The sequence below is a fragment of the Diceros bicornis genome, chromosome 5 (assembly GCF_020826845.1).
Source record: "Diceros bicornis minor isolate mBicDic1 chromosome 5, mDicBic1.mat.cur, whole genome shotgun sequence".
Taxonomy (NCBI): domain Eukaryota; kingdom Metazoa; phylum Chordata; class Mammalia; order Perissodactyla; family Rhinocerotidae; genus Diceros; species Diceros bicornis.
Genome location: NC_080744.1, coordinates 38,060,260 through 38,125,848, shown reverse-complemented (window position 1 = coordinate 38,125,848; position 65,589 = coordinate 38,060,260). Strand labels below are relative to the sequence as shown.

Below are 65,589 nucleotides of genomic sequence, written 5' to 3'. Positions count from 1 at the left end.
CTGGGAGCTCAATAAACGTTAATTTTCTTCTCCGCTTTTATGACTGTGTTGCTTGTTGCTCATTCTTATCCACCCACGATGAGTGGCAGGTTAATCTTCTAGCACCATGACCCGAGTCACCTCCTGTGCAAAGGTCTCAAGCTGCACACACAGACATTTTGATTGAACTGCACAGGGCTGGACCACATGGCATTAATCGTAAAAACTTCAATTAGGCAAGTCCTCTAACTACCAGCCATGGAACTCACCCGAGCTCCATCTTGAGGAGGAAAGGAATTTTTTGACAGCCATCAGGTAATTACCTCCTAGCACTGATGAGAAGTCTGGAGAATCGAGTCCAGGACAGAAGCCAGGGCAGCCCTGAGGTATCCGGGTATCAGGACTGACTCCGCAGTCTCCACACTTCCAGGTACCTGGATGGAAGGTGCTCCCACCACGCGCTCCACGTCGTGCACCTCCACACCTAGTCCAAGGGCAGGGAGTGTCTGGTTGGTGGGCTCAGGTCATGTGCCCACTTCTGGCTTTGGTGGAGGGGAGTGTAGCCTGGGCACAATGCTTCTGCTACCACACAGGATGTGGGGAAGAAGATTAGGGTGCTGTTACTAAAGGAAAGGGTGCTGGAAGCCCAAAGCCGGCCAATGATCACCACAACATCTTTGCCACTTTTTCTAATCATTTTTAATTCCTGAGTATGATAATCAATAATTGTGATTCTTTCATTCTTCTTGTCTTCAAGGACTTCTGAAAACCGATGGCCTGCCCAAACTGAGACTCCATCTTCTACTCTATCATTTTGCGTGACTTCTTGATTTGGTGAGAGTATCTGCAAATTTAGATCCATTTCTTTCACAGGTTGTACAAAGAGGGGAGCTGCCAGCTGTTGGAAGAAACACTGTAAAGCTTGGCCGCCTGTTGCAGGGGGGCAGGCAGGCCAATGCCCGTGTCCCTGGGCCAGTGGTGTGCCCTGTGCTCTTCTTTATCCCAGCGGAGTCACCTCTCTGCTAATCCTAGTAGGCTGGGAGCTGTCCAGGGCAGGAAACCCAGCATGGCGCTTGGCACACAGCAGATGCTCATGCAAACTTTGTTGAATGAATGAGTGAACATCTGAAGAGGTTCTGTGCTCCGGCCACCCTTACTTGGAGTATGGTGAATCAGTGAATCACGGAGTCTGAAAGGGGTTCTAGAATCATCAGCCCCACCCCTCCTTCTACAAGTGGGAACACTGCAGCCCTGATAGGTTAAGTGACTCAGCAAAGCCACAGAGGAAATCAGAGGCAGAGTCCTGACTGAAACTCAGCTTTCCCTCCTCACCGGCCCATGTTGTTCCCTTGGCTGCCCACTCGGGCCCATTCTCAATCAAGCCCCCAGTGTGACACATCTGTAACTCAATCAAAGCCAGCAGCGGTGCTGTCACCGGGGGCATCTCTGCCTTTGAAACCTGGCTCCCAGGGAGTTGCAGCAATGTGAATCAGCTAAGTGGCGTCCTTATAATTTCTTAATAAAATCTTTCATTTTACTCCCTTTTGCTTTTGAAAATGGAGATATACTTACGGCCTCAAAAGCAGCTTGGCTCATCTACACCACTTTGGGGAGGCAGATTCAGCTGGAGTGATTGCTTACATCAACAATGTCCCGCTGCATGGTTTAAAAAAATCATTTGGGGATGTGTTTAGAAAGGCCATGTGACAATAGGCTCCTACAATCTTCATAAACGAATGCTTCCCAGAGAATAAAAAGTTTCAGAAACAAAGTCTAGGGTTCTAGCATGTGGAAAAATTCCCTTTTACTGCCCAGTTTCTCTAGCTCTTTAGATTCTTCCCCACGCTCCGTGCCCCTTGTGCTGTGTGTACAGAGGGTGCTCTACACAGGCCTTTCTGCCAGCTGTGCGGGCCTGTCTCCACTTGCCTGCACACGTCGACACCTCTCCCCACAGGGCCAGGGAGGGGGCATCAGATTCTGCCCGCCTTTGCCCCCTACCGTCCCAAGCCAGGGTGGGCTCTGGAAAGGAAGGGCTTGGATTCGTGAACAGGTATTGTCCCTAGAGGCCTGTGTCTTGCACTCCGGGGCTGGTGTTACCTAGAGATGCCCCTCAGCCCTGGGCCTCCAGGAGAGCCAGGCCAGAGGCAGGGGCCCCACCTTTAGGAGATTTTCCCAAATGGCTTCCCGTATGGCAGGTGGGGTGCCAGGGAAGGAGACGCCTCCTCCTCCTTCCCTCCTGTGGGGGTGGGGTGGGGCAGGGAGCCCAGGGCAGTGAGGCTCCCTGGTGGTGGGGATGGCTGGCAGGGGGCTGAGAGTGTGACTGGTGGGACTCTTTCCACCATGCTCCATGGAGTAGGAGGGCCTGCTGGGCTGCAGATTAGGGAATTCCTCCAGGAAGTCTTCAAGAAAAGCGAACTGGAAAAGCCTAGGAGGAGTTACTGTTGCTGCTGACCAACGGCCTTGCTGCCTGGCCACTGCCCATCTGGCCTCGATCGGAAGGCCCAACGCTGGCCCTCTGCCTAACAGTGAAGAGGGCATGAGGAGGCCTTCCTATAGCCCAGTCTGCGCTGCAGGACCCGCCTGGATACCAATGGGCAGGAGAAGTGGGGAGGAGGTGAAGGGACCATAGCACAGTCTGAGGGAAGACAGGGATTGTTCCCTGAGAAGCTGGTTCAGCCTCCCCCGTGCTCCCATCCCCACAGTGCCCCTGCCTCTGGGGCAACTGGGGGAAGCAAGAAGAGAGGTGACAGGGGCATGGCCAGTGGGGACACAGACCCAGAGAAGATGGCAGTGTCAGCAGATGGCCTGAGAGGGCACATTTTATATGGTCTTCCCTGCTTGCCCAATCCATCACAATGCTATAGGGGACATGAGGGAGGGGACAGACCCGAATCTCGTCAGGATTAGGAGTGAGCCTGGCTAGGGACTCTGCTTGACCTCCAGGAATTTTCCCTCAGGAGAAACAGGATTTTTCAAGTAAGTAAATAGGGAACGGAATTCTTTTTCCAGGACCATGTGTGTGGAATTGTGAAAATACTTGGTTTTGTGGGATGGAGGCGGCAGCAGAAGAAAACATTTTTATGAAGTATTTCCCATGTGCCTGGCATAGTACAGCTAGTCTCTTTCCACCCGTTGGTTCATCGAATCCTAAAACACCAAAAGGTAGGTATTATTATCCCAATTTGTACAGATGAGGAGTCTGAGGCTCATAGTGGTAAAGTACTTGCCCTGAATTAGCTAGGAAGTGGCAAAGCCAGGATCTAGAGCCCTGGCTGTCACTGTGACACCTGGTGGCTGAGGCACCAACTCCCTGGGGGAGCTTTGGCTTGACTGTTTCTGGGTGACACTGCACAGACGCCTGAAGAGGGACACTCAGTTGAGGCCTGACCACAACCTGCCCTGAAGGGGCTGTGAGTGCTGCAGGAAGGGACGTGCCTGCCTCTGGCTGGCTTTCATCTCTGTGGGACAGCAAGGACAGGGCCTTTAGACTTCAGGAGGGAGTCGGCGCTCAATCCTCAGAAGTTCAGTGGCTGGCAGCTGGCCCGGGAAGCAGCATTTCCTATGGATGAGCCTTTCCTGGGAGCAGCCTCTATGGGAAGGGCTGGCCCATCTCTGTCAGAGCAGGAAAGAGGAGGGACTAGCAGAAACTGGCTGGGACTTCACTAGAGACAGAGGAAAAGAAAAGCCTTTTCTTGGAAAGAAACGGGCGCCCCTCTCCACTGTGGCCACAAGGCCTTAGAAGTGAGTTAGGCTGGTCCCAGGGGTGCTTCAGGGGACTGACTCTGAGGAGTTAGCAGCAATGTGAGGGCTGGCTCAGCAGCTAGTCAGAGCAGAGTTACAAACCACGGAGCCCCAAGTTCTGGACTCACAAGTGTGTCCTCTTGCCAGCAGAGGATGTGATGGGCCTTTGCCATCCCAGCCCCCGGCCACCAGCAGGAGAGCCTTCTTGACACATCTCAGCTTCTTCAGTGAACGAGGCTGGTGATAAATAGGGCAAGCACAGGTGATGCAAAGCAGCAAAAGGACATGTGTGGAGGGGTCCCAACGTCTCTACAATGACTGTGGCTAAAACCTAATCTTCTTGAGCACATACTACAGGCTATGCACTGTGCTAAGCCTTGCCATACATGAACTCATTTCACCCTCACAACAACTCAATTGATGAATCCATTCAAGAAATATCTATTGAGTACTTGCTAGGTACGAAGCTCTGTGCTAGGTGCTGGGGATGACTCAGTGAAAAAGGCAAGCCCCTGTCCTCATGAAATTTACAATCCAGGTCGGAACTATTATTATCCCATTTCAGAGACGAGGAAACTAAGGCCTCCTGAAGTTAACTTACTGGCTCAGGTCACTAAGCGACAGGGCAGGGGTTCAAATCCAGGCAAATCTGTTTCAGAGTCCAGGATGCTATTTTGCTACAAAATCCTTCGTTTTTTCTTCCCTCCACCACCCACGTGGCAGACACTATTGGCTGTCTCTCTAAATCCATGTCCCTTACTTGCTGGAAGAAACCCAGTTTATTTGGATGTACGCTCTCCTCTCTGTGTGCTCAGGGAAGGCCCCTCCCCCCGGCAGCTCTGCGGGTGAATCTTGATGAGTCTTGAACCAATCTTGGTAATTCCCTTCCTTTTGCAAGGGACTGGCTTAGGCCCAGCCATGTGGGGACGTTTGCTAGGAGGGTTTTGGGGAAGTTTTCTTGTGCTGTTCCAAGTTGTTGAGCTTGGCACCATGGTAGCCAACTGGGTTCCGTAAGGGACCAGCCTGAGGACAAAAGCCAACATGCTGAGGATGGCAGAATAGAAAGGTGGACATGACTTGGGTCCTTCGTGAAGGCTGAGCTCTGCGCTTGCTGTTATATGAGATAACAGCTATTCTTACCCCTTATGATATATTGGATTTTCTGATTTTTGCAGCTGAAAACTACCTAATACAAATCAGCTCCAATCCCTGTCATGCAAGGATGCCTTTCGGGACACCCCGGCCCTCACTGGCCCTCCCCTCCTCTGAGTGTCCCAACACATCTGCTCCACTCCTTTGGCTCTTGGTCATGGCTTACCTTGAGATGTCCTTTCACTTATTTCTCCTTGTATTCTCTTGGCATTTAACCTGTAGTGTCCTGCTTCTATAACTAAATTATAAACTCCCCGAAGGGGGTAAGCATGCCTTATATTTCTTTATACCCATCGTGGTGCCTGTCATTAATGTGGAGTCCCAGTAGAACTTAATAAATATTTATTGGCTTGTCTTTTTTGACACACTCCCAGAGACTATTGTGGCCCTGGAGGGAGTAAATGAACAAGTTTCAACAAAGAGTAAAACAGGAGTCAACAGGCTGCAGCTGGAGGCCTGAGTGACTAAGAATGTCAGGCATCTCAATCGTGGCTTAGATTCCACAGTGGATTACACCCGCTCGGACTGCCTCCTGTGCGCCCGGCTCTGGGCTGGCTGCTGGGGAGAATCCGCTGCTTGCTATGAACCAGGAACTTGCATGTTCAGCAACCGTATCGTGTTGGTAATTCTCCCAACAGCCCCTTAAGGTAGGAGCCATCAGCCCTAGTCTATAGCGGGCAGGTGGACCTCCCTGAGCAAGCAGCTGGTCAGGTGCAGACCTGGGGTTTGAGCCCAGGTTTTCCAGTCCCTGAATCGAGTTTTTGGGGCTTCCTATGTTCCCCCTTTCCTTTTGCCTGTTAAGCAGGTAGTCAACTTTTATCTACTGGCTCAGGAGAGGGATGTAGCAGAGCATAAAATAGAAATAGTTCTGAAAGCCTAAGCTCTAGCAGGAAGAATCTCAGGAAGAGACTCAATGTCTTGGCCTTAAACGGGGTGAGTAGGCCCTGCTCCCTAAGTCAGAAAGTCTTTCCCCTGGTCAGGGAGGAGAGGAGGAGTGGAGGTGGCTAGGAGGAGGTAGAGGAGGAGTAGAGGGAAGGGATCTGCCTCCTGCTTCCCACCAGCGTGGCAGCAAGACCCTGCCTCCTACATCAGAGCCACCAGGACCAGAGGCAGCCTTTTTAAAGAGTCCCATGCTCTGAACATGGCACAGAAGCAGCAGGGAGCTGTAAGTCAGAGAAGACTCTTTGGACTGAAATGGCCTTATGGACTGAAGACTGGGGACCAGGTGGACCTTCCTAATAGCTTGGTACTTGGTTGATCTTGAGACTGTCGTCTTTAAGTACAAATAATGAAGGTCACTCCCAATAGAAACAACTAATTTTCCCATATCTTTAGATTACAGAACACCACATTTCTTTGACCTACTTTTATTATATTACAGATTTAGCTCTACTCTGTACTATAAATTAATTCAAAAGACAGTAAGGCTCCAATCAAATAGCTGGGATCCCAATCTACTTGAGAGGTTTCCAGAGAACTTTAGACCATTTAAACAACATTAGAACCAAATCAATACAAGCATCTACAAGTATCTGTACTAAAAGCTTTAGTTCTCAATATTCTATAAAGTACACACTCAGGTTATCCTCATTTTATAGAGGACACTGGCTCAGAGAAGGTAAGTAACTTGTTCAATGCCACACAGCCAGGATTCAAGCTCAGGCACTCTGGCTCTAGAGGCAGCATTTCTAACCACCATGCTAGTGTTTGGTTTGGAACCATAGGCAGGGAGCCACCTCAGTACTGAGGAGGTTCTGGGCCTGTGAAGTTGACTCCCTATAATGTGAGCAGCACACACAAGTTATAACTAGGGTATAAAAAAACACAGATCTGGTCGCCTGCCCGGTGGTGTAGCGGTTGGGTTTGCGTGTTCCACTTTGGTGGCCCGGGGTTCGCCATTTTGGATCCTGGGCGCGGACCTGCTCACTGCCCATCGGGCCATACTGGGGTAGTGTCCCACATAGAAGAGCCACAACTCTACAACTATGATACACAACTATTTACCGGGGCTTTGGGGAGAAAAAAGAAAGAGGAAGATTGGCAACAGATGTTAGCGCAGGGCCAATCTTCCTAAAAAAACAAACACAGATCTTGTCCCAAAGAGCTCATCTGAGTTAGAGAGGGAAGGCATGTACGTGTATCTGTCCAGCAACTAGTAACAAAGCAGCAGGGGAATGGTACAGATGGGAGGCTCCCCAGTGGCCTACCATGGAACCTCGACTACTGGGCCACACGCTAGGATACTGGACGTGACCCCCTCAATTTCCCGGGGACTCCCTGATTCGCTGTACCACGCACTCATTCACCCTTAGCTATTTCCTTGAATGAGCTAATCTCATTGAAGCTTCATGTGTCATCCTTTTCAATATTTTTATCACTTTATTTTAGCATTACCAGATTTCTTTTTAAATTTTGTTTAAAAAATGCAAAGGCAAACAAGTAAATGTATATTCATCTTTTTGTTCACAGATTTTAATGGGTATTTGTTTTTATGAAGTGCCATCTTCATTTTGCTAATTGCAGGACTGAATCAATTAAATAAAAATGCATCACATGACCAGGCCAGTAATATTAAACTACTTTGAAATTGCAGCATACGACGATTCATATAACTAAAGTGTTTCAAATGAATGTGAGGCTGAATTAAACACACATGGGAAATAAAGAAAGCACCCATTTTGATGGAATAAATACACCTGTGAAAATAATATTTAATTTTGAAAGGAGTAAACAGGACAATGAAGTGTAGCACGATCTAAGGTCAGCAGTCAGTTATAACAAAAGGTTAAAGAAACACACACAAAGTGACACACAAGAAATGAAAGTGAGATTACGATTCCAGGCACATCTAGAGCCTAGCATAGATTTTTTTCTCCTCACCAAGGCTCCAATATAACTAGTTTTTGAACTTGTGGCTGCTCTTTTCCAATGTTGTAATTCACTACTTATTTTTGAGAACTATGTGCTAATTTCTGGGAGTATAGAAAATTAATGGACCCATAGTTCTTTGCTCGCAAGAGGTTTGAAAACTAGCAGTTTGATTGGGCAACCACTATTTCCCATTGAGAGGCCAATTTGACCTTCTGAGACAATATTGCTCAGCAGCCAAAAGTGTGCCACAGTATCCTCTAAGTATCAAGATTATTGCAAGTGGCATGCTTTGATGGAAAAAAGTATGTTTATAGAAATTTAGCCTAAGTTCATCATTGTTTGTTCCTTTCTTAATCATACAATGTAAGTTTGTGGAAATAAGTTTTTACATGAAAGCGATAAAATGTATTTTGTTTTGAAAAAAGTCAAGTTTTATGTAATTCAATCCCTTGTTCAGACATAGGAAGTTGTAATAGAGGAAGATGGTAATTTTAGAAAGCATATATTGAATAGAAACATTACAAAACATTTGAACACGTGTGAATTCTTAGCACACTAAAAATAGAAGTTTAAATATATTATCTTCGATGCTTTAAAATTTTCACTCATTTTAATTCCAAGTTAATCTTGTTTTTATATTTGGATAAAGCTTCCCAAATTTCCCATTTTTTTAAAAAAAAACTAACACTTTTTAGGCTTTTTACTTTTTTAAATGTAAAGAAGGGAAAAGATGACAAAATCAAGGCCCATAATCTCTTAGCCTAGATTATCCTATAGACACAAAAAAAGTAATACCTGTACATGGTCAGATAATTCAAAATGTTCAGAAATGTACAAATTGAAAAGTAAAAGCCTTCATTCTTTCCTCTCTCCACCCTATACTCTCTCCTCAAAATCACTTTTTCTCTTAAACTTTTTTTTTTTTTAATATAAGCTGAAAATGTCTGGAATTCGTCTTTCAAAGCCTAACTCCAGCTCTGCCATCTCTACGGTCTCATGCCAAATTGAAGACTGGCCGTCAGCACCAATGCCTAGGCACCTCAGTCTACAGCAGTGGTCTGATGTCACCTCTGCATTAATTCCAGGACTCTTATTTCCCAGGGTCTGTCATACTGATTATCCCTTTGGGACTAATGAGCCTTGGAAGCAGGGAGGACAACTACTACAAACAGTGCTTTATCTTTGAGCACTTGTGCCAATTTTTCCTTAAATTCTTAGAAAAATTTCTCAGCTGAAGGGAATATTTAAATTTAATAAATATTGCCAAATCATCTAATAACGTACCAATTTGCACTCCAAGTAATAACATATGAGTTTCCCCTCACCCTCACAATTTTCAACCATTTACTATGAATGATGAAAATTTCAGTTTTATTTTGCATTTTATTTAATTGGGAATGAGGGTGAACATCTCATGTATGTTGGCCATTAAAACGTTTTCAGTGGATTGTTCATGCCGTTTGTTTCCATCGGTTTTCAATTTTTTTAAGAGTTTTTTGTACTTTAGGTAAAATAGTGCTTTGTCATATTTTATTCATTCAGGTACTGCTCTAGGCACTGGGGTCAAAATAGGAATCAAAGGAAATCCCTGCCTTTAAGGAGCTTAACTTCCAGTAGTGGGGTACAAGAAAAAAAAATTACACACACACACACACATACGTGAGATGGTGATAGGTGCTATGGAAAAACTCAAGCAAGGTAAAGAGGGATAGAAAGTAACATCAGTGTGTGTGCGGGATGCTATTGTGTACAGATTGGCCAGGAAGGCCTCTCTAATAGGGTGGAGATTTGAGAAGACATCTGAAGGGGAAGTAAGAGAGTAATCCATTTGAAGATCAGGAAAGAACATTCCAGGCAAAAGAAATGACAAGCAACAAGGCTGTAAGGAGAGAAACTAGTTGGCATGTTTGAGGAGCAGCAAGGAGGGGGACAGGCTAGAGTGAAATGAACAAGGAAAAGAAGAGTGAGGGAATAGCAGGGTCAGAGCTGGTAGGGTCTTCTCGGCTGTGATGAGGTCTGCGGATTTTGTGCCCTGTAAGATGGGAAGCCATTGTAGGGTTCCGAGATGACTGGAGGTAGGTGTGGGGGCACAGAGACCAGTTACGAGACCTTGAGATAATGCAAGTGAAAGATGGTGCAAATATATGTTTGCAAGTAATTTTCCTAGTTTGAGTTGGTGTTTTTTTTGGAGGAGAGATAGGCGGCCATGTTAGATTCTGTTTTTTATCTACTATACTAATAAATAGCAATCTTCTTGTTTATATCTTGGTTTTATGTCACACAGACAAAAGAATACAAAGTCATCTAGTATTTTATATTTTCATTTACATTTTTGATCTATTTAAAATTGTTTTGCCAATAAGCAGTAAAACAGGCACGACCACTGCCTATGGCCGTGCAATTTATTCACTGCACAAGGGCACCAGGCTGAGGGTTTAAGTGGGGCTGAAATCTAGTCAGGCTATGGTGCACTGGGAGGGACTGAATCCACTAGATGAAGGGGCCTTTTTCTAACTTGCACAAAGGTGCTGTATAAATTCGTGGTGGCACTGGTGATAGAGTTCAAACCCTAATCCATTGTTTCAACATCAGTTATTGAATAATCCATCATTTCCCATACTGATTTGAAATGCCACCTTTATCCTACTAAATATTCATGCTTCTTGCATCTTTGGTGGGACCAAGGGCCTCATTACGGTCAAAGTTTGCCATATGAAAAAAATTTTTTTAAATATATCTTCCTCACTAGGGAAGTATTAATTTTAGGATCCAGATTGGAAGCAAATTTAGGCATATTAGAAAGAGTTGGTGCAGTTGGAGGAAGAATTCCTCATTTGCTGATGAAACAGAAAAGAAGCATTTCTTTGCTGTCTTTGCTTCAAGACTAGCTGAAACACATCAAGAATTTCATGTCAAAGAGCCTTGTGCTAACCCTCTGAAAAGCTTTCTTATCTACCTTGAGATAATAGCTCATCTAACAGTCACAAGTCCTACCACTATAGGAAAGCTTTTTATTTCCAGATTCAGGTTTGGCGTGAGTTAGAAGACTTTGTCTTGAGTGGAAGGTTTCTTATACAACCATCACAGGAAGATGAAGGCTCTAACCGTGGTAGATTAGTGGATGCACACTTTGGAATGGTGAGGCACTATATATTCCATGGTCTCTTTTCAAACAAAAGTGAAAATTCTGTCTTTTCAGCTGTGCTTTTTTTTTTTCCTTCAGGTTCATTGTTATACTATTCCTGCCTTAGTGAGACAAGAAATAAGAACCACTTGAAGCCTCTGCCAAAAAACAGAGGCTTCCTTCTCCCAAGACAGACAAGCATAAAACATTAGGGTAATGGAAATGCACCCGCTTTGTGGTTTTATGCTTAGGCAAAAAGAAAACTAAGACATTACAGGTTCTAATTGGTCAGGTACTGTTTCCCACACCCCTCCTCCTTACAAAGAAGGGTCGGGGTTGAGGGAATGGGAATAGAGGGAGAGGTGGCAAAACAGTTGCAAGTTCTCTGATAAAGTAGCTTCTTCAGATTCCCCTTCCTTTCGTCAGAGTGGACTTTCAGAAACAAAGCTTTATCAATAGAGCAGTGGTTCGTCAGCTTTGCTGTCAAAGTTGCTCAAGAATTCACTAGATGGTAGCTAAGCCTATGTTAAGAAAGAATCTAAATTTGCTGTCTAGCCTCAGAGTAATGACTTTACGTGTTAAAGCGGCGGATTGAGAAATGAGGAGAGTGGAGAGACAGAAGGGTTCAATTACATAAAAGATACAGATATATAATTTTACAGTATCAGTTGTACCAGAAGCAAATATGAAAATGTCTGAAAGAAAGTCGTATTTTGGTTAAGAGCAAAAATTTCTAAGTTGGTTATCTTTCAGATCCAAATCATGTTTCAGTGCTTCAATTATACATGCTTAAATATTTTTAGTTGAGATATACTTAGAATTTTCTGCTTTTCAGCAATCTTAGAGCAGTAACAGTGATCAACTAGAGTAAAAAAAATAAATAAAATATATCAGGCACCAGCATGGAGGCACATTTGATAATTTTGATATTTAGATATGAAATAAGATAATTTTCATTGCCCTCTTCTACCAATTTTATTCCTTATCCCCAAGGCCAGGTGTACTTCATGCTTCCATTTGGGGGTCCAATACTTCATCTAGACCTATTCTCTCCTGAATTATTCCATGCTTCAAAGTTATCTTTTTATTCTGATCGTCTGTCTCTTCAAATCTTCGAAACAACAAAAATCCCTTCTATTCCATCATTAATCTTTGCCCCTACCAAGTCATTCTGCATGTAATAGAATGGTGATTATCTCATTTCTGAAATGTTGCTAAACCCCATTCAAAATCTTTTCTTTTCCTTTCTAACAGACACAGTCCTAATCAAGAGACTCAGTAGCAGCGGCACCACTAGATTATACAAATAGACCAAGGGGCTTGGTAGATAAAAAAAATGAAAACATTAAAATATAATGAAAACACAGACAATTTTGCCACTTGAAATTTAAGAAAATTTGGCCTTGTGTAAATCATTTTATCTACTTTTCAATCTAGACCACTTAGTGGAAGGTCAGAACACCTAAAGGAATGGTTGGCTATTCTCTCTTATTACAATCCTATCATAACAGTTCCAAGTCTAGGGTATATCAATTTCCATGGTAAAATAGCTCCTGCCTGCAAAATCAAGCCATTTATTATCTTAGTTGGAAAAAAGCAGATGAGATGTTAGAAGCACAAATTTAACAAATACTATTTTATTATTTACAAAATACATAGTTATCATAAGGGTACATGTCACAAATTACAAAAGGGAAAAGTACAGGGAAAAGTAGAGACAAACGCGTTAGATGACAACATGGTACCCATTCATATGAAGTACATTTAGAATAAAACGGTTCTTGGTTAAAGTTAGACAAGGCCAAGAGTAGGTACATTGCTGTGTAAAAAATGCCAGTTATCTAAAAATACACCTCTCCCAAAAAGTAGAAAAGTGTTGGTAGTGTATCTAAATGTGTCCTAAATTAATTATAGCATATACAGGTCCAGTGTTCCAAAATACAACCATTGGTTTTAGGCAGGAATCTGTGAGAGGGTTGATTACCTATCTTGCTAGAACAGCTAAGTCCCAGGACTGATTAACTTCCCTACGTTCCATAAAGCTTTGTTCAGGTGACTTTGGAATGTGGTGTCAAACATCCCATTCATTTCTGCTGCAAGTTCCCTCAGAACAGACACTGTGGACTCATCACTGGCATTCAGAATCCGCACAAAGAATTTATTCCACAATTCACCATCTTTTAGCCTAAAAATATATAAAACCATTTCCATCAAGATTAGGTATATAACAGTTAGAATTCTTTCTGTGTTTAACTCAGTGGTACATTTATGCACCAAGATGATTTAAGGTAATACCTAGAACTCTATGGTTAGAGATCATTCAAGTAGTCATTTGAAAGCCCAGGGTGGAACTACGAAAAAAAAAAAAAGACTACTATAGTGGGAAAAGCCATAATACAAGGCATGTAAAGGGAAAGAAAGTCTCTCATCTGAATCTATAAGTTTCCTCTGTGTACTAAGATGTAGCACTTCTCTTCTACAAATAGAACAAAAATGAATTTTGTCTCCTCTCCTCTAATTTTCCCAAAGTCTAGGTCATTAGAAAGACTACAGCTCCCCTCTCCCTCTGCCCAGTGGTTTGGTATCTTCACAATCCTCTGAGAATCCTAAGCTTGACTGAAGTAACTATTGCTTAAATCTAGGATATTTGTATCTTCTTTTTTTGTTTTTTAAATCAGAGAAGCTTCTATTACACTCATCCCTCTGTATTGGCAGGGGATTGGTTCTAGGACTCCCATGGATACCAAACTCTGTGGATGCTCAAGTCCCTTATATAAAATGGCATGGTATTTGCATATAACCTATACACATCCTCCTGGACACTTTAAATCATTTCTAGATTACTTATAATACCTAATACAACGTAAATGTTATGTAAATAGTTGTTATACTGTATTGTTTAGGGAATAAATGACAATAAAAAAAGTCTGTACATGTTCAGTGCAGATGCCAACAACCAAAGGCCCTTGGATCCAACATTAGTTGAATCTGCAGATACAGAACCCGTGGACACAGAGGGCCGACTGTATTTCCTAACAGCAGGGCTCTTAGGAAACTCCAACTGACCCCACTAGTTTCTGTTTCTGTTAGACCCACCTAGGACCGTAACCAACCGGAGATACCTGAATCTGTCCTACATGTGTTACATTATATTTGAAGCCTATTTTTAAAGTACATGTTAGAGACAAGACTCGCCAAATTCTGAATTAAATAAGAGAAAAATACAATTCAATTGTTGGGAAGGGGGAATGAAGAAGAAACAATGTTAAATCTTCGACACTGACTATTATTATTATTTTTAACCAAAGAATGTACCAATAAGTGATAGATTGGTAAACTTATTCTGGGAAGTTATTAACTATGATAAGCTAATGTGGAACTTGGGATATTTAATAAGTTTTATGAGCAGGCTTGAGGGAGTACTAAGGTTCTGAGACCAAGCAGCTCTTAATAAGAGAGCATTTACTTCTTCACCAAGGAGATTCAGTTCTCTGCTTTGGTTTCACCCATTCATTAAATAAATAAGAGCCTAAAATTAGTATATAATTTAGAAATTTAATTCTATTCAAGAGATGTTTATTAACTTTTGATAACAGTAGCTATTAAAAAGGAGTATAAGGCTAACATCAATTGGTTAGAAAATTATTCTCACAAAATGTTTTAATTAACACTTCTAAATTGAGAGGCTTCCATACTACAGTTGCAGTCTGTATGATACATCTAGGTCCAGAATGATGTCCTCAAGTCTGAGTGGTTGGATTCTTAGTTTTAAATAGCAATTCCTTTGTGCTGCACTAGGTGCTCCACTAATACTCTAACAAAACTGGTTAAAATTAATGGAATCATGGCATTTGGACTAAGAAAACTAAGGCTGCCAAAGCAGAGGGAGCACCCAAGAGAAAGAGAAAATTATTTGGACAGGCAAAGACCTTGAAATCACCAATACTTACTCAGAAATATTTTGGCTAAGTTTCCAGAGGGACCCATCCCAGAAGACCTGTAGGTGTTCCTTGAACAAGAGTAAATGTGCTAAATCTGCTATACCAAACAGATCTACCTGAAATCACAAAAAGCACCATCAGCTAAAATAATTCTCTGCTACTCTCACGGCAATTTATTTATGTAGGAAGTTGAAAAGTATTATAGTGCTTAACTAAGTTTATTTTATGACATACATTTTGGTAGATTCTTCTTTACCCTTAGAGTAAAGGGAGAAGCTCCCCAAAGAAGTGATCAGTAGAGCCAACTTTAGGAATTATCCTTAAGAACAAAAGATGAAAAAAGGATCTGGACTGTCAAATTCAAATTTGTAGACCTACTGAATTTGCATGGACTCCAGCTGTGATCTAAAGGTGGTCCACATGACAAGTTCAGGTTCATGCTACATAGGCAATCAGCAAATGCCGTATGTCCAGAGCTGAGTCTGAGGGATTTTTGCATATAATGCTACCATATAAACATTGGTCCTAATGTTCCTTCTATATACATTTCATTTAATCCTCACAACAATTCTGATGTACACAGAGTAGACTGTTATCCTTATTCTACAGAGAAGATCACAGAAAATGACTTATAAAAGACCACATAGATAAGTGGTAGAAATGGCCCTGACACTTAGATTAATGAGTTAGTAATGTGTCTGCACATCTAAGTGTATATTCTTCAGTGTTGTGACATAAAAATGGTACATTTTGCTTGGTTTGGTAATATTTGAAAACTAGGTCATCTATTCTAGGAGAGACAATATATGTAAACACTAGCTTTTGTGGCTTATCTAGATAAGAAAGAGATTAAGAAATCCTCTCCATATTTTATCAGGCTTGTTTTACACTTACCTGGTAGGGAGAAGAACAGTTAGCCAGAATCTTTTGTCCTTCCAGGATCTGTACAGTCCGAAAGCCACTGAGGGTAAAAATGTCTAGCTGCACCCTAAGGTCGACACTGTAGGAAAAGTCCACTATCTTCAAAGCTTGATTGTTCTTATCACCATCATAGGGATCATGGAATCTAAGCTCAGATTTAAGAGAAAGAGTAATAAAAATAGGCCATGAAAGAAGCTGCATAGCTGGTCTTAAAAAAAAAAAAAAGAAAGAAAAAAAAGAGGTACTGCAGGTGTGTCTTAGCTATGCCAACAGCGCCCTCAAGTGGTTAGTTATGAAAATGCACCTGTAAGACCAGTGGCAGTGGCCACCCAAGTGGGGAACGTCAAGATTGGTTTAGTGTCACAAAGTATAGCTAAACCATAGTGCATGGCCACCACAGAACATTTATCAAGTTCCCATACTATATAAAGTAAGTACTGGAAGTAGAGTGCAGGTCTCTGTCTTGTACTGTACATATTAACACTTGCAAAAGCAATGATTTATACACTGACGAGAATTATGATGGAGGAAAGTTAAGCTTTTATAGGTGTCATAGCCTTTCTTGTTTACTATTATAGATTAGGCTTTCCACGTGTCATTCAGATTCCTCCTTCCCAGAGTTTAATTGAAAACAATACAAGGCTGTTTTTTGTAAAGTGCCACCTATACTGTAAACTATCCTGTTTCTATTAAACTAACATCATATTCTATCTTACTCTTATCTGTAATTCCAACCCTTATTTCCTAAAAAACTACTTTATAACACTAATTCTTTTATACTATATATAATATATAATACTTTGTAACACTAATATATTTTCCTTGGGTTTATCTATTCTATGCAATAAAGCTACTCTACAGAGAGACATTGGAACTATTCATGCGAGCGAAAAGAATGGATTATTTTTGTGTGTTCTTTTTGTCTCTCTGCTTTTCTCAGTTAGTTAAATCCCTGATTGGTATCTGTGGCAGGTCCTATATTCCTAAATACAGGATTTGACTAATCCCATCACATACCTCCACAGCACAGAATGATCTATTTTACTTCAAAATTTACAGTTGCTCCCATGTTTCCTTGTCACAGATGCAACTTTTTTTTGGCCATCATAAAACTATAATTCTCTAATATTTTTAAGACTTGGGAGAAGTAGGAAAAATGTTTCTTAGATCAATAAAAAGAAGCAGGAAGTTCTCCTAGCTCTCTAATCGGCCACTCACTGTTACCATGGGCAAGACATTCCACTTTTTTGGATCTCATTTTCCTCATAAAAAATATGTAGAAACTGCACTACATGATTTAAAAAGACTCTTTCAATTCCTTGTGAATCTATATGAAATTTCCTATCAAATTTGATAAGTTGTGTCAAAATAAAAGGCAATGTCCCTTTAACACTATGTGGCTTCCTGGAGTCCTCTGGTGACTGAGAGAAGGGATATCTGAACACATAGTGTACAAATGCCCAATCCTAAAAAGGATTAGAAAATTCCTTTGCTTCCCATTTCCATAGCCCTGAGAATTCTAATACTATCCTCTGAACTTTCAGTGTTGTGAAATAGGATAAAAATAAAACTATACCAGGGTTCTCACATTTGGAAACACATGGGGAGATTTTTGGTGGTCATAATGGTTGGGAGAATATAACCTGTACTTAACTGTGTGGGGGAGAGTTATGGGGTAATAGAGATATAAAACATTCTGAAATGCTTGGCACAGACCCACACAAAGAATTGTCTCATCCAAAATACCTATGGTGTCCTGGACGAGAAATGCTGCTATATTATGCCCAGGGAAGCCTTTAGGACTCTGCTATCTTAGGAAAGAAGGTGGGACGCTCTAGTTCTTTTGGTGATAATCACAGAAATACACTGAAGGTTCTTTTACTTTGTAGGCTAACTATGATTTAGAGTCTAATTCAGTCTCTTCCTATAGATTATCCAGTCAGGAGAAATGTAAAGAATGATTCCAGCTTTAGTGTACACCAATGACCTCAGAGAGAAAGTTAACTGCTTACCCAAGACACCGGGTTGGGGCAGACAAAGCATCTTTAAACCAGGCTGCTTTGCTGAAATACCATGAGACCAATGATCCCTAAAAGGGTGTGTTAGTCCTCTAGTCCTTTTCATAAAACAAAAATCGTGGACCATCTTTGCCTTGTTCATGCCTTAATGTTTTCTATATCGTCTCAGTTCTTGAATTTGGGCTTCATTTCTTACTTCCTGCTCTGAGCTCACCCCTTGAACCTGATGGCTAAACTAAGTTTAATCTGAACACTAACCCCCTTTTCTTGGCATAGTTTGCATTTGCACTCTGGTTTTACCCACTTCTCTTGGCAATTACCTCAATTTGGACTGACTTAAGCTTTGGTCTTTGAAACTGAGCATTGCCTTGGCTTTGCTAACATCCTTGCTTCATCTGGCCCCACTCAAAGAAAGACTGGACAATCTACTTTCCATTCCCTCAAATATTCATATATTATATCTCTTCTTGGGCCGGCCCCGTGGCTTAGCGGTTAAGTGCGCACGCTCTGCTGCTGGCGGCCTGGGTTCGGATCCCGGGCGCGCACCGACGCACCACTTCTCTGGCCATGCTGAGGCCGAGTCCCACATACAGCAACTAGAAGGATGTGCAGCTATGACATACAACTGTCTGCTGGGGCTTTGGGGGAAAAATAAATAAATAAATAAAATTATATCTCTTCTTGACAGGAATCATCACAATACTCAGAGCGGTTAATTATTTTTTCTGAATTAATGTATTTCCTCAAAGTACTTTTCTTTTCTTTGAATTCTTTTAAACTATTCCCAATGATTACTGACTCTAAGGCACCAAATATTCTCTTAAGATATTGTGTTCATCAATATGGCATTTATCAAAAGGCAAAAGAAAATAGTAATTATCCATGTTTTAAGAGAAAGCTAACAGAATTATAAGAGAATGAAAAGGACCAACCTGTTTCTAAGAATCAGACTCCTTGGACTCAAGTCACCATGGACTATTTCTGCTTTGTGTAGTTTCTCCACTATTGTCAAAAGGTTATAAATAATCAACACTGTTATTTCGTGGGTAATAAATTCACTGTGTTGAAGAAGATCCTGGAAATAGAAGGACAGAAACTCACTATTTCTTAAGTCGGGGTGACTGTACTTTATACTCAATACCTTGGTAACTGCTGCTTTGTACTCTTCCTTGTTCTCTACTAGAAATGTGGGCTCCTCTGTAGGTTGGGTCTTTGGCCCAGCTTTAACGACACTGCTCTCCTACAAGATTGTTTGTAAGGGTTAATGAAGTAATGGATGAAGAGAATCAAGGATGAGCTTGGCCCATAATAGGTATTCTATAAATGGTACTTTTAAAATATCCTCATTCCAACCATTTCAGAGAATTCATATCATCATCAAAATAAGCAACAAAACTTTCTTAAGAACATTCCAAAGAATAAAATGATATATTATGTTTGGGTTCTAAAAATAATCCAGTGGCGGAGAGTATAGGTAAGACAAGAGGGGCAAAAATAGACCTCTGGTTTCCCTTTCTTATGTAAGGAGCTTGGAAGTTGCCATTCTATCCTAACAAGTAAAAAGCTAACAGACTGAAAAATCAACAATTCTTCTAGGATCTGTAAGCATACAGATCCCCACACTTTTGTGAGTTTTATCTCTAGGAGCTAGACCAGGTTCTCACAGTAAATATTGAAGAAAAATTCCCCTCATGCTTCTGGCAGGGAAAGTGGAGAAGGAACCATTTTGAAATAGGCCAGAGCACTCTGTTCTTCTTAACAAGCCCTGCCCTCTGGAGAATTAGTTAACCAAAGCCTAACCTGCTGGGGTACTATCAGAGCCTACCTGACCCGGGGAAGGAAAACACCCAACTCTAGCCCACTCTAGCCATCCTGTCCTACCTAAGGCGGGAGAAAAAAACTGAGAAACACTTGTGAAGTTCACAGTCCAGAGGCATACACTCACTATAAAAGAATATGTCATAGGACTATACAATGCTTTCCCCCCCCATCATACCTTATCACCACATTACTAAAGGCCTATGTCCAACAGTTCCTTTTACCCAGTAGAACACTATGTCTGGTTATCAAGAAAAAAATTACGAGACATACTAAAAGGCAAAAACCACAATTTGAAGAGACAGAGCATCAGAACCAGACATGGCAGGGATGTTGCAATTATCAGACCAGAATTTAAAACAAGAGGGGCCATGAGCTGATGATCATAGTTAGATGACTAGGTCATTGCACAATTGTCTACTTTTGTGTATGTTTGAAAATTGACATAATAAAAAGTGAAAAAAAAATACCAAAGAGGATCTTGGTCAAAATAACTTGGGAAAAGAAAATGATCAATGCTTTTAATTGAAAATTTAATCGGTCTATTTCTAGAATATTAACAGGAATTTTGTACTAAATTCCTTTGCTAAATGAAGCACAAACCTCTCTACTTGAGGACTTTAAATTATATGTTTTTGTATTATTGCAAACCTGAAGGGTGAAGCAGTTTATATATTGGTGCCAAACAATACAGCCATCTTGGTATTGATAACAGCTGCACAAATGATCATACTCCTCATTTAAACGTTCCTTTAACTTGAGGTTGATATAAAAGTCCCACGGGACAGGCTGAGAAGATGCCTGTAAGAAATTATATTTTAAAAGTAAGAGCAATTAGAATCTATGGTTATGGTTGGCAAATTGAAAACATTCTCTCTAGTCCTTCCAATATCCCAACAGAAAAAATAATAAAGGGCTGTTTTAAAAGGCATAAATCTATAATAAAGGACACAGCATCAACAAATTCTGGGAGCTGGAAAGAAAACAATAAGAGGTAACTACTTAGCAGACCTAAGGAAAGATGATTCTATCAGTGCAGAAAACTGAGTAACCAAATTTATATTATAAGACTATCTCCCTATAGTATAAAACTGGTGGCACCAATTACCTATAGCAGTAAGGGTGAAGGTGGAGCTGACACAGGAGTGGTCAACTCTGTTAAAGAGGAAGTTAGACCCCGGATTTCCCCTCCTGCTCCTGTAGCCCAGCCTAGCAACTGCCTCTCCTCCATTCCAGAAGACCAGAAGTTTATTCCTAGAGACTATAAAACAGAAGGGCTCTGGACTAGAGGATACCAGGCACTGTTGAGGGTGGGAATACCATATAGAAAAGAGGAAAAAGTTTATATTTCAAACGTTATGATGCACTTTCCTGCCATTCCACTCTCCAGACTAATTTCCCCAACTCAGCTTTCAGGAAGCTAGCAGCCGGGATTATATGCTCCAGGCAGGAAATTAGAAGTTTCTACTGAGGGATCTGATCAGCTCAAGAAAAAAGAACTCAAGACTGGGGGTTTTCCAGTAAAATGGCCAAGTGAGATCATCCTACAGTGAGGCCCACAGCTATCAAAGTCCCTCCATATACACAGAGCTTTCAATTAGCTTTTAGAGTCCCATGCTTAAATACAAATAGAGAGCCAAAGACTTAAAGAAAGCCTCTAATATGAAAGAGACATCAAAACAGACAACAGGAAAGCGATGATGCAGGGAGAAAAAAATTTAAAGCATCACTAATATACTTAGAGATATAAGGAATATTCCATCTTTGAAATGAAGAACAGAATGCTACAAAGAAGAAAACTCTGAGAATAAAAAAGAGCTGCTGCAAATTAAATACATGAGAAAAGAAATGGAAAACCCAATAAAAAGAGTGAAAATAAAGTTGACAAAACATTCTAGAAAGTAAAACAAAAAGACAATGAGATAGCAACTAGGAGAAAAAAGATAAGATTTTTAAAGGGTCTGTCCAGGAGATCCTGTATCCTAATAAAAGCAATTCTAGAATGAGAGAACAGAGAGGACTGAGGGGAAGAATAATTTATGGTTTGAAGAAAATTTCTCAGAAGTGAAGGAATTTCCAGATTGAAATGACCATCAAGTGCCCAGCATATGAGCAACAGACTTTTACCAAAGCATGTAATTGCGAAATTTCAGAATACTGGGGACAAACATAAGATCCTAAAAGGATCCAGAAAGAGGGAAAAATAGTCTCACACAAAGAATGGCAAAAGACTTTAAAAGCAAAAAGAAGCCAAAAGATGGGGGCTGGCCTGGTGGTGCAGTGGTTAAGTTCCGCTTTGGTGGCCTGGGGTTTGTAGGTTCAGATCCCGGGCACGGACCTACACACCACTTATCAAGCCATGCTGTGGCAGGTGTCCCACATGTACAGTATAGGAAGATTGGGCACAGATCTTCCTCTGTGCCAGGGCCAGATCTTCCTCAGCAAAAAAGAGGAGGATTGACAACAGATGTTAGCTCAGGGCTAATCTTCCTCACCAAAAAAAAAAAAGCTGAAAGATAATGGAGCTCATCTTCAAAATTCTAAGATAAAGAGTTTTGAACCTAGAATTCTAATATCCAGCCAAACTACCGATCAAGATGCGGAATAAGGAATTTTCCGACAAGCAAGTATTCAAACAATTTACATCCCATGCATCCTTTCTCAGGAAGCTACTATAATATGAGGACTTAAACCAAAAAAGAAGAAAAAATGGGATCCAATATCACTGGGCATCCAATATAAGAAAGAGGTAATGTGAATCCCAAGGATGATGGTGAATGGAAATTTCAAGGTTATGTGCATGTGTGTGAAGCCTAGAGTGTAATTTGTCCAGATTGGAGCAGGCTAGAAAATTTCAGGAGAGATTTCCTCAAAAAGATAAAATTGATAATACGTTTGGACATATTAAGAGATTTATACAATAGCCTCTCATTTTTGATATCTTATCCTGGCATATAATGGTGAGTGATTTCTTGATTCCTCACTGACTTTCCTATAAGGAAGCTTATAGACTATTAGAAGGATTTGATGGTACCATGGGGCCACAGTTATTGCTTCAACTCATATTATTTACAAGATAACTGAAATGACAAAGAATCAGTCCTACCTTTATTATGGTTAATTCTGCAGAGTTTCCTTGTGTCACCCTGAATAATTTGTAATCTTCACAAATTACGTATTCTTGTTTAATGCAATAATCCTCATTACCTGTTGAGAAGGTTTGATTCCATTTAAAAATCACTGTGAATATGTATAGCCCCCTGGTTTTTACTACCTGGTTTAGAAGCTAAAGGCACTTCATATTTGCCAGTTAGTAGCATCTAGAATACTTCTCAAATTCATTTGTTAAAAACTTGAAGAGAGGAAGACAGAATTCCTATTGTTACTGGGACATGAACTTCAATGTGTCAACTTCTATAATGCTGTTTCTTACAATCTAGAAATATTTATTGTGCTCAAGCATCAAGCTCAAGTACAAAAAAGTGATTATTTGTACACTGTCACACAGACAAGGGCATGCATTCAGTGATACTTACCTAATTCAATTTCCTTCTCTATTTCCAGCTTAGGCATTGGACTATCTTCTACAAAAAACTCTGCAGAGGCACTCAGCTCTGGTAGGGATTTTAGCAGTTGCCCGCGATACTGTGAACACCAGGGTAACTGAGTAGGGTTGTCTAGGGGGGGAAAAAAGTTGAAAAAAAAATCACCCAAAAAGTCTAAAATAGGTATTATGACAGAGGAGAGGGAAAAAAACAAGATTGCACAATTGACACTGTTAACCTAATAACACTCATCTATCTAAGGTCTGTATGATACTGTGTTCAGTTAATATTAATTTATTCCAGAAATTTCACAATTTATGGCAACTTTTCTAGAGAAGAAAAACATACAGCTCAGTTTGCTGAGATAAGTGTTCACTAGACATGGATGTAGATGTTTGCTTACAAATGGCAAATCTGAACCCACCTGCAGTCTCAGTAGTAAGCTCCAGTTTCTCAGGAATTTGAAGACATTTGATGGAGGAGGTGCTTGTAACTGAGGCAGAAGATCCAGAGAACCCAGAGGAGTGTGTGGCTTCACGGCTGTCTTCAATAATGGGGCTGAAAGAATCACAAATGAGTCAATCCTCATAGGGATAATATATATTCACTTATCTTTTTTATAATTTTATTTGATATCCAATAGTCTCATTTTTAAAGTCCATTATTTTCCTGAAACAGAAATAGATTCATAATCAGAATCTAGGTAACTTTGTCTATCCTGGTTGACAAGCAATGACTAGCATTAAATTTCTGAATTTATGATTTACCCAATCTATAGTAAATGCCTATTCTACATCTCTTCTAAACTGTTCAGAAACATTGACTAAGACATTTTCTTCCTGTTTATCCTTTCTCTGGACTTGTTACTACTCTTCAATAAGAAAAGGTCAAGAAAGAAAAGGGAAACCCACAGCACTCAAGGTGAATACATGCTATCAAATGTGATAACAAGTTTGTTGGGGGAAAAAGTCTGAAAATGCAGTTTTAAAAGCACAAATTGGCAATTAAAGAATATTCCTAAAACTGGAATTAGTTTGTTTAAATTAGCTGACTTTTAACTATGGAGAGATCACAAGGCTTAGTCCCCAGCTTTCTATGCCATTCCCTCATATCTATTCTTTATTCATTTCTACCTCTCTATCAAAAGATACTTAAAAAAAATACATCTCCAGTTGCCTATTTGAAATTAGTATCAAGCTATTCTGCCATTATTTTAAACTCAATATTAAAGGAAAAATAAATGCCTCCTTTCTCCCAATCAGGTACACTTTGCTGTTTCCTCAAAGATACCATAATCCTCCTGGGCCTCTTAGTCTCATAACTATCAAAATTTACTTCTTCTAACCCTAACCCTCAATTCCAATCAATTATTAAATCCCACTGACACTTTATCTGGGGGAGGCCTACTGTCATGTAAAGCACTTAGCACAGTACCCGGCAGGTAGTAAGAGCTTGATAATTTATCACCATAACTGACAAACACATACAGAATAAGAGAGCACTCGGTCTGGTTTGTGCAACCTATAATCACCAATCACCTCAGCTTCTTGATGCTGAGAGTTGGACTGTATGTAGTGCCACAAGCAGTCTGCTGGTCCTCAGAGGTCTTCACATCTAGGTCCTCTTCCTGCAACAGTCTCTCAGGGTCAGAAGGGAGATCCTTCAAGGATATTATCTCATGAAAAGGAGTGGATACAAAATGAGCTGCTCTAGCGAAGTCACAAGTGTCTTCTGGGTTGGGACAAATAGTTACATTCCTGAAACCTGTGATAATGGCATCCTCACTCAAGGGCTCAATTCCTGTAAATTCATCCTGAAATAAAAACCACATAAAGTTTGGCTGCAACATTTCAATGAGCATATGAATGGCCTATCTTCTTTACTTTGAGAGACACACATTAGATAAGTAATTCTCAATACAGGGTACAGAAGTAGTTTATCAGAATCTGTAGGGAAAGACAATTTTAAAAAATACATCATAAAATCTGAGGAGAAAGGTTTTGTATCATGAAAACAGCAAACTATATTTCATCAAAAAATACACTGTGAGGATTCTCCACACAAAGGAGAAATACTGGACAATGGTTTTTTCCCAACCATTTTCACCTACGAACTAGAGGACTAATACTATTTTTCTTCTGGTTTTGGTCTAGAAAATGTTCTAATAATCTGCTATCCTCCTAGCTTTTAAGTCTTCTTCTTCTACGCCAAATACTTATTTTTTATTTTATTTCTTAAAGATAATTCATGGGGCCAGCCCAGGGGCGTAATGGTTAAGTTCACACGTTCCGCTTCGGCGGCCTGGGGTTCGCCAGTTCGGATCCTGGGTACGGACCTACTCACTGCTCATCAGCCATGCTGAGGCGGCGTCCGACATAGGGGAGCTACAACTCTGCAACTATGATACACAACTATGTACTGGGGCTTTGGGGAGAAAAAAGAAAAAGAGGAAGATTGGCAACAGATGTTAGCTCAGGGCCAATCTTCCTCAAAAAAAAAAAAAAAAGACAATTCATGATTATGGTAGAAAACATGAAAAACAAAGTATAAAAAAACAGAAAACATTTAAAATATGCCTTTGTCTTAAAAGTAATACACGTATATGGTTTTAAAAAGTCAACTAGTTTAAAAGGATATATAGTGAGAAAGTCTCCTTCCAGCACTTGACCCCCTATCTCCATTCCAATTACTAGTCCCCGAGGCAACTGCTGTTACCATATACATCTTGTAGGATACATACACAAACATATTCTATGCATTTAAAAAAGAGATTTTTAAAACAAGTGAAATTATAGCTAGTATACATTATTCTTTCTCATATTTTTGGGATATTTTCTATGCTATTAAAAATTTTATAAAAACATGATGGTCACACTGTGGGTCTATCAGAAGTTAACCAACTCTTTTAGGTTATTCTCTGTTTTTTACTGTTATAAAACTATTTTAAATATCCTTGCACATTTAAACCTTTAGAAATATCTTAATTTTCTTAGGAATAATTCCTAAAGTAGGAATATTTCCTACTTTATTTAAAGTATCAGGTCAAAAGGTTATGAACACTAAGGTTCTTTATACATATTGCCTAGCTTCCCTCAGAGACTGTGCCACTTTATACATTTACCTGCAGTATACGACAATGCCTATTTCAGATCATTACCAATTTGACATATACTTTGAATTTCTTACTCGATGTTATTAAGCAGAGGTGAGAGGTACATCTAGAAGAAACAATACATGTAGCTAAAAAATTAAAAGATTAAAGTAATATTTTACTTTAAATATTATGTCTATTATTTAAGAATACATTTTACGAAAATATTACTTTCTAGTAGTTATGGCCCTATTAGACATTTTAAATATAATTCTTTTTTACGGAAAAAATTCTGGTAGGTACCTATTAACAAAATTTAAGACAAAAAACCTAGATTAAGATTGACTCCTTCAATAATTTAGCCCATCCCTGAACAGCTGAACCTAGAACCACTGCCTCCAAATCCAGGCTATCTGTTCATCATGTTCTCTCATGGTTTTCTCCAGAATACAGTATGTAATTAATTCTACATTGTTATCTTTTCATAGTAGTCAGTGGACTATCAGAATTACCTTGGAAAGTATTTAAAACAAACAAAAATACATGCTCGGATTTCCTGTAAATTCCAATTCAGTATAGCTGAAATAGGGCCTGACCAATGTTAGTCATAAACGACTCCCTAGGCTCTCTGGGTTGCTGGAAATTTTATATATTTTGATCCGGGTGGAGACTGGACGGATATTCACGTATGTAAAAATTCATCTAGCTGTACAATTAATATTTGTGCAGTTTACTGGATATAAAATATACCTCAATAAACAAATAAAATGAAAAACATGTTTAAAAAACTTTCCCCGAGTGATTCATTCCCTAGGATGTGGAGAACACACTGCTTTAAATCGTTATAGCTGCTGATCACATCTCCCCTTAAAAGTCTTCAGATTAAGCATATTCAATTCTCTTCAACCCCAAGACAAGTTTCCAGATGCTAGTTTGAAGTGAAGAGTGATTTTCTTCCCTAAAACGTTAATGAAATGTCAATGATAAAAGTTACTTACTTTGACTTGAATATCTGTGGAGGGTCTTTTTACCGTAAGTGTTATCATGTCACTAGTCCATAGTGGTTAAAATAGAACATTACTAAAGAAAAATGGTTGGTCCACATAACTTCCATTGCCACAAAAAGCATTTTATATAAAAAGAACAAAGAAGCTTTGGTACATTGGTTTAAAAAAAAAAAATGCTTTATAAAGGCTTTTAAGACAGTGATTTTTTTTCCCACTTTAAAAAATTGAGATATAATTCACATACCAAAAAATTCACCCTTTTCAAATGTACATTTTAGTGGTTTTTAGTATATTCACAAGGTTGTGCAACCATAACCACTATCTAGCTCTAGAACATTTTCATCACCCCCAAAAGAAATCCTATACCCATTAACAGTCACTCTCCAACTCCTTCTCTCCCTAATCCCTTGGAAATCCCTAATCTACTTTTTGTCTTTATGAATTTGCCTATTTGGGACATTTCATATAAAATGGAGTAATGTAATTTTTTGTGTTTGTCTTCATTCACTTAGCAAAGTGTTTTCAAGTTTCATTCATGTTGTAAGATGTATCAGTACTTCATTTCTTTTCATGGCTGAATAAGATTCCATTGTATGGATATACAGCATTTTGTTTATCCATGCATCAGTTGATGGACATTGGGTTGTTTTCACTTTTTAGCTATTATGAATAATGTTGCTATGAACGTTCACGTACAAGTTTTTTACACGAACATATGTTTTTAATTCTCTTGGATACATGCCTAGGAGGGAATTGCTGGGTCATATGGTAACTCTATGTTTAACATTTTGAGGAACTGCCAAACTTTTTTCCAAAGTGGATGCACCATTTTACATTCCCACCAACAATGTATGAGGGTTTTAATTTCTCCACATCCTTATCAACGATTGTTATTTTCTGTCTTTTTGATTATAGCCATCCTAGTGCATTTGAAGTAGTATCTCACTGTGGTTTTGATTTGCATTCTCTGATAACTAATATGCTTATTAGTTCATGTGCTTACTTCAAGCCAGTGATTTTAATTTTAACCCTAAACTTTGTGAGAATTTAATGAAACAATCCACGAGTCCATTTATATTTACTTAGGGATACTGCTCCTTACACAAACATCTGGAGAAACATCCTCATTTGAGTTGATGCTTTCTGAAGCTTTGAGAATTGCAAGGGGTCTTCGCTGGGCTAAAACCCGGGGGAGATCTGCAGGAGGACTGGAAAAAGACATACTACATTTAGCATTTTTTCTTCTGTTGACATAGACAATAGTAACCCCCTAATTTACAATAGGAAACTTTTAAGTGTTAAAACAAAACAAAAGAAAAAACCTCAAACCTGATATTCTTTTTTTCTGAAAGAAGAAACTCGTCAAAAATGGAGAAAGGCATACTGGGACCTACATAAAAAGAGACCAGATTTATACTCTTAAAAGTAAATGCCCTACTCTTGAAGACAATTAGATCAATTAATATTTTGTGTTGTTTGAAAGCAGAAAGGCAATCTGTTTGTTCATAATGAACAATTTCAAACATATAAAAGGAGAGCTCATTTAATAATAATTATCTAAAGAAAGATGACCTTGTTTCACCTTTATCCCCCACCACTACCACTACTGCCCAAACCCAACCCAACTCCAGATTATTGTGAAGCAAATCCAAGACTATATATCATTTCATCTGCAGATATTTCAGTACTTATTTCTAAACAGAAAGAGAGAGGCTCTTTTTAAAAAGTATAATCTCAAAACATGATCATACCTATAGAATTAACAATTTCTGAATACCAAATATCTAGTCAGAAATTTCACATTTTACCAAAATTTTTCAGAAAGTTTGAATTAGGAATGCAGAGTAAGATTCATATACTGTAACCGGCTGAAATGCCTTTTAAATCACTTTTATTCTATAGGTTTTTTTTTTTTTTTTAAGTAATTTTTTGTTGAAGAAACTGGGTTGTTTGCCCCACAATGCTGGATTTTTTGCCAATTATATCCTCCTGTGTTGTTTAACATGTTCCTCCATGATTTGTATTTCCTAAAAATTGCTAGTTAGAAATACAGGTTTAATCAGATTCTATTTAACATTTTTTAAAAAAACTTACAGGTGGATATTCATGTTTTTACCACTTCTAACATGTCTCTGAATGGAAAAGAGAACAAATTCGAATATAAAATAGCTTTAATTTTAAGCCTTTTTTTTCTTTCTTCCAAAAAACCACTTTCCAGTCTTGGCTGCTGAATACTACTGATGTGCTTAACTGAGTGTACACTAGCTAAAGTGGAAGATTATTTGGTAGTTAGTATAAATTTAAATTTACATTTAAACCAAATATTTCAAAGCAGTGAAGAATCTTATGAAAATACTCTTTCAAATGTCTATCCTATCTTGAATCATATGCTTATTACTGAATTCCATGATTCAAAGATACAATAATACCTAAGTATCCACTCTGCCTTCTTTCAACTCCCTTTACCATAATTAAGAAAAATATTTACCACTTGTTACTAATGTATTTGTTATCAGCAAGTTCTTCATGAGATTGTCAAATACAACTCACCTCTAGAATGAGGTTGTTCTTGCCAAATGTTTTCTGCAAGTGAAGTCTCCCTGTGAAGAAACTTGTGTTAAAACATGTGCTTAGTACCCAGAAAAAGAATTATTTAATTCTTAATAGTCCAAGAGGGTTTTTCATTAAATGTAATCTTGTTCACTCTAAGATAAAGAAAATATTCTAGCACTGTCAATCCAAATTCTTTAACAAGACAGAATCTTCAGTCATTAAAACTGTTATAGGGGCTGGCCTGGAGGTGTAGTGGTTAAGTTCACGCGCTCCGCTTTGGCAGCCCGGGGTTCACAGGTTTGGATCCCGGGTGCGGACCTACACACTGCTCATCAAGCCATGCTGTGGCGGCCTCCCATATACAAAACAGAGAAAGATAAGCACAGATGTTAGCTCAGGGACAATCTTCCTCACCAAAAAAAAAAAAAGTTACAGAAGTACATCTGATAATAGATGTTAAGTTACATTAACAGTATAAGCAGATTACAAAAATGGTAAACTCTCATTTTTATAAAACAAAACAAAAACAGAACACATAAGGAGAGATGTTAATAGTAGTCATCTCTTGGTGGTGGAAATGGGTGGTTTTAGCTTTTAAAAAATTATTTATATTTGATTGTGTCTATAAGAAACATGTATTTTTTTTTTTTATGGACAGAAGTCAGTACTCTGTCCTCCCTTACCAGCATCAAAGCTTATGTTGTGACAGAGACTTGCAAGATTGATGTCTTGATAATATAAACGTCAAAGAGACTTCAAGTCAGTAGAGAGTAAAAGGTTGGTTCTAAATGCCCTCCTAAAAACAGTCCCTTCCACCAACGTGGTCCTACCTGGCACAAGAGTTTACTGGACAAACAGAACTGGATAGAGCCACTCCTGGTATTTCCTGAGACTCTGAAGCAATTCGCAATCCAGCTGTCTCTTTTGTAGGCATCTTCTCTTCTTGCTATTTGCATTAAACAAACAAAATCAATGTGTCTCTCCTATCTAGAAAATGCTACCTATTTTTGAGCTTCAGCTCCAAAATTAGCTTTATCATACTTTTCCCCTAGATATCCACTAACCATATAAAATGTCTGTACCACAAAAGTTCTTTCCAGTAATTTATATCCCTAGCATAAACTGGTACTGTTGTACTCAACTGAACAGTGCCAAGCATATACTGAATTTCTTTAGGTAACCCCATTTTAATGGAACATGACTAGAATAAAAAACTGAAGTCTTTATTAAGAAGTCAATAAATTGCATCACTTATATCACATGCCACAAATTCCATTTGAAGTCACCTGTTAAATAACTTTCCTGCTCAACTTTGTTGCTACTAATAGCTAAGAAACTGCTAGAAACTCTGAACGGGGGTCGGGAGGACTTTTACCTTTTATACTTCTATACTGTTTAAATTTGGTTGAATAAGCATTACTTTTGTGTATTAAAAAAGGAGAAATGACCTGATCACCCGCTCTTTCTTGCTGAGTAGTTTGGATTTCTTTTAGCTTCTTCTCCATCTCTTCAATCTGTTTCTGCATTTCTGCTCTCTTCTCTGCACTGGTCAGTAGCTCGGCTAGAAACAATAAAGTTGGCTGAGGGATTACTCCTCATAGCAATTTATTCTATCAAAAATGGTCTTTGGGGCTCATGTCCTCAACACATATGTTAATATTACAGATGAGAATGATATAAGTGATAACCTCATTTGAGGTCTAGGTCTCTATTCTTTTATTTATTCAGTCAATAAAAAATAGAATATCTACTAGGTGCCAAGCACAACGCTGAGCATTTAGCTTTCAGTGATGCAGAATACACAGTCCTTGGTCATGTGATACTAACATTCAATTTGGGGGAGAAAAATACACACACACAAATTAGCAAGAAAATCAGTGTTAAAAATAAAATAAAATAGGTGATGTGAGAATGTGTGACTGAGTAGAGGGATGGAAGTCAGGGGCTACTTAAGATCAGTGATCAGGGAAGATCATTCTAAGAAAGTAACATCATAAAGTTGTTAACATGAATGATAAGGAGCCAGTCACATAAAGATCTGGCGAAAGATTCTAGGCCAAGTGACTAACTGGCACAAAGGCCTTAATGCAGGGACAAGACCACTGTGTTCAAGAATCCAAAAGAAGGCCAGCATGGTTGTAGAATAGTAAGAGAGAGAAAAGTAAAAGATGAGTTTGGAGAGATAGGCAGGGGCCAAGTCACGTTGGGGTCAAGACTTTATATTGCATTCTAAGACAATGAGAAAACATTGGAGAATTAAAAGTAAAGGAGTGACATGATCTGACTTTTTAAAAAGATCACTTTCTCTGAGCAAAATGGACTGTGGAAAGGCCAGAATGAAGGCAGAAAGTCCAGGTGCAGTAGTCCAGCTAAAAGACTGTGGTTTGAATTAATGTAACAATGGGAATGGTGATAAAGATTTAGGAAATTTTTTGGTGGTAAAGTTGATAGGCTTATTCGTTAGATATGGGGGAATGGTAAGGAAAGAGGGATCAAAGATGACTTCTGGATTTTTTTGGCTTGAACCAACTGGGTGCATGGTGATACCTTTTATTGAGATGAGGAAGCCTGCAGTACATGTGTGTGTTGGGGGTGTGGTCTGTGGCAGAAATCAATAATTCTGTTTTGGCTATGTTGAGTTTAAAATGTCTACTAGGAGAGCCAATAGATGCAGGCAACTAAGTATGAGTCTGGAGTTCAGATAAAATGTTAAGGACGGGGAAATAAATTTGAGAGTCCACAGCTTGTAAACAGTATTTAATCCATTACCTAGAGATGTAGAAAGAAAAGATAATTGGAATATTCCAGGACTCTATCCTTGGCCTCAGGAAGAGGTCCTTGATGATAAGAACAGCAATAAAGGAAACAGAGGAAATACAGATCAAGAAAGAAGACAAGAGAAGCATTTCATAAAGAACTATTTCATCAACTGTGTCAAGAGGACAAGTCAAGAGGTCAATAAAGGTTAGGATTGAGAAACGGCCACTGGATTTAGCAAAAAGGAGTTTTCTGGTGTTGAAAATCAGAGCTGCTTCACTGGAATAGAAGGGATGCTTGAGGAAATAATAGGCAGTGAAGAAGATTACAATTCCCAGGAAATTTTGCTGCTAAGGGGAGTAGAAAAAATGGGATAGTAGCTACAGAAGAATGTGAGGATAACAGAGGACTTGTTTTTTAAAGAATGAAGAAGACATTAGAGTATATTTGTATGATGGTAAGAATGGTTTAGTAGAAAGGGAAAATGCTGGAGGGGAAAGAAAAAAAGGGCCACTCCACTGATAGGAACAGAAAAATGTTAACAGAAGAGTGTTAGAGTGTATAGGTATAGGTTGCAGATATGGTAGATTTGGTGGAAGAAAATAGAGTTATTATTATATTCTTTCTATTTTCTCCACGAAGTATGAAGCAAAATCATAGCTGAGGAGGGACAGGGATGTAGAAGATTTGAAAATATGAGAGAAAATTAAATTAGCTGTTTAGCAGAAAGAAGAAATTCATGTACCAGGAAACTGTAGTAAGACTGCTAGGTGCCGGTGAACGCCCATTTGAGATTTGTGGTCATGAATTTAAAGTGAGACCAGTACATACTGGTTGCATTTTTCTCCAGCTACATTTAAACTACTTGGATGCAGGTGTGTGAACAGATAGCTTGATGAGGCCAGGGTTGAGGTTTTGCCAGGTGAACACAATATAGGGACAGAGGGAAAAAGGGGTTAGGCCATTTGCAAGGGAGTGATTATAATGACAATCATGGATTCTAAGCTGGAAAGAAAGGAAGTCAGGACATAAGGATAGTAATGAATAGTAAAAAAGTAAAATTGGTAGGGATGGACTAGTGATCTCAATTAGGCTAAAGAATTCCAAGAGCAGAGTCCTAAAGCAAGTAAGCTAGAAGGTGGTGGTCAAAGAATAGGAACTTCAAAAGTTATTGTGTGATAAGGTCAACAGTAAGACCATGGGAGGAGGTGGTGAGTAGGGGTGAAGAAGAGATCACAGGAGGCGTGGTGGTCACGAAATTGAGAAGTCATGGTACTGGATGGTGTAGGGGATACTGAGCCAGGTGCTTAGTCAATTAATGAATGATGAGGAGTGACTAAAAAGTCTGAGATAAGAACACTAAAGAGGGCCGGCCTCATGGCTTGGTGGTTAAATGCACGCGCTCCAATGCTGGTGGCCTGGGGTTCGGATCCCGGGCGCGCACCGAGGCACCATTTCTCCGTCCATCCTGAGGCCGAGTCCCACAAACAGCAACTAGAAGGATGTGCAGCTATGACATACAACTATCTACTGGGGCTTTGGGGGGAGAAAATAAATAAATAAAATCTTAAAAAAAAAAAAAAGAACACTAAAGAGGTTCAGGAGGTAGAAAAAAATTAGAGGACATGAATCTGAAAGAAGCTAGAATTTTTTTTTGTGAGGAAGATTAGCCCTGGGCTAACATCTGTTGCCAATCCTCCTCTTTTTGCTGAGGAAGATTTGCCCCGGGCTAACATCCGTGCCCATCTTCCTCTACTTTATACGGGACGCCACCACAACATGGCTTGATAAGCAGTGCGTCGGTCCCCACCTGGGATCTGAATCTGAGAACCCTGGGCTGCTGAAGCGGAGCACGTGAACTTAACTGCTACGCCACCAGGCCGGCCCCAAAGCTAGAATGTTTGAAGGGGGAGAAACATGGTTTGGAAGTAGCAATGGGAAGAAAGAATAACGACCTTGTCTCTAGGCCCTGCCTGTGTCTTCCTCCTCATTTCTCATATCCCTACCTGAGAGTAAGTACTCAGCAACAGTCTATTATTAGAGGCATGAGAATTTATAAGAGTACAAACTACATATAGTGGGGAAATTATAAATTCATGAATTAGATTCAGAGAGCAGTTTAGAAAATGAGTATTAAAAGTCCTCAGAGGTCCATACCTCTTTTTACCCACTCAAATCCCACCTAACCTTAGCACAGGTCCTTTGGCTAGCTGAGAGTAAAATGTACTTTCATTTTACTTCTATATACTTGGTATAACCTAGATCTTTCCCTTAAGGAACAGTAGTTTTTATTGAAGTACCTAGTTCTTTTCCCAGCTCATATTTGGCTATCCTCCTAGCCTACTCCTTTGTTGGGGTCGTTCCCATTTTTAAGAAGTGTTACTCAACTAGCTCCTTGCTTTCTAACCATTCTTCCTCTCCTACCTAGAGACATAGATTCCATTTTTCAATACATTACTTGAGCCCAGAGCACTTTTGTCAGTCTTGTAAGGCACTAGTTGATGTAACAAATGAAGGCAATTCCAAACTTACTAATAGTCTGTTTCATAGAAGTTTGCTTCTAACTTGTCACCTGGAACTCAGAAATCATTTTTCCTCAAATAAATTATAAGTGATGGTCAAGTTTCCCAGATAGCCCTATAAATGCCATATCCTGTTAAGTGAGCTGAGCTACAATAGTAGGTTATTCTGGATATTTGTGTAAAAAGAAACATTTCTTTCTTCTCTCTTGGTATAGATCCTAGTTAAAATGTCTAAAATAATGAAATTTATTTTTAGACTCTCCCTCATTGCCTTTTCTGTACTCTCCCTCATTGTTTAATGCCTTAAGCTTCAAATGCTGTACTTCCCTACTTTTTAGCCCATTCTGTACTACCTCTTGGCCTCAGGAACTCCAGACTCCAGAATCACAACTGCTTCCCATTTTCCCAAAATTCTCAGTTTCTCAATTTATAGTAAAGCTTCCCTTAGTTTAGAAAGAAGATAATGTCTTTAAGAAACAATAGAAATAACTATCATCTAAGTGACTGAGTATGTTAACCTAAATAAGCCCTGGGAGAAATTTGAGTATGAAATGAAAGTATGAAAAGAGAGTATGAAAAGCAGAGTATGAAAAGTAAAGTGAAATATTTCAGGCAATATTAGGAAAAGTACTTAATGGGGAGGCATGGCATCTGCATGTATGCATGTCAGGGATCATAGCTCTCTGCCCATTGTGTTGCGGACTATGAATTGTTCCTACAGTTCAGAGCTTCTTCTCTTCCTTTACTTTTGAACACAGACTTAGTTGCTTAGTTTTCTCCTCCAGGGGTTTCATGGAAAGCAGCAATGGGAGTTCAGCTTAAATAGAGAAACAGCAGAAACCAAAGAAGCATCACATAAAGGTATAATGTGATGGGGCAATTTTCCTCAGACTTAATATATCAGCTCAACCTTCCTACCACCAAGTTAAATTATTTTTACAAACTTGAACTAGATCAATACACATACCTTCCCTTCGCTCTTTTAATTTTTTCCGGAAAACTTCAGCCCGAATTTCTTCAAAGGAGAACTCGCCCACTCCTGCATAAATCTTCTCCTTACAATACATCATTTTCTCTTTTTTCTCCTCAGACTCTTGCTGATGGCTCTGAACTCTTTGCAGGAGATCGCCTTCTTCCTTTCCAGGTTTTCTTGTGCTTAGAATGTGGTTTATACTGGGTTCAATTTTACATGGTGTCCTAAAAGAAGCAAAGTAATTATTATTCACCATACAGGTGAAATGAGTTATTTCTTACATGTTTTGAAAAAACACAGGGACAATGTCAGTAGCAAGACTATATGTGATCAATTTCAAAAAACAAAGGCAAATAAGATTGAGAAAAGAGGCTAAAAATAATTTACATGGGTCATCAACAATTATGTTCTGAGTACTACTCTGTTATAAGGAAATTAGCCATAAGTTAGAGTCATCAAATAGCTTATATTCCTTATAGGTGAAAATAAATCTTAATATTATATCTTAATCAAACCCAGTGTATGAAAGAAAATTAACCCATGTAATACAGTCCATTTTCCACTGTTAAGCACCCAAAAGAATTATAGTCAGGAATACTGCATTTAGAGAACTGATGATGTGAAGTTCAAGATTCTCAGCTGAGGGGGACGAATGAGAGTGGTAACGTAAGTTTGAAAAGAATGAAGCATAAAGTACCTTAATCAGGATAGGGCAGATGCAATCACTGATATACCTTTTATTTTCTTATGTACCTTTTTACACCTAAAGATACCTGGTCCTTACCCCAGATTCACTGAATCAGAATCTTTAACGGTAGGGTACAAGCATCTACCTGCTGAAAAGGCTTCCTCAACTTGCTCAACCTGACAAAGGACATCTACATCATAAACATCATACTTAACGATAAAAGACTGAATGCTTCCCGGCTAAGATCAGGAATGAGACAAGGATGTTCGTTCTTGTCACTTCTATTCAACATTGTACTGGAAGTTCTAGCCAGGGCAATTAGGCAAGAAAAGGAAATAAAAGGTATCCAGATGGGAAAGGAAGAAGTAAAATGATCTCCATTTACAGATGACATAATCTTATATATAGAAAATCCTAAGAATCCACTAAAAAACTATTAGAACTAATAAATGAGTTCATCAAAGAAACAGGATACAAGATCAATATGTAAAAATCAATTGTATTTTATACACTTGTTATAAACAATCTGAAAATTAAGAAAACAATTCTATTTACAATAGCATCAAAAAGAATAAAATACTTCAGAATAAATTTTTAAAAAAGAAGTGTGAACAGACACCTTATCAAAGAAGATATATAGACGGTAAACAAGCATATGAAAAGATGCTCAACATCATATGTCATTAAGGAATTGCAAATCAAACAACGAGATACCACTACACATCTATTAGAAAGGCTAAAATCTAATATACTGACAACATCCAATGCTCACAAGGATGTGGAACAACAGGAACTCTTATGCATTGCCAGTGCTAATGCAAATAGTACAGCCACTTTAGAAGAGAGTTGGGTACTTTCTTACAAAGCTAAACTTAGTCTTACAATATAATCCAGCTAAATGAGTTGCAAACTTATGTTCAAACAAAAACCTGCACACAAATGTTTATAGCAACCTTATTCATAACTGCCAAAACTTGGAAGCAATCAAGATGTCCTCTAATAGATAAATGGGTAAATATCCATACAATGGAGTATCATTGAGCACTAAAAAGAAATGAGCTATTAAGCCACAATAAGACATGGAGGAACCTTAAATGGATATTGCTAAGTGAAAGAAGCCAGTCTAAAAAAGGCTATATATTGTATGGTTCCAACTATATGACTATCTGGAAAAGGCAAAACTATAAAGACAATATAAAGATCAGTGGTTACCAGAGATTTTGGAGAGGGATGGATGAATAGGTGGAGTAGAGGAAATTTTTAGGGCAGTGAAACTATTCTGTATGATGCTGTAATGATGGATATATAACATTATTCATTTGTCAAAACTCACAGAACTGTAAAAGACATTAAAGTGAACCCTAATGTAAACTAAGAAGTTTAGTTAACAATAATGTATCAATATTGGTTCAGTTATAACAAATGTACCACACTAATGAAAGATAGTAATAATAGGGAAAGCTGCGTGCAGGGTGGGGAGGAGGGAATATATGGGAACTCTACGTACTTTCTGCACAATTTTTCTGCTCTAAAAAATAGAGTCTAATTTTTAAAAAGAGTGCAAAACTTGTATTCTGAAAATTGTGAAACATTGTTGAAAGAAATGAAGATATAAATAAAAAGAAAGACATCCCATGTTCATGGATCAGATTTAATATCGTTAAGATGGCAATAGCAATTAAATTGATCTGCAGATGCAACACACTTTGTGTCAAAATCCCAGCTGGCTCTTTTGCAGAAATTGACAAGCTGATTCTAAAATTCATATGGAATTGCAAGGGGACCAGAATGGTCAAAACAATTTTTAAAAAGAAGAATAAAGTTGGAGGACTCACACTTCCAGATTTCAAAAGTTACTACAAATCTACAGTAATCAAGACTGTGTGGTATTGGCATAAGGATAGACATATAGATCAATGAAATAGAATTAAAAGCCCAGAAATAAACCCATACAGTACGGTCAATTGATTTTCAACAAGGGTGACAAGACCATTTAATGGGGAAAGAAATTTTTGCAACAAATGGTGCTGGGACAACTGGATATCCATATGCAGAAGAATGAAGTTGGACTCCTTCCTTATACCATACAAAAACATTAGTTAAGAATGGATCACAAACCTGAACATAAGAGTTAAAACTATAAAACTCTTGGAAGAGGGCCGGCCCTGTGGCTTAGCGGTTAAGTGCGCGCGCTCCACTACTGGCGGCCCGGGTTCGGATCCTGGGCGCGCACCGACGCACCACTTCTCCAGCCATGCTGAGGCTGTGTCCCACATACAGCAACTAGAAGAATGTGTAAGTGTGACATACAACTATCTACTGGGGCTTTGTGGGGGGAAAAAAACCCAAAAAACTCTTGGAAGAAAATGTAGGAGTAAATCTTTATGACCTTGGGTTAGGCAAAGCGTTCTTAGATATAATACTGAAAGCACAAGAGACGAAAGAAAAAAACAGGAAAACTGCACTTTATCAAAATCAAAAAAATTTTTGGGCTTCAAAAGATATCAAAAAAGTGAAACGACAACTCATAGAATGGGAGAAAATATTTGCAAACCATATATCTGATAAGGGACTTGTATCCAGAATACATAAACTCTTACAAACTCAACAATAAAAAGACAAATAATCCAACAGAAAAATAGGCAAAGTATTTGAACAGGTATTTCTGCAAAGAAGATATACAAACAGCCAATAAGCCCAGGAAAAGACGCTCAACATCATTAGTAATTAGGGAAATGCAAATCAAAACCACAAAAGATACCATTTCACACCCACTAGGATGGCAATAACCGAAAAAACAGATAACAACAAGTGCTGGTGAGGATGTGGAGAAACTGGAACTCTCATTCATTATGGCCATGTGGGAATGTAAAATGGTGCAGCCTCTTTGGAAAACAGTTTGACAGTTCCTCAAAATGTTAAATATGAAGTTACTATATGACTCAGCAATTTCCCTCCTAGGTATATACCCAAAAGAAATGAAAACATATGTCCACACAAAAGAGTATACACAAATGTTCATAGAAGCATTATTCATAATAGCCAAAAAAGCAGACACAACCCAAATGTCCAAAGGGTGGCTATTCTAGACAAGTTCAGGAACTTGCAAACAGTCTAGTATGACCACATGTAGAGGAGAAAACTGGAGATGTTAGCAGAGGCCAGATCATGAACAGTCTTATAATTAATGTTAAGGAGTTTCAGATTTCATCCCAAAGGTTATGGAGAACTAGCAAGGGATTCTGATTAGGAAAATGACATGATCAGATTTGCATCTAGACCTGTGACAACATAGAGAATGAATGGGGATGAGTAACACTAGAGGTGGGGAGATTAGTTAGGTTGCAGTAACCCCAGCAAAGAATGATGGAGACATAGAAACCATAAAGAAGACTGTTAAATTTGTATAAAAATTAAAAATATATTTATAATGGTTACTGCTATGCAAGGTCAAAAGACAAGTGACAAACTAGGGGAAAATATTTACAAACACTATTACATTTTAGCTGATTTTCTTAATCTATGAAGAGCCCCTGGAATACATCATTAAGAAAAACAGAAACTAAAGAAAAATATTGCAGAGAGGTCAAATAAGATAGCCATGAAAAAGAGTTTAAATAAAAATAAAGTTCAACATTTTCTATACCATATTTATTTTGACAGAATTATTTCCATAAGTGACTTGAAACATTAGAAAAATTAAACTTCCATAAATGTGTGCTTTCAATTTCTTCAGGTAATCCTTTGTAAAGAAAGGCTCATATGATTTTCTTAAGAATAGCCTCCCTTGTTTTGAGCTCTTATCAGACAGAATTTTTCCTCTAAATCTTATCTATTTTTGCATTCCTATAGTACCAGCACACAGTGAGGGGTTATAGATTAGTTACGAGAAACTCGTGCACTAAGACACTGAATACAACCTAGTAGTAGAACTCCGCAACGTTACGTATTAGACTAAACCTCAGACTGTCTGATTATCTAATCATCACCTGTCATACTTTATCTTATAAACAGAAATGCTAAGGGTTAGGAAGAAAAAGAAAAAGACATATAGAAGGAAAGAGCAGGATAAGAGGAAAAACTATCATAATTTCTAATTACTGTCAATAACAAAGGTAGAACCTTTCACTTAAATCACAGTGATTATCTTTGACCACAGCAATGTAAATATAAACTTATTAAGTTTATTCCTTAATAAAAATATTACCAAATGGCCTTTTAGCCCTAACATACTTAAAGGAATATAGACATAAAGGTAACAGAAAACTTTGTCTGGTTCCTTTCATCCCCATAAAGAAAATGCCTTTGGGCAGTAGGATAGGTGCACTTGCCCACTCTTAATAATTCCCACTTCAAAATATTTGGAAATCAGACTCACATAATTGGCTGTTGTGCAGTCTCTTCCACATATGGAGTAAAACTGGGAAGCACAGAGGATACAGCTGTCACAGAAGCTGTATTGCCACGAGGCTGGTAATGAAGAATAAAACAAATTACCACAGTTTTACATTCTGATACAACATATACAGACCATGCCTAATTATTCAAGACAAATTAAAAGAGTGCTAAAAATATTCCTCTACTCTAAATCTGAAGTCTTTGTTATGTTGGCGAATACACTGGATCTAAGAGTCCTTACCCTGTATTCCAAAGGCCTGCCTGTGTTCCAAGGACCTGCTTGCAGCTCGTTCTCTTTGGCCCTGGACACAGGGGGTGCTATCCACGGCTGGAGTGTAGGCTTAGACAACTCTGCTCTAGAAGCCTCATCGGCATTTTCATCAAAAACAGTAATTCTAGAATTACTCTGCATCTGTTGAGGGACCGGATTTTGGAGTCCTCTGTTCTGGTTTGAAGCTAGGAGAAAAATATTAAAACTTCACGTAAAATCTTTAATTATCAACTTAGATATCAGATAAGGTATACCTAATTCTTCCCCAAATCAAGATTACTTCTATTACCATAAAAACAAAGAGATTTTTTTAAAAAAAAAATTTTTTTAAAAAAACCTTAGTGGATCAAATTAATAATTTATAATCCATTCTGTATTTGTTACTTGTACTCTCTCTCCTTTCCCTCACCTTCAGACTTTTATTCAGATACGCCCCCACAAAAATTCTACATCTTCCTTCAGTCATCATTCTAACACTGTCTAGTTTTATCAGAGACTAACCTAACCTAAATCTTCATTTTTTAAAATTTATTTATTTATTTGGGTTTTTTTGAGGAAGATTGGCCCTGAGCTAACATCTGTTGCCCACCTTCCTCCTTTTTTCCTTTTTTTCTCCCCAAAACCCCAGTACACAGTTGTATGTCATAGCTGTACGTCTTTCTGGTTCTTCTACGTGGGACGCAGCCTCAGCACGGCTTGATCGGCAGCGCGTAGGTCTGTGTCCAGGATCTGAACTGGCGAACCCTGGGCCGCTGAAGCAGAGCACGCAAACTCAACCACTATGCCATCAGGCCGGCCCCTAAATCTTCATTTTTAAGTTTAAAATTTTCTCTCAATAGAAATCAGCTGAAATGTGCTGAATCTAGAGAAGATAAATTAGCCCATTTATTAGGGGTATTCTCTGTTGCAGGGCTGCGTATTACAATCAAGCTTCATCATGATCTAGATGACATATTCTTTAGGACTACGTATACATTCCCTATACCCTAATTCTAGGATCTCCAAGGAACATTCTGAATATGGATAAGTTGATAATTCTGGCCTACATGTCTAACTCCTACAAATTTAGTTAACGAAAACTTATTGCTCTCTGTACCCGCCACTCAATTGTGCTGTGAACCTAAAATTTTCCTAAAAAATAGTGAATTAAAAAAAAAAAGCTTATTGTTGATCATCTTTAGGTGTACAAAGAGTTTGATTTCTGACCCCAAAAAGCTGAAGACCATGTTACTACATTCGCTGAGGCTTTGGTACATGTAAGCTTTACTTTGACAATAGTTGCTGTATTATCGCACATCTTCTTTCAACTAACAACTCTTAACCTCAGAAACTCTTGATGCTTCCTATATATTAGGTTTTTCTTAATTAAGACTTAAAAGTGCTAACGTGTTTTGGCTTTAGTGCACATTGTGATCTCAGCTCTCTTTAGACTTCCTTCTTTTTGCTACCTAGTACTCAGAAAACTAGGACAGTGTCCACATATATAGTTATATATTATCTCCTTACATAATTTGCCTACCACCTGAGACTAAGAGCTTCCCATAATGACACTTAACAAACTTACCCTTGAGAGCACCTCCTACACGGCTGATTGGAGCTCTTGCTGTCTTTTTCCCTTTGCTTTTCAGTTCAGCCAGTGTGCTTCGTTGTGGTACAGAAGATCCAAAAACTTCCCCCTCCTCTTCTTTCTCAAGTGCCAACAGGGTTTGCCGAGACACTCGAGCTTGGAATTGTCTAAAGCAAGAGAACGGACGATTAACTTTTGGTGAGACGAACACTACTCACCAGATTAAAAATTTCCAATTTGTTAAAACAAACAAGGGAGAAGAGTAGGATGGGAGAAGAAATATATAGAAATAGCCCAAAAAAGTGTTTCTTATCTTGTCAAGAAAGCCACCTTGACATCAGAGAAAGTTTTGGCTAAAATGATACAGCCCCCCCTTTAAACGTCCAAGTTCGACCAATTAAAAATACTTTGAAGAGTACCATTAGGTTGATGTGAGGATCAGATCAGGGTGACTAAGATTATAGAATGCATTAAGATCAGTTTCCCAACAACTTTTTATTATAAAACTTTCTAAACTTACAAGACAGTTGAAAGAGTAAATGAGTACCCATATATCCTTCACCTAGATTCACCAACTGTTAATATCTTGCCACATCTATTTATCACTGTCTGTATGTCTTGCTTTCTCTCTCTACACACACTGCCCCTAACCCCACCACTCTTCCTGAACCATATGAAACGAAGTTGCATCCAACACGACATTTTACTCCAGCAAAGCCGGCAGAAGTTTGAAGACTAAACTTCCTGTGCTGCTGCCAAAGTTTTAAGTATTGTCAAAAGGGTAAAAAACCTGAATAAACTGTAAGTGCTGGCCAAGATAGAGCAAGCTCACAATAGCTCCCTCTCTCTCACTGATTAGAATGAAAAACTCTAGACAACATACAAAAAAGCAACTGAGGTCTCTGAATAGTAAACAAAAGCAAGTGGACTGTGGAGAGGAGTCAAACTTGAAGAAACAACCCATGCAGGGTTGTTTCCTGTTTTTTTCCTTCTTCTCTTTTCTCTCATGGTTTTGAATTGTTGCACCTGTGGTGTGGGAAGCTAAAACTCCTCAAGAAACCTAATTTTTCTAGCCAGAGGACTGGGAAAAGGGGACTTTGGCAGCCAATGAGTATGGGAGAAATACTGGAGAGGATGAACTGAAAAGGGGATCTCCTAATTTTGTACATGAATTGGCACAAGCCGTGGACTCACTCCTGAGCTATGCACGAACAGGGAAGACCCCAAGTGGCACAGAAAAGGTGTTTGGAACCGAACTGTGATATAAACCACTGCTCAAGTCCCAGACTAACTGCTGAGCAACACACACATGGGATAGACCCAAAGGTCTCAAAAATTGAATCAACACTAGAACACCACCCACATAAGATGAGAAAGAACTTGTGATATCTGAAGGTAGTTGCCTACTAAAATAAAAACATCAACATTCTCCAGAGAATATCAACCAACAGGACCAGAGTCTAATGACATAACATCAGGATAAATGTCCAGAATATAATCCAAAATTACTTGACACAGAAAAAAACAGGAAAATGTGACCAATTCTCAAAGGAAAAGACAATCAACAGATACCAACATCAAGATGACCCAGGGATTGGAGTTTTCAGACAGAAATTTTAAAGTAGCTGTTATAACAATGCTCCATGAGATAAAGGTAAAAACATTTGAAATGAATGGAAAGATAGAAGTTCTCAGCAGAGAAACAGAAACTATAAAAAAGAATCAAATGGAAATTTCAGACCTGAAAAACATAATATCTGAAATTAAAAAATTTACTGGATGGGGCCGGCCCAGCGGCACAGTGGTTAAGTTCATGCACTCCACTGCGGCAGCCTGGGGTTCACAGGTTCAGATCCCGGGCGCAGACCGACATACCGCTTATCAAGCCATGCTGTGGTGGCGACCCATATAGAGGAAGATGGGCACGATGTTAGCCCAGGGCCAATCTTCCTCAGCAAAAAGAGGGGGATTGGCAACAGATGTTAGCTCAGGGCTAATTCTCTTCAGAGGAAAAAAAAAAATTTACTGGATGGTAAATTTACAAGATCAGAATAAAGATGGCTGAGGAAAGAGTAAATGACCTGAAGGCAAATCAATAGAAATTGGCTACTATGAAGAACAGAAAGAAAAAAGGTTAAAAATTTTCTAAAAATGACCAGAGCTTCAGGGACCTGTGGAATAATACCAAAAGGTCTAACATATGTGTAACTGAAGTCCTAGAAGAAAAGAAAGACATAGGTGCAGAAAAGTATTTTAAAAATAAGGCTGAAAACTTTTCAAATTTTGTGAAAGGCATACATTTACAAATTCAAAAGGCCCAGGGTCTGGCCTGGTGGCGTAGCGGTTAAGCTTGCACATTCTCCTTTGGCAGCCTGGGGATTGCTAGTTCGGATCCTGGGCACGGACCTACTCACTGCTCATCAAGCCATGCTGAGGTGGCATCCCACATAGAAGAACTAGAAGGACCTATAACTAGGATATACAACTATGTACTGGGGCTTTGGGGAGCAAAAAAAAGAAAAAGAGGAAGATTGGCAACAGACGTTAGCTCAGGGCCAATCTTCCTCAAAAAAAAAAAAAGGCCCAGTAAACCCCAAATAGATTAAATGCAAAGGTAATCACCCTAGACACATCACAATCAAACTGCTGAAAACCAATGTTAAAGAGAAAAATCTTAACTGCACCCAGAGAAAATCAACATATTACATATAGGGGAGGAACCATTCAAATAACTACAGATTTCTCATCAGAAACCAGAAGATAGCAGAACAACATCTTTAAAGTGCTGAAAGAAAAGAATCATTGACCCAGAATTCTACATCCAGTGAAAATATCTTTCAGGAGTGAAGAAAAATGAAAACATTCTCAGATGAACCAAAACTAAGGGAATTTATTGGCTAAGCCTTACTCTAAATGAATGGCTAAAAAAAATCCTCTTTAGGCTGAAGGGAAATGATACTAGAGGAGAATCTGGAACTTCAGGAATGGAGAAAGAACAGAAATGGTAAATACAAAACACTTTTTCTCCTACATTCTTTAAAATATGTATGGCTGTTGAAAGCAAAAATTATAACATTGTCTGGGGGATTTTCAATGTATGTAGATGTAATACATATGACAAGTATACTAAAAATATAGGGAAGATAAAGGGACCTATATGGTTATAAAGCTTCCATATTTTACTTGAAATGGTAAAATATCAACTCTAAGTAGACTGTCAAAGGTGAGCTATATGTATTATATGCCCTAGAGCAACCACTAAAAAAAATAAGACAAAAAAGCCAATAAAATAAATTAAAATAAGATACTAAAAAATATTCAAATAATCCAAAAGAAGGCAGGAAAGGGGCAACAGGGGAACAAAAGACAGAGAAGTGAAAACAAATAAAAAATAGTAAATCTAAATCCAACAAAATTAATAATTACACTGAGTGTTCTAAATATACCATACAAAAGATATTGTGAGAGCTGAGAAAAAAACAAGACCCAACTATTTGCTGTGTATAAGAAACCCACTCTAAATATAAAGACATAGACAGGTTAAAAGTAAAAGGAAATCCACCCAAAAACCTGTTACAAGAACGTTTGTAGCAGCATTATTTCATAATAGCCAAAAAGTGGAAATAACCTAAATGCCCATTAACTGATGAATGGATAAACAAAATGTGGTATATCCATAGAATGGCATATTATTCAGCAATAAAATGGAATGAAATACTGATATATGCTGCAACTATGTTCATCTAAGATGAACCTTGAAAACATTATGCTAAGTGAAAAAAGCCAGTTACAAAAGACCACATAATATAGGATTCCATTTATGTGCAATGTCCAGTATAGGCAAATCCTGAGAGAGAAAGCAGATTAGTGGTTGCCTGGAACTGGGGTGGGTGGGAATGAAGAGTGAATGCTAATGAGTATGAGGTTCATTTTCGGGTGTTAAAAATGTTCTAAAATTAGACTGGGGTGATGGTTGCACAACTCTAAAGCTATTAAAAAAAGTAAAGAAAGGAAAAAGATACATCATGCAAACAAAAAAAGCTGAAGTGGCTGTATTAATATCAGACAAAGTAGACTTCAGAACGAGTATGACCAGAGATAAAGATGAACATTATATAATGATAACAGGATCAATTCTCAGTGTGTATGCATCCCACAACAGAACTTCAAAATATATGAAGCAAAACTGATGGGACTGAAAGAAGAAACAGATAAATTCCCAATAAAAGAGACTTCTAAATTCCTCTCTGATTAACTGATAGAACAAGCAGACAGAATGGGGCCGGCCCCGTGGCACAGCAGTTAAGTGAGTGCACTCCACTGCAGTGGCCCGGGGTTTGGATCCCAGGAGTGCACCGAGGCACATCTTGTCAAGCCATGCCGTGGCGGCGTCCCATATAAAGTGGAGGAAGATGGGCATAGATGTTAGTCCAAGGCCAGTCTTCCTCAGCAAAAAGAGGAGGATGCGCGACAGATGTTAGCTCAGGGCTGATCTTCCTCACAAAATAAATAAATAAATAAAAATAAAAATAAAAAAGAACAAGCAGACAGAAGATCAGCAAGGAAACAGAAGACCAGAACAGACTACCAATCAATTTGACCTAAATGGCATTTATAGAACATTCCACTCCCAAACAGCAGAAAACACATATTTTTCAAGTGTACATAGAACATTCACCATAATAGACTATATTCTGGGCCATAAAAAGAACCTTAATAAATTTGAAAGAATTAAAACCATACAAATTATGTTCTCTGATCATAATGGAATTAAATTGGAAATCAGTAACAGGGAGATATCTGAAAAATCTCTCAACATTTCCTAATTAAATAATACACATCTAAATAACCCATAGATCAAAAGGAAGACATAAAGAAAATTAGAAAATATTTTGACCTGAATGAAAATGAAAATACAATATTACACATTAAAACTTGTGGGATACAGCTAAAGCAGTGCTTAGAAGGAAATTTTTTATATTAGAAAAGAAACGTCTAGAATCAGTGATCTAAGGTGTCACCTTAAACTAGAAAAAGAGGAGCAAGTTAAACCCAAAGCAAGCACAAAGGAAATAATAAAGAGCAGAGATTAATAAAATTAACAACAGAAAATCAGTTAAGAGAAAAAACAATAAAACCAAAGATCAATAAAATCTAAACTTCTAGCCAGACTGACTGAGAGAAAAAAAGAGAAGATACAAATTATCAACATCAGGAGTGAAAGAGGGGAGATCACTACATAACCTACAGACATTAAAAGGATAATAAAGGAATACTATGAACAACTCTATGACCATAAACTCATCAACTTAGATGAAATGGACCAATTCCTTGAAAGACAAAAACTACCAAAGCTCACTCAAAGAAATCAAACACCAAAATAAACGCAGAAATATATAGTAGTCCCCCCTTATCCGTGGGGTATATGTTCCAAGACCCCCCAGTGGATGCCTGAAACTGTGGATAATACCAAACCCTATATATTCTATGGTTTTTCCTATAAATACATATTTGATGTGTGACAGTAAAACTAGCATGAATTTCTTTTTCCTTCTTCACAATTTCATGGATAGAAGATTCGTTCTTACCGTAGATCTTAGCAACCTCAGCATATGATTTTTTTCTTTCCTTATTAAGTAGAGAACTTTCACCTTTTCACTTAAAGGAAGCACTTTACGGCTTCTCTTTGGCATATCTGAATTGCCAGCATCACTACTCTTGCACTTGGGGGTCGTTATTAAGTAAAATAAGGGTTACTTGAACACAAGCACTGTGATACGGGGACAGTCGATCTGATAACTCAGAGGGCTACTAAGTGACTAACGGGCAGATAGCATATACAGCGTGGACACGCTGGATAAAGGGATGATTCACATCCCAGGTGGGATGGAGTGGGATGGCATGAAATTTCATCATGCTACTCAGAATGGTGCGCAATTTAAAACTTATAAATTGTTTACTTCTGGAATTTTCCATTGAATATTTTCGGACCACTGTTGACTGCAGGTAATCGAAACTGTGGAGAGCAAAACTGCAGATAAGGGAGGACTACTGTACCATGTTCATGCACAGTGCTAATCAAAATCCCAGAAAGCTGATTCTAAAATATATACAGCAAGTCAAAGGAACTCAAAGAGCTAAAAAGAACAAAAAGTCTTCTAAAAAGTTAGAGGACTCATATTACCTGATTTCCAGACTTACTATAGCGCTACAGCAATCTAGATAGTGTGGTATACACTAATGAACAGATACATAGATCAAGAGAACAAAATGGAGTAACAGAAATAAACCCACACAAATAACAATCAACTGATTTTTGACAAAGGTGCAAAGGCAATTCAATGCAGAAAGTCTTTTCAACAAGTGACACAGGAACAAATGGAGTTTCATATGCAAAAACAAAAAGAACCTTGACCCATACCTTCTACAAAAATTAACTCAAAACAGACCACAAATCTAAATGTAAAAAGTAGAACTATAAAACTTCAAGATGAAAATACAGAAAATCTTTGTGACCTTCGGCTAGACAAAGAGTTCTCAGATATACCAAGAGCACGATCAATACAACAAACTGTTAGATCTCTTCAAAATTAAAAACTTTTGTTCTATAAAAGATACTGTTAAAAAGAATGAATAGACCAGACTTAAGCTAGGAGAAAAGATTACAAATCACATATCTGACAAAAGACATATTCAGAATATATAAAGAACACCTACAACTCAAATGCATCATGCTAAATGAAAGCAGCCAGACGCAAAAGGCAACATACTGCATGATTCCATTTATATGACATTACGGAAAAGGCAAAACTATATGGTTGGAGAATAGATCAGTGGCTGCCAGGGGCTGGGAGTGAGAGTAGGTGTTGACTACAAAGGGACAGCATGAGGGAATGGAACTATCCCTCACGAAGTGATAGAACTATCCTCTGTCTTGATCAAGGTAATGATTACACGTCTCTACTCATTTGTGAAAACTTACAGAACCATACACCAGAGTGGATTTTATTGTATGTTAAATAAAAAATATTTAAATATGTCTTTTAAAAAATTGAATAGTAACTAAGTAAACTTGCCAATCCATGGAGAGTACTTTATTCAGATGCAAAAACGACCATTTATCTCTACTGAGTTTTTTTTTTTTTTTTAAAGATTTTATTTATTCATTTTTTTCCCCCAAAGCCCCAGTAGATAGCTGTATGTCACAGGTTCACATCCTTCTAGTTGCTGCACGTGGGACCCGGCCCCGCATTGGACGGAGAAGCGGTGCCCTGGGGCGCGCCCGGGATCCGAACCCGGGCCACCAGCATCAAAGCGCGCGCACTTAACCGCCAAGCCACGGAGCCAGCCCATCTACTGAGTTTTAAAGAGCTAAGACAAGCTCCAGAGAAGCAGTTTACCGGTGCTGGGACTGCAGTCTTTCCAGGGGTTCAGCCTTCTTTTGAATCCCTTCCTGAAATATCATATCTGCTTTCTTAAAGTTTTCTCTAGCTTCATATTCTTCAGCCCATGAGATATAGAACTGAGCAAGTGAAACGCCAATACCTTGGTTGTATAAATAACTGTACATATCCAAAGGCTCATTGCATAAATGTCCCTGTAACAAATTAAAAGCATGAACAGTTAACCAATTTGTATTCACTTATTGAGTGTCTATTATGTGCCAAACAGTCATTGGAGATACCATATGGAGATTTTGCATTGAAAAAAATGTTATGTATTATAATACAATGTTATAAGAACTATACTGGGAGGACCTAAAAAGTAGACAAAAGTAAGAGATTAATTTGTAAGAAAAAGGGATGGGGAGGAAAGACGTCAAGAAGGTATGACATTTGAGTGTGGCCTTGAAGGAGGAACAGACCTGCATCAGGTAGAGAATGGGAAAGGAAGGGCATTCTAAAAAGAAAATAGCATAAGCAAAGATAGAGAAGACTAAAAGTTGGCAGGGGGCGGGGCAGGCCGGGGGGTGGGGGTGCAGGCAAAACATGAGTTTGGAAAGAAAGGTGTGACAGGTCTTGAATGTCAAGCTAATCAATTTTAAATTTACCTGATAGTCAATGCATGTGTATTGGGATGGGAGAGTATAAGCAAAAGAATGACATGAAAAAATCTGTATTTTAGAAGGGACTTTATAAGACCACATACAGTGCAGATAATTCTAGTAGCAAGAAGTGGGGGGGAGAGGAGGGGAAAATCGCTAAAAATCCTGCACCATTAACAGTTTGATATATTCTCTTCAGTCTTTTTTTCCTTAAGAAAAAAAAGGAACATATTATATCATTTTACACAGGATAAAAGGATTTTTATCATTTATAAAGTTTTAATCATAATAAAATTTGCTTTTATTCCACTTACCAGTACATCATTCATTTTCCTATGGTGCTGCTTACTCTTCACTATTATTTTTAAATGGATGAATAATGTTGCATCTAGTAGATCGTCCATCATTTAACTATTTCTCTACTTTTTGGATAAACAACTTCTAATTTTACCCAATTATAAATAATTCTATAATAAATATCTTCATGCATACGACCTTTCACGTTTTACATTACTCCCTTAAGATAAATTCTTAGAAGTAAGAACTATGTTAAAAAGTAACAAATTGCTTTCTAAGACGGTTGTACAAATTTAAAATGCTAGTAGTAATTTCCAAATACTAATTTCACAGAAAATACTTACTTTTAAAAGTTTCTAATTTCATATAAAAATGGCATTTCAGTGTTCTAATTAGGAGTTCTTTTACTACTAGGGAGGCTAACATTTTCTCCTGTTTATTTACTAGACATATTTTCTTTCATATCTGTCTGTCCCTGATTGTCTAGCCTAGGTTAAGTTCTCCTTGTATGTATACCCATACAACTCAATACTTTTCTCTCTTTCACTTTTGTTACACTTTCAATTAGTTGTGTAACATCTGTCTTCCCCAATAAACTAAGCTCCACAAAGGCAGAAAACATTGCTATGTACTATATCCCAGTCCCTAGCCAGGCTCTGGTAGAAAAAGGTTGAATAAATGAAATGCTCCATTTATATTTTTGACAAAAACAATTAGTATTTTATAGTTTAATTTTGCAGTAATTCAGTAAATGGGTTTTTCTGGTTATCCAAATTGGTGATGTTTTCCCATATGTGATGGTGTTTCAAGCAGTTATAATTCTGAATGTGTTACCAGTATAAGATCCAGTCCTTGATATCTGTTACTACATAAATAAAGCTTAACATTTACTTTACTTCGTTAATGGCTTTCTGAATAGCTCTGGTGCAGCATGGGACAGCCAATAAAGATCAGGTTATTAGAGAGTGCTGAACAAGAGTGCTTAAGAAATAACATAAATAAAAGGACAACATAGATTAATAGATCCAAAAGTTAAACAAATCTTTTTGGTAACCCCTAAAAAGCCAAACTAAAACAATTTTACACTTTTAATTAAAAATACTGGATATCTTCTGAAAACAAATTTTTCCTTTAGCTAGATTGTAGTTATCCCTTATAAAAATAATTCTGACTGCAGAAATTTTTCCGCAAAGCAAAAGAAAGGAGTAGTATGAGGAACCCATCTATTATTACTCCTCTTGACCATCCCATAAAGAAAAAATAGCAAAAGTTTAATATGCACTCTGTTATCCATGCACAAAATTCAGATTATTGCTGATCATTTGAATTTGAGGGTTGTCTAGATCAGTAATTCTCAGATTAACTATGATGAAGGGGCAAGTTTGGGGGTGTGTGTGTGTGTGTTTTAAGTTTCCATTCCATTGTTGACTGATATTTTTAAAAACTACAAAAAAAAATAGAAGTTACTAGAAAAATGATGATGCACTTTGATGTTGTGGCAATGCCAAATTGTTAACAAAATTTCTAAATGCTTACTCTCAATTTTTGTACTTATCTTGAACAGTCTGCAGACCATTCTTTTAATAGCACTGGTCTAGACTACACTTTTTACTTTATGATATTGTCATTGCTCTTCAGTACCAGCACCAGGTTAGTGCAAGTGAACAGAAAAATTATTCCAATTAATTGTTACTTTTAATAGCTCCAATTAAATGTAATGTAGAATCCTGGGATTAAAAGTCACTTTAGAGGTTTATGTAGTCCAACTTTTTAATAAATCACATATAAGAATATTATTTAGGATAATTAAATACGATAGACTGAAGAACAAAATCCATTAGTATACCAGCAGGAACCATAGTCTCCACGATAATAAATCTATTTAGCATTTTTTGGGTGCCATCTTTGGTATAAATTCCTGTAACTAATATCCCTCAGGTAATTTCTCCAACTTGTCAATAAGGATGCCAAGATATGTCAAATATTCTGTGGAAATCAAGATATATTATGCCTTAAGGATTCACCTAATTTCCCATGTTAGTAACTATTTGAAGTTTAAGATAAGCTCTCCTCAAGAGATATTTTAGCCAGATATTTTATCAATTTCAAATGGCAATATTTTATCATGTTACAATGGTTGTTGTAAATATTCTATTATTTAGAATTATCTAATCTGTTATCTAATTACTATTTTTTATATTTTTAAAAATTTATTTTATTTTTTATTAGTAATTATTCATTATATAATTATCTATTATCTAACATTCTATTCTAAATATTTATCACTTTTTCTCATCTCTTTTAGGATAAAAGCAATGAATTTAACGTCTAAGAAACTCTGGTCATTATTTTTTATGAAGATGTTTTCATAAAAAAATCCTTGGGGCTGGCACAGTGGCATAGTGGTTAAGTTCACACGCTCCACTTTGGCAGCCCAGGGTTTACAGGTTCGGATCCCGGGTGCGGACCTACGCACCACTTATCAAGCCATGCTGTGGCAGGTGTCCCACGTATAAAGTAGAGGAAGATGGGCATGGACATTAGCCCAGCGCCAATCTTCCTCAGCAAAAAGAGGATTGGCAGCGGATATTAGCTCAGGGCTAAACTTCACACACACACACACACACACACACACACACACACACACACACACAAAAAAATCCTCAAGAGTGGTCTAGGAATAAAAGAATTACATGTCAAGTGAGAAGTACAAAGTGGTCAGGCAGATATTTTTGGATGTAGCAATATAGTAGGTAATAGAAGCCCAAAGACAGATGAAGAATTAAACACATTTTTTTTATGGTAATGATTCTCAAAAAGGGGAGAAAAGGATACCAGAATCATCTACAAAATCTTTTTCTCAAACAATTGTACTACTGCCATGTGTTGGCTCCTACATATCCTCTTCCAATACAGTTGAATGGCCCAGTTATGTTTAAAATAACCCACTCCCATGGAGAGGTATACAGGACTTATGATCACTTTTAAAGGAGTAAAAAAACTTGACATTAAAATCTATCTTTAAAGTAGAACCTAATTTAACAAATACTGAGTATTTATTAAATGTTCAGTATCTACTAAATGGCTCAGGTTTTGCCATTTTTTGGTGTACCAGATACCTCTAGAGAAATACTCTTGGTTTAATATTTTAACCAAATAGTTCTCAGATTGAGCAAGACTTACCAATTTAAGCCAGAGACCGAGAAACCGAGGATCACTATAATACCGTTTTTCTCCTTGTAGTGCTTCCACAGCTCTTTCTAATAATGTTGACATATTACTCTCCTTCCCACCCTGAGGATAGTTCTGCTCTGTCCAGTTAATATACCTGAATAGGAAGAAAAGGAAAAGAATATTTTTAAAGTTTAACATTGTAGGGCCTGGGCCTTGCTTGCTCAGCAAGAGCCCACAAGCCCATTGCAACCATGTGTCCTTCCGGCTCTCTTCTGGGCAGGATGCGCTGGGTCTCTTCTGGGCAGGACGCCCAGCTGCTGGGATTTGTAACAATCTAGGGCCTGGCCAGCCCGGATCTTACCTTATCTCACTGAAAGAACATCACATCTTAAAGGGATATAAAGCCCCTGCACGTGAACTACGGTTCCTGGGAACACTGGATGTACCTGAGACAGCTCCTCTTGGTAAGCATATAGCCTTTGTGTCCCCTGCCTATGTAAGAAACCCCCTCCCCGCCCCCGGTTGCGGGTGCATGTTGCTGTCCAGCTGGCCACCACTGGACCTCACTGTAAGTAACTCCCAATAAATCTATATGTCTCGTTTGCTGTCTCTGGGTCTTTTCTTTGGTCTCTCTGCAACCTTTCCCACGCTGCTCACCCAACTAGGTGTGCGGCCAGACAAACGTGTACTGTTGTTCCTGCTCTGAGACCCATTCTGGAATTTTTTAAGCAGAAATGTCTAATATATTGAAAGGATGTTTATTTAAATGTTCTCAATGTCATGCCCTAAGGCTGTATCCCTGAAACTTTTCCAAGTATAGCTAACATGTACCTCTGGGAAATAATAGGGATGGGGAAAGAAGGGTGTAGCTCATAGTTGCACGCCAAAAACTTGAAATTTCTTCAGTCCTGAACACCTCAGGAAGATACACTGATTATTCTGTCTCTGTGTCCCCAAGACACCACTTTCTACTCTGACACACTGCTCCATATACCTCAGTTTGAGAAGTGTGGCCATAAGGACTCATCTGTTAAGTTTCTATTGCCCTTGTTAAATAAAAAAGACCCACCTATCCCAAACATCCAGAGGGTCATTTCCAGTGTAAAATCGAATTTCAGATTCAAATGCCCTGAAATTTAAACAGAAAATGTTAGTGTAAGCAATAGTGATTAACAGCCAAATGAACAAGTATCACTTCCATTTTTATTCACTTATTTAGTGTTTAGTATCAATCTAGATAACTTCACTGGAGTTTGAGGGTTTGTTAAATAGACAGAAAAAGAATAGAAATAATTAGGCTTCTGCCTGATAACATAACAGGAGGGACAAAACATGTAGAAACTAGAGAAACAAATTCCAAGACAACATAGAAAAGCAGTATTACACAGCAGTTTAAAGCTCTGGAACAAGACTCCCTAGGGTCAAATGAAGCTCTACTAATCACTAGCTTAGTGACACTGGACAAGCTATTTAAACTCTGTTTTCAGTTTCCTCATTTGTAAAATGGGGATAATAATAGTACCTATCTTATTAGGTTGATTAGTCTTAAGTGTAAAGTGTTTAGAAATAGTAAGCACTCAATAAATGATAGCTATTATTTTATATGTATACGGTAGTATTGAACAAACTAAACACACACACAAATATATAGAAATAAGAATCTTAAAGTTAAAGAAAAATTCCACAGGTAACATTAGTCAGAGAAGAATAATACCATATATAATTTGGGGAGTACTTCAAAAAAAGTGTAAAATATGACTCTATAAAGAGCCAGAAGGGGCCGGCCTGGTGGCATAGCGGTTAAGTTCGTGCGTTCCACTTCGGCAGCCTGGGGTTCGCCAGTTCGGATCCTGAGCGGACCTACTCACTACTCATCAAGCCATGCTGAGGTGGTGTCCCATACAGCAGAACTAGAAGGACCTACAACCAGGATATACAACTATGTACTGGGGCTTCAGGGAGGAAAAAAAAAGAGAGAAAAAAAAAAAGAGGGAAAAAAAAGAGGCAACAGATGTTAGCTCAGGGCCAATCTTCCTCAAAAAAAAAAAAAGCTAGGAAAGGTAGAGGGTTAAGATTGAACAGTTAGAACAGAGAGGAAATACTGGATAATAAACCACAATTCAGAGAAATGATTAGTCAATAAAAACTGTATAAGGCATTATGTCTGATATAAAGAATAATAAAATAGTCCCTGACACAAATAATTTATACTCTAATAAGAAAGAGTACATAAATGAAAAATTAACTAACAATACAAAGCAGTATAGTATATTACAGCTGCCAAAAATGGATAGTAAACACTTTCCAAGAATGGAAGTCAAATGGAGCAGCCTCAGAAGGTGGGACTCTGAAGGGACCATAAGATTCGAAAGAAAGAGTTTTCCAAGAGAGAGGGAAATAAGTATTGAATAAAGTTTGAAAGTGGGAGAGGTTATCCAGAGGAAACTGAGCTATAACATAAAGTCAGTATTGGGAATAAATGGAGATATCTGGAGAAGTAAGAAGGGCATGCTTTAAATATAAATTTAAAGACTTTGGATTCCATCTGCTTGAGTCACTATTGGTTCTTTAATTTGAGAGTATCTCATCTATGATAAGTAAAGATATAAAAAAAGATTAATCAGGGGCCAGCCCGGTGGCACAAGCGGTTAAGTGCGTGCGCTCCGCTGCAGCGGCCCAGGGTTCGCAGGTTCAGATCCCAGGGGCCCACTGACGCACTGCTTGTAAAGCCATGCTATGGCGGCGTCCCATATAAAGTGGAGGAAGATGGGCACGGATGTTAGCCCAGGGCCAGTGTTCCTCAGCAAAAAAAGAGGAGGATTGGCAGATATTAGCACAGGGCTGATCTTCCTCACACACAAAAAAATAATAATAAAGATTAATCAAGTAACATTACAAGAGTAGGAGAAATTAGAAAAGGGGCCACAATTATGAAGCTAAAATGGTGATTTAAGTATGAGATAATGAGGGGATTATCTGCAGAAATGGTGAAAAAATAAAATCCAAGATACTACTGATAAAAATCAGCAATTCTCCAAATTTATCCATAGATTCAACACAACCAACCAAATTCCCAGCAGGCTCTTTTCTAGAAACTGACAAAATGATTTTAAAATTTGTTTGGAAAGGCAAAGGACCAAGAATAGCCAAAACAATTTTGAAAAAGAACAACAGAAGTTGGAGAACTCACTCTACCCGGCTTCAAGACTTACTATATAAAGCTAATCAAAACAATGTGTAACTGATGAGAGGATAGACAATTAGATCAATAGAACAGAATACAGTCCAGAGATAATCCACATATACACAATCAAATGATTTTTGACAAGGCCCCAAAGCAATTCAATGGGGAAAGAAAAAAAATTTTCTTCAACAAATGGCGGCAGAACGACAATATATCCATAGTGGGGGCGGGGGGTGGTGGAGAACTTCTACTCCAACCTCACACCATACACAAGGATAAATTTAAGATGAATCATAGACCCAAATATAAAAGCTAAAACAAAGCTACTAGAAGAAAACACAGCAGAATATCTTTGCAATTTTGGACTGGGCAAAGATCTTCTAGAGAAGACACAAAAAGCACTAACCATAAAAGAAAAACACCAATTAACTAAACTTCATCAAAATTAAAAACTTCTGCTTATCAAAAAATACCAAGAAAATAGACAGCCATGGACTGGGAGAAAATACTTGCCACACATATATTTGATAAAGGACTTATATACAGATTATATAAAGAACTGCTGCAATCCAACTTTAAAACTAGGCAAAATATCTGGGCAAATACACCACAAAAGAAAATATATAAAAGGCCAATAAGCATGTGAAAAAGTGCTCACCATTATTAGTCAGCAGACAAATGGGAAGTAAAACCATAACAAGATACTATTACATACCTGCCAGAATGGCTAAAATGAAAAAAGATTGACAACAACAAATACTGGAGTGGATTTGGAGCAAACAGACTTTCATACATTGCTGGTAGGAGTGTAAAATGTTACCTCTCTGGAAAACTGCCAGTTTCTTAAAAAGTTAAACATACATTTATTCTATGATCCAGCATTTCTATTCCAAGAGAAATGCAAATCTATGTCCACAAAAAGCCTTGTACAAGAATGTCCATAGCAGCTTTATTCATAAAGCACAAAACTGGAAAGAATCTAAATGTCTATCAATTGATGAATGGATAAGCAAATGGAATACTACTCAGTAACAAAAAGGAACAATATACTGATTCATGCAACATGAAAAAGCCTAAAAAAAAATGCTAAGTGAAAGAATTGTATGATTCCATTTATATAAAATTCTAGAATAGGCAAAAGTAACCTATGGTGATAGAAAAATCTGATCACTGGTTGCTTTGTGAGGGAGGGGAAGAAGATTAATTGGGAAGGGGCATGAGAGGACTTTCTGAGGTAATAAAAATGTACTGTGTTTTGAAATGCATGTGAAAACTGATTAAATAGTATGCTTAAAAAGCTGAGCATTTCACTGCATGTAAATTATACTTAAAAAAAATCCTTAGTAAATGACTAAATAAAATTAGGGTGAGAAAGCAGTAAGGTCACTCAGGTGAGTTTCGGTACCATTAACCAAAATGGAGTAGAAAAAGGAAGGTCAATTATGAGAGAAGAGATTCAGTATCTAATATATCAGTGAAACATTTATCTAATTATATGTTACTGGTAGATAAAAAGACATTTAGAAGGCAAGTAAGAGATGTAAACAGTAGTTAAAAAATTCTGGAAAATTTGAATATGGAAGAAGAACAGAGGGCAAAGAATAGAGACTTAGGTTAAAAGCAGTAGAAAGCCAACACAAAAAAAGAAAGAGTAGTTAAAGAAGTGGAAAAACTAGTACAATGTCATAGAAGCCAGGAAGAAGAGTTGAGAACAGAACACCACCGTCTCTGAAACAAAACCATAAAACTCAATGCTTTTTTTTTTTTTTTTGTGAGGAGATCAGCCCTGTGCTAACATCCGCCAATCCTCCTCTTTTTTTGCTGAGGAAGACGGCCCTGGGCTAACATCTGTGCCCGTCTTCCTCCACTTTATATGGGACGCCGCCACAGCATGGCTTGCCAAGCAGTGCGTTGGTGCGCGCCGGGATCCGAACCAGCGAACCCCGGGCCGCCGCAGCAGAGCGCGCGCACTTAACCGCTTGCGCCACCGGGCCGGCCCCAAAACTCAATGCTTTTAAAGATCCAATGAGATGAAAAAGGATATTCATTACATCATAACCCAAAATTATAATAATTTGCCTATGAATTTTTTTGTCAGAGATGGCGAGTAGAAACTGATACTTCAGTTTACTTTTTTGAAAAATGTGTATTTCTCAAAACATGTATAAGTCAAAGGAGAGCCAGTTCTATAGGTCCATTTGAATAATGTAGTATTTTTCAGCTTTTTTTTTTAAAATATGTAATTACTTTTTTTTTTTAATTTTATTTATTTATTTTTTTCCCCCAAAGCCCCAGTAGATAGTTGTATGTCACAGAAGCACATCTTTCTAGTTGCTGTATGTGGGATGCGGCCACAGTACGGCCGGAGAAGCAGTGCATCGGTGCACGCCCAGGATCGAACCCAGGCCGCCAGCAGCGGAGCGCGCGCACTTAACTGCTAAGCCACGGGGCCGGCCCTTTTTCAGCTGTTCTTTATCCACAGTTTGTTAAACCATTATTGAGAAACTTTCTAGTATAAATTCAATTTCTCTGAGGTTTACATTTTCTTTGGAGACCACTATTTCTTTTTGACATCTTCTCAAAAATACTTTCCTAGAAAGTTAATAATTGAGTACACATAAAAGATAGCAGATTTACTCTCCCTCAGTACACACAATGCAAGAAAGCAATTTCTCTACTTGATTACTATCAAAGAGTTAATTCTGTCTAGGGATCCAGAATGACATAATACTTTTGGGAACTATTGTAATACGATACTTGCTTTACTTTGCTTATCACTGCCCCCTGTATAAGATGTATTTCTATTGACATAAGAGTTTGGCTGCTCCACAATGAAATGAAATCCTATAGTTCTTGTTCTTAATCATACTTGAGATTTTTAGATAGCTGTCATGTGATGAGAAAGCAGGCAAGGAACAGATTCTTATCCTACCAATTTTGAAGAGTACTCCTTATGCCATCCCGCATGGATTCACACCCACATTATCTACCACAGTTGGGGATGTGTGATGACAGTTGGAACCCCACCGTTCTACACACCGTTTCTGCTGCTGAAGAGTAGTGTTACAGGCAGAGTCTTGCTGGGCCAATGCTCCTTGAAGTGTGGACATGATCCGCCCCTGCCTCAAGGGTTGTACATTTTCTTTACTCAGCTCCCATTCATCTCCCTCCAGAGACATGGCTTCACTGTGAACAGGGAAATGAAAGTAAATCTCATACCAACATTGAGTTATTATATCACTAGATTATTGCAAATGTTTTTCAGATAAACGATTATTCATGATCTTTGGGCTGAATATGGAGGGCTGGCACATTAGTAGTGTTATTATACTTCTAAGCTTCGGAGCCTTTCTGTGACCTGGTTTCCAAGTTTATGGCTGTAGTGTTGCCTAATGAAGCGAGAAAGTGACAAGGGTATTGTGGACAGTACTATAAGAATAAAGTTTAAGGCAGGAAGAAAAGAAAGGAAAAAAGTATTATAAATTTGGCAAAGTAGACCAAAAGCAGTTCTATGCCTACCACTGAAAGCATCACCTCGTTTAATGTAAACAATTAAAGCAATTTAAGCAAAATATTTGTCAGACTAACACCCCATGTTTCAACTGAGGATTTAAAACTGAAGTTTTCATATATAGGTCACAACTGGCTCCCCCAATTCTATCAAGCCTATGGGGGGAATCCCCACAACTTTTTTGGAGGCAATCACCATATGGGGTATGTATTCTGAACTACAGACTCTGCAATGGTCAGATAGAACCTACTTCTAGACGAGAGACATTACCTCTGGGTTTAAACAGAGAGATAGATAGCCACTAATCAAAATAAAGTGAAAGTTATGTGTGACCTCAGTCTAGACGAGAGCTGAAAACTCGCTTCAAGAAAGTGAAGTGCAAGTCATTAATAATTTAGGTTGTAACTACTCACATCTTTTTAACTATATTGTGTGAATCCTGTAAATATAATAAGGTCATGTTATGCATTTTTGTATCCCCATGGTCTAATACAGGATCTCACATTAGTAAGCACTGAATAAACGTTTGTTGAGTTCATCTCAATTTGTTCTCTTGCTCTTAAAATAGCAATTAAACTACCTCAGTTAAATTTCCCACACCGACCTGGCTCTGCTCTCTCTCTCCTTTTCCTTCCTCCTCCCAGACCTGCTCCTCCCACAGTCTTCCCTCATCTCAAATAAATGGCAATTTCATTTTCCCAGTTGCTCAAGCCAAAAAATCTTACTGCCAACCTTGACACCCCTCTCATACCTCCCCAGTCACTCAGCGAATCCTGTTGGCTCTATCTTCAAAATATACCCAGAAATCAACCTCTTCTCACCATCTCCACTGTTTCCGGCCTGGCTCAGGCCACCATGTTCTCTTGCCTGGATGATTTCAATAACCTTTTAACTGGTCTCCTTTGCTTCCATCCTTTTCTGCCTTTAGCCTTTTCAACACTGCAGCCATGAAGATCCCATTTAAACTCAAGTGAGATCATGTCTTTTCTCTGCTCAAAACCTTCCAATGACTTTCAACCATAATCAGTCAAACCCTCTAGCCTTTGCACTTCCCCCAGATACATGCATAACTAGCTCTTGAGTTTCCTTCAAGTCTTGACCCAAGTGACACCTTCTCAGTGAGGCCTCCTGTTCAAAACTATCTAAAATGGTACCAACCAGCCTCCTCCTGTTTTATTTTTTGTAGTACTGACCCCCGTCTAACTTTTAGTTTATTTATTTTGTTTATTGTCTGTCGCCCCTACCCTCATCCCATCCAGAAGTTAAGCTTCATGAGGGTAGGGATTTTTGTGCCTTTTGTTGATTTGCTGCACCTAGCGCTTAGTAGGTGGTCAATAAATATTTGTTGCATGAATTAAAGAGCTCGTGACATGGCATTTATCTAAGTACTGTGTACCCCGTAATGAAGACGCCTACAGAATTCCAACCTAGAAGAGCTGACATGTGTTTATGTAAGAAGCAGCAGCAAGCATGCAGAGAAGGGCTTTTTAGATTTCTAACTACGTTATTGGCATAATGATAGCACCCACCACGTGTCGGGCACTTATTTGGGGACAGTTACTTTACATATGCTTTGAATTCTCCCAGAACTCGGCAAGGGAGCAGGAATAACGGCCTTTTCCATCCTGAGATGTGTTCAAGGTCAAATGGCTAGCAAATGGCTGAGCTGAGATACACAGGCCACACGACAAATTCTAAGCTCTTTGTCCCACCGGGGTCCCGCGGCCTCCTCTGCTCTGAAGCTGGAGGCAGCAAGATTCGCACGGGCCTCGCCCCATGGAGGTCGGTGCTCACCCTGCGTCTACACCTCCACCCCTCGCGTCCAACTCCAACAGTGGGGAGGCTCTGGCCAGGCCTGCTCCGCTCCTGACCGTGCCCATCCTCTCCTTGACTGTTCTGAGCGGAGCCTCTGTCACCTGCCGGGCCCAGCTCCCAACAGCCCTTCTCCCATACCTACCTCAGGGCACCCCCTTCCTTCTTCATCGCCGCCATCCTGCATTCCCGGTTCAGGCCCTCGTCCTGCCGCGGGCCTTTCCTCAGGGCCGCAGACCGTCTGGGCCTCCTTCTGCCACCTGCCCTTAGAGGCACTGAAGCGACCAGAGGGTGTTCCCGGACAAAAGCACTCACCAGACTCCCTCACAAACCGGCCACCTCAAGCCCTCATCCCTAGCCGCCAAGTTTCAAATTTAACGGTCCCGCGCGGACGACGTGGCCACGCCCCTCCTCTCCTCCGTACTCGCGCCTCGCGCCCAAGGAATTCTGGGGCTTGTAGTTTATCCCGGTTTTAATAAGGCGGTCGCGGTGCGTAATGGGAGTTGTAGTTTTTCCGATGGCTGCCGCGGCGCCGCACCTTTATGCGGTATAAATTCCATGCAGGTGCTCCTGGCTCTAAGCTCTGAGTCGAGTGAGGGACCCGTTAAACACCAGAATTTTGTTGGTGTATTGAGTTTAGGGAGATGTCTTTGAGTGCTTGCACTTGGCCTGACTCTTTTCTGGGGTGGCTGGGCAGGCTGTGATCACTCCCTGTTGTCTGCCCCAAATCTCGCACGTGTCCAGAGTTCTTAGGCTGCTCTAATCCAGCTGTTTCCTGCCCAACCCTTGAATTCAGAAAAGCTGGATTGTAGTTCTGTAAAAATCGTCCCAAATGTGCAACCTTAGGCAAGCCACATTAACCTCTCTGACCTTCAGTTTTCCTCATCTGTAGGGTGGTGATGATATTGCCTTGCTTTCTCTATTGCACGGCCCACGGGCAGAAACTACAGCTGTGCCATGGCTCCCAAGGTTTTGCCTCTTTCCCCTTCAGGAAACCAGCCTCGACTGACACTGGACTCTTTGTCCCAGTTCCAATTTCCTGAGGAAGAAACTATGGCGGGCTCAGTTGTGGCCAAGGGAGCAGAGTCTTTTGAACAAGCCCAGGTGCAAGGGAGTCCTCCTCTATGACGGTGGGGATGGTGGGAGAGGCAGCAGGCAGTTCCTAGAGCCGGGAGCTGGGAGTAGGTGTCCATTACTCCCTGCCTCTTCGTCCCCAGCTTTCTCCTCTTTGTTTGTACTGTGGAAGCTCTTCTTTCTTCTGCATCATCGGGACTCTCAATTGCAATGGAATGGAAATCCAACTCAAACTGGCTTACTCAGAAAAGGGAGTTTACTGGCTTGTATATAAAAGACGTCACATGATGCTTAACCCAGGCTTCATGTGATGTCATCAGGCCTGGGCTTCTCTCTATTTCTCACCTCTGCCCTTATGTTGGTTTATTGCCGTTGAGTAACAGCTTCAGGACTTTATCCTTCTGGGTTCAAGTTCAGACTCAGAAGTCACTCTGCTTAGCCCATTCCCGCCAAACAATCACGAGGGCTAGTGGATTGAGGGCTCTAATTGTTCAGGCCCACATCATGTGTTTCACCTTGGGGCAGGAGTGGTTCCCCATAGGAAATTTTGGTTACTCTTTACTTCCAAATCCTCTAGATCCAGGAAGCCTTCCTGGATTATGGAAGATGTGGTATATGGGATTCACTCTCTGACTCATCTTGTCTCTTATCTTATACCAGTATTGACCTAGCCCCTCATTTCCTTCCCCCAGGGTGTCCTGTTCACATCCACGACTTCTCAATTTTGATTGCTTTGAAGTGCAGTTTTTTTTTTTTAATTTTTTTTTAATTTTATTTATTTATTTATTTTTCCCCCCAAAGCCCCAGTAGATAGTTGTATGTCATAGCTGCACATCCTTCTAGTTGCTGTATGTGGGACACGGTGTCAGCATGGCCAGAGAAGCAGTGCGTCGGTGCGCGCCCGGGATCCGAACCCCGGGCCGCCAGCAGCGGGGTGTGCGCACTTAACTGCTAAGCCACTGGGCCGGCCCAGCATTTGCTCTTTTAATCTCAGTCTTTCTTGTAGCCCAGTCAGATGCCTTGTAAACTGTGGTCCAACACAGAACACATTCAGGCTAAACCTTTGGCTTGTTTCACCGGAAAGAAAGGGAGATAGGTTGAAAAAAACAAAGTGTATGATGGCAGGTGCTCTACAGTCTTATTTGAAACGAGTTCTTGTTAGGCTGGACTGTGGCTGGGCGGCCGGCGCAGGGCCCAGGTGGTGATACAGGCTTCAACAGTGCCCACCAACTGTAAGGGAAGTCAGGATTAAGCTCATACACATTTATGCTCCAAAGAGGATGAGATAATGGCTCAGCCTGAGTACTTCAATGTGCCGAGCCTGTGTGGGACACAGAAGACATGAACAGTGAACTAGACACAGTTCTTGTCCTCTAGGAACTTCAGGCTAGTGAGAGGGACAGGCAAATAAACAGGCAATTTCAGTACATTGCCACCACAGCCAGAGGTAAATAAACACAGCGGGCCATGGAGCACATAGGAGGAGCTTCCAACCCAGGTCGGGGGTGGGGGAGAGGGAGGGTCAGGGAAATTTTCCTGGAGAAGATGGTGAACCT

At 38.9% G+C, this 65,589-nt stretch overlaps 1 protein-coding gene across 1 annotated transcript; it reads right to left on the bottom strand.

Moving 5' to 3' along the window:
* Positions 1 to 10,971: 10,971 nt before the first annotated feature.
* Positions 10,972 to 63,319, bottom strand: BUB1B (BUB1 mitotic checkpoint serine/threonine kinase B). Its single transcript, XM_058541215.1, has 23 exons — positions 63,105 to 63,319; positions 60,676 to 60,822; positions 55,522 to 55,581; positions 54,462 to 54,606; positions 50,338 to 50,534; positions 42,935 to 43,104; positions 41,341 to 41,555; positions 41,080 to 41,171; positions 36,008 to 36,237; positions 31,210 to 31,322; positions 30,592 to 30,707; positions 29,759 to 29,808; positions 28,538 to 28,598; positions 28,311 to 28,416; positions 24,649 to 24,923; positions 23,535 to 23,668; positions 23,102 to 23,242; positions 22,672 to 22,772; positions 20,217 to 20,366; positions 18,680 to 18,822; positions 15,703 to 15,874; positions 14,818 to 14,924; positions 10,972 to 13,052 (listed from the first exon to the last, which is right to left on the bottom strand). Exons 1-23 carry the CDS (start codon positions 63,137 to 63,139, stop codon positions 12,869 to 12,871), a joined length of 3,144 nt encoding a protein of 1,047 aa, XP_058397198.1. The 5' UTR covers positions 63,140 to 63,319; the 3' UTR covers positions 10,972 to 12,868.
* Positions 63,320 to 65,589: the final 2,270 nt, after the last annotated feature.

Excerpts from the sequence above, each read along its gene's own strand:
- BUB1B (XM_058541215.1), bottom strand. The coding sequence starts at position 63,139 with ATGGCGGCGATGAAGAAGGAAGGGGGTGCCCTGAG. Across the intron at positions 30,708-31,209 it reads AAGAAAGAGCGGGTGATCAG|CAAGAAGAGAAGATGCCTAC; the intron begins GTCATTTCTCCT and ends TAATGCAAATAG. Across the intron at positions 29,809-30,591 it reads CCAGTAAACTCTTGTGCCAG|GGAGACTTCACTTGCAGAAA; the intron begins GTAGGACCACGT and ends GTTTCTTCACAG.